The 61,546-nt window shown below is 36.7% G+C and overlaps 4 protein-coding genes across 4 annotated transcripts; 2 read left to right on the top strand and 2 right to left on the bottom strand.

The window, feature by feature from the left end:
- Positions 1-1,094: 1,094 nt before the first annotated feature.
- LOC139736129 (26S proteasome non-ATPase regulatory subunit 9-like) lies at positions 1,095-7,325 on the top strand. The gene is made up of 6 exons (XM_071646861.1): positions 1,095-1,217; positions 3,678-3,780; positions 4,426-4,616; positions 5,428-5,529; positions 6,289-6,377; positions 7,301-7,325. Exons 1-6 carry the CDS (start codon positions 1,113-1,115, stop codon positions 7,323-7,325), a joined length of 615 nt encoding a protein of 204 aa, XP_071502962.1. The 5' UTR covers positions 1,095-1,112.
- Positions 7,326-11,430: 4,105 nt separating this feature from the next.
- On the bottom strand, positions 11,431-18,282 carry LOC139736128 (BOS complex subunit TMEM147-like). The gene is made up of 6 exons (XM_071646860.1): positions 18,157-18,282; positions 17,142-17,211; positions 16,667-16,732; positions 13,176-13,397; positions 12,507-12,628; positions 11,431-11,705 (listed from the first exon to the last, which is right to left on the bottom strand). The coding sequence occupies exons 1-6, from the start codon at positions 18,231-18,233 to the stop codon at positions 11,570-11,572; spliced, it is 693 nt and encodes a 230-aa protein (XP_071502961.1). The 5' UTR covers positions 18,234-18,282; the 3' UTR covers positions 11,431-11,569.
- A 6,516-nt stretch (positions 18,283-24,798) lies between these two features.
- Positions 24,799-27,537, top strand: LOC139736116 (C-C chemokine receptor type 7-like). The gene is made up of 2 exons (XM_071646846.1): positions 24,799-25,706; positions 27,489-27,537. The coding sequence occupies exons 1-2, from the start codon at positions 24,799-24,801 to the stop codon at positions 27,535-27,537; spliced, it is 957 nt and encodes a 318-aa protein (XP_071502947.1).
- A 13,650-nt stretch (positions 27,538-41,187) lies between these two features.
- LOC139736127 (uncharacterized) lies at positions 41,188-42,359 on the bottom strand. The gene is made up of 2 exons (XM_071646859.1): positions 42,267-42,359; positions 41,188-41,513 (listed from the first exon to the last, which is right to left on the bottom strand). Exons 1-2 carry the CDS (start codon positions 42,325-42,327, stop codon positions 41,191-41,193), a joined length of 384 nt encoding a protein of 127 aa, XP_071502960.1. The 5' UTR covers positions 42,328-42,359; the 3' UTR covers positions 41,188-41,190.
- Positions 42,360-61,546: the final 19,187 nt, after the last annotated feature.

Here is a 61,546-nt window from a genome sequence, read left to right as displayed (position 1 = left end):
CGCATCTGAAATAGGGATTTAGTTTGTAACATGTAATTATTTTTGTGCTATTTGGTTTGCATTTTTTTCACCACATTTTGTTTAAATTTAATTATTATTATTTTTTTTTTTTTTGGGGGGGGGGGGGAGGGGAGGTGGCTCTGCTCTATTGTTGTTGTGCACTGAGTGGGGTAAGGTGAATGGAGGAAAAATTCCCTAGTGAATCCAGCCTATCATGTACAGGAGAGTGCAGTACCGGTACATGACAAAGAGAAGACAATTTCTACCAGCTCTTTCAAATGTAATGCATTTTCGTAATTTATATTATCATAAATTCATATCACTGAAAGCATTAATTGTCATGCAGACTATTAACACATTTTGTTTGTACTCTGAGTGGTTCACACACCACTGCACTGTACTGTGCTGATTGATTACAATGACCTGCCAAAGTTATCATGACACAGCCCCCCCCCCCCCCCCCCCCCCCCCCTTCTACCAGCAAGGAGAAGTGGGCACCCTGTCGTCACGATAGTGTCAGTCATGTACACCTACATTGTACCTGGCCTACATACCTTGCCCTCGATATCACGAACAATGTTGTCCCTTCTTTTTATGGGGGTGGGGGGCAAACAAGACTGAAAGTAGAAATTCTATATTCGGACATTCACGACATGGGCCCACGACATGTTCCTTACATATCATCGTGAATATGAACATTGTTTAACATTGGTAACGCACTCTGCACACACACTCAAGACCCATTTGGTTCATTTACGTGCATAATTCGACTGTGTCATACGACGGCTGGTCAATGTTACAAAGTGTCGCGTACGCAGGAATATCATGAACCAAAGTTACATTTTCGTAGCTCATTTCACTTTAAATCACACAGACAGAAACAAATGAATTGATTCATTCACACATGCACATTATCTACAATGTATAGGAATGGGAAAGAAGGGTCACTAAACGACATTTTTTGGTAAATAATCACTTACTTCGCACGTACTAAATTTCGAACGTCAATTCACTTACCTGGCTCAGTCAGTGAACGTAAACAAATGTAATTCCTCGAAGTTTTGCTGCCATCTGCGATCGTATGGTTTCAACGACCGTGGCAGCATTTAAAGATGGCAGCCTCCAGTGCGGATGCAAGAGAGCGAGCCCAGGCTTTAGTAGCGAAGAAGGATGACATCGAACGGGAGATCAAAGCTCTGTTTGAAGTCTTAGAATCCGTGAGTTTAACATTGTGTCAATATTTTCATGATATTTGAGAGGAGTTCAGAAATTAAACTTTACACGACGGTTGCTTAAGTTTCTTAGTCCCGCACCTGATGTTCTGCGTTTGTAATTTATCCACGTCTAGCGTATGCGTGGCCGTCGTTGCCAATGGCAATGCAAGCAATATTTTTTTACACTGTAATAAACGAGTGTTACGACAGTCAACAGTAGGTGCCTTATGCTTATTTAGGGCGCTGTAATGTTGTGAATCGTAAATTCTCTGCACAGTTTAGTTGCTAATGTCTCCCCAAAAAGTGCAAGTCATTTCTTGACATTTTCAACTGTCAATAAATATTGGCCGTTAGAACGGCGTTAGGTGTCATTACAGTGCACTCCCGTTATAACGAAATGCTCGGGACCGGCAGTTTTCATTCGTTATAACGAAATTTCGTTATAACCGAACAAATACAATATATAACGAAAACAAGGAACCACGTATAGACCCAATCTATATATCATATTATGTTTGCTGAATACTCATCATACACTGGAAAGCTGTGTGAAATGTGATGGGATAACTACCGGTATACAATAATAAACGCAAGTTCCCCTCAGAAACTGTGTGTGACACAAGGAGCGAACTCACAGTGGTGTCACCCATGCAAAGACGCTATAAATGCTTGTTCCGCTATGTATTTTCGAAAGCAATTCGCATTTCGTTATAACGGAGCACATTTCTTTTGTTTTTCTTTGTCTGTGGCGCTCGGAAAAGACTTCGTTATAACGGAAATTTCGCTATAACCGTGTTCGTTATAAGCGAATTTTGTACCATAGACTTTTATGGTGATAAGTTTGGGACCAGAAGATTTACTTCGTTATAACGAAATTTCGTTATAACCGTGTTCGTTGTAACGGGAGTGCACTGTATTGCTATTGCATTGGTTCATGAGTACGAGTCACTTGAACATGAATGATGCTTGCCTTGAATGAGGATAGTTCTGTTACTTTTGGGAGGTGTCATATGGCAAGTATTCTTTTAAAGATTTTGATGTGACCAGCCCGAATGTGCAGCATGTCCGCGGGCTGCAGATGTAAGAATTTGGTGTCTTGTATCTTGGATCTTGGATGAGTAGATGTAGACCTCCCAAAAAACATCTTCTGTGGAGTTTTAACTGGAGGTATGTGCATCTGACTCTTACACTCCCCTACTACAGCCACAGGTGTATTTTTGTAGTTCGACTTCAGTTGTTGGCTACTAGTGGTACATAAATGGTGGGTTTTATTTTTTTATGTGTATTATTGTTTTGCCTGTGTCCTTCAAATGCTAAACTTTGTTTTGGCAAAGATTTTTTATTAACGATCTAATTACAGTACAAAGAAATATCACAATGTGGCAATAAATATTTTTTGCAGTATGGTAGGTGTGCAACCCACCGACCGGGTGCATAACGACCGACCGCGCATTATAATGACATTGCGCGTACAGAAAGAAAATGTACGCATGGGATCAAGGGACTACGCGCAACGGTGTTCGATTCTTCACTGGGCTACGCTACCAAGTAAAATGAGGCGAAGACAAATAAGTATTCCCTCTAAATTAACGAAATTTAGCAAAATCGAATAAGATTTATCGTGTAACTACATATAACTAGGCCGGCAGTGGCCTACCTTTGCTGACTCGTTGTTAGATGTAGAGTATCCTTCCGTAATAAATTTGACGATTTTGACCGCAAAATTGTCACCGCCGCTTGTACGATCGTGCACACACGGTACACATACACATTGACATGATTATTTTGTCGCCCGCTACGACCGTACGAGTTGAAGCAGAAACGAGAAATGAATGTGAAAAAACAAACCGACTCATCTAATTTATTTCAATTACGATGAAAAGTTTCCTAATGAAAATCAATTCAAATTCATCAAACAGTCCTTCAAAAGTAATATCGAAGGATTCAAAATATATTCAAATATTATTGGGGAAAAAATAACGGCTAGAAAAAAACAGCGGCCTGTCGAAAAAAAACGCATTTAAGTGCCCTTTATACGTATTGTCAGGGTGGTCGGTTGAAATGAGCAGGGCAACTGAGTGCGGAAAAAATGAGACCCCACGCGTTCGAAGCCGCCATCTAGAGCGCGTACCTCAGATCGCATTTTCAGTGCGCGCTTGTGAATCCTGAGTATTTTCTCCACACGTGAGTAAAATTTCAGGCAAATTGTGAGATTTTCCACGTTTCTATTGATAGAAAAACGTTAGGTGGCCGGTATTATGAACACCCAACCATACTTGATGATAATTATGATAGATAATTTCCAAAAACAAATTAGTAAAGATCTTAAGTTGTAGTCTATCTGTGATGATGATGTGGCAGGGAAATGTTCTCCCGAATGATGCCGATGACATGATGAAAAGCATAAAGATAAAACGACATTGAATTGAATGCTCTTTTACCCTCTTCATTCCATTTCTACAGCAAGGTGGTGTGGGTATGACCGGTCCATTGATCGACAGTGAGGGATACCCTCGCAGTGACATTGATGTCTACTCAGTCCGGACAGCTAGACATGACATAATATGTGAGCGTGTGTTCATTTTCTTTCCTTGATAAATCCTCCTCACTGTTATAAACATTTTTGTTGTTGTTTTTTTTTTTTGTATTATAATGTGTGATAATGATATTTGTATATGATAAAATTTACTCATGGGAATTATTTCTACATATTCCACCAGCAAAAAAAAAGTAAAAATAAAAACATGTAAATAATTATAAATTAGATTTTAAAATAGAGTCTACGAATAAATGAAAAAAGACAAGAACACCCAATTGTGTGGAGACTTCTGTAGTCCATTTCATTGCAGAAGTTTGGATGACCAGATAGGAAGTATGTACATACTTTAAAGTCGTGCTGGATCTCTAAGATCTTGTGTTATTATCTTTATCTGGACTTAAAGGTGGGGATTTGGCAAGAACAATGCCTGTACAGATTTCATTTGTTGGTCATGTAAGTATCATGAATACAAAAATCAGACTTTGCTGAATACACTAGAAATCGTACAGTAGAATTTTCCTTCATCTAGAACAGCTATTTCCCTACAAAATTAGGTTTTTCAGACTTTGTTAGGAGAATAGGTATTTTCATTGATGTAAAGGTGATTTGTCAATCAGCAGCAAAATCAGGTTTGTGAAATATGCATGCACTTATGATATGACTTCCCCTCAGGCTTACAGAACGACCACAAGGCGTTGATGAAGGAAATTGAGGAGGCACTGCACACTCTACACAGCATTGAGAGACAGCAGCGTGAGGCAGGAACTTACAATCCTGTCACAAACGGGTCCAGCAATGGTGCGGCTCTCATTCCGTTCGCCAAGGTGGACCTTGTTTCACCGGGATCTCCTGCTGAGAAGGCAGTAGGTTTTTTGAGTTATTCATTTCCATACTTGTGTATCAAGCCAAGCATTAAAAAAAAACTTCACACAATGCATGTTTTGCACTAAAAAAAAAAAGTAGAGAGGGGAGGAGAGTACTGTTGCTTTTACAGAATGAAACTACTGTTATTTAGAGGATTGGTTTTGATGATATCTTAAGACTCAATAGGCCTATCCGTAATATTATGTGCCCCAGCATGATATCACGATAAGGTTGCAGTCATTAAAGTGGAGAAAGCTGGAAAATATTGCCAGTTGGCAGGAAAATTTTTTAAAAATGGGGTAGGGTGTAAATGGTGTATAGGGTTCTCAACAAATCAAAAATTGCCATGGTGACATGCTTCTTAAGAATCACAATTTGTTATACAAATGCATATGGACATTGTGAGAGTAGGAATTACAGTTGTTGAAATATAAAACTTTTAATGTATATAGAATAATTTCACACATCCGTTATTGTGAATTTTTCTATTGAATAGCTTTAGGGTAAAGAGTTGCAACTTTGTTACATAATAATTGTTGTACTGTAACTGATCATATGTTTTTGTTTGTATTTTTATACATGTTTTGCAATGCATTATCATATTTAAATTATTGCATATCATGAGAGTGACAGGCTTAATGAGGGTATAGCTTCCATGTACTGTGATTGATTCTTCTGTGCTTAACCCAGGTTGGTGCCAATGCGAGAGAAAAGCTTCGACTTGGTAGTCAGAAGATACAATATGATATCTGCCATCTGTCCATCATTTGATTTACTTTTGTCCTTCTTCTGTGTATTCTTACCCATCAGGGTCTCGCAGTGGGTGACAGACTGGTAGAATTTGGATCAGTCACATCTGCAAACTTTAAGAGCATTCGGGATATTGCTCCAGTGGTCCAACACAGTCAAGGGGTAAGTCTGATGAGAAAGAATTTATAATTACAGAGCAAAGATCTGTAGCTATCAGCTTTACACTGATTTCTTACAAAGGTGAAGTCAACTTCTGACCCCTCCTTTCTCCTTTTCCCCTTTTCCATATCTTTTAAGAATGTTCATCTTATCACCAAATGTGGTTCACACAGAAGTCATTTTGTTTTTTTTTTCTCTCTCTCTCAGTAGAGTCGTACTGATTCCATACAATGTATGATGAGATGTATAAGACAGCATCAGCCATTATACATGATCAAAATATTCCCTTCTTCATGGTGTATGGTTTACATTTACATGTATGTATGAATGTGATCATTCAACTAGTCTTTGCCCAAAGATAAAGCAAACCTTTCTTAATTTTAAAGGTATATCAATATGCAAGGCATGAATGAATTTTGGCATTTGTATTTCTTTCTCTTTTTATGTTTCAAATTCTAAGCAGAATGTGTCTGTGAGAAAGTGGCTGGTAGCTAGCTATGATGGCTACCAACTCAAATATGGATGTATGGGACTGTTACCTACAAGTACATTGTATGTCCATTATTCCATTATTACATTTACAGACATCCCTATCTGTATGAGATTGTCAAATTTCTCAACTTTATAAAGACTTTTTTTTCATAAACAAGATTTCTTTGGAAATATTTGATTTTCATTGTCTGCTTTCATGCCACTGTAAAATAAAGGCATTTTCTTGTGCTTTTCCAAAATTATGCTTGGACTTTTAATCTATCTGCTCAGAGATCAGTGCGAGTGGTGGTCACGAGGAATGGTGATAAGGTTGTCCTCTCCCTGACTCCACAGACATGGAATGGAAGGGGCCTCCTCGGGTGAGTTTAAACGTTTCTATTCTTTGTTTTCTTTTTCATCATTCAAATGTTTAATGGAATCTGTTATTACAATTGAATATTATCATATGAATATAATGACAAGTCCAGGATCCATGCATTATGCTACAAGGTGATGTTTCACAGCATCTGTAATAATTTGTGCCTGAATTTCAAGATTGTGAGTCACACATTGCCAATGTACAAGCAGACTTCTGTGACTGTTCATGTCCTTGATACAGCTGTTTCTTAAAGTTGTCAATGGTTATCAAATTCATAGTTGGCCCATTCTTTCAGCCAGAGTGACCTAGTAGAATATAATGTAGTCTACAGATTTGACTTCAGTATTTCTTGTTTCTTTAACGTGAGGGGTGCTGGTCTCCAAACGATGGAGAAGAAGAAAATTGTATATAATATGAAGACATGGTGTCAGTGATGTTAATTATTTAAATAATGGTAGAAATGATGGGAGTCATTGCAGTTATAATTCAATTTTCTTTTCTTTTCTTTTCTTTTCTTTTCTTTTCTTTTCTTTTCTTTTCTTTTTCTGTCTGTCTATCTCTCTCTCTCTCTCTCTCTCTCTCTCTCTCTGGTTCAGAAGACATTGATGGAGCTGGGTTGGTAATACTCAGGACAATCTAAAATTGAGCTGTGACTGAGTCAGTGATTGAAATTCATGCTGTTAATGCAATATGTAGTAGAAAAGGAGTCTGAACTGCTGTCTGATGTAACAAATGAGCACAACAATTAAAAAAAAAAAAAAAAAAAAAAAGCAAGGAAAGGAAGACAAGAAGTAAAAAGTTCAGTCCCAAGATGTCTTTCATCCATTATACCTTGGTATATTCCAGAATCCTGCAGAATCATTTTACATAGACATTCGTATCATTAATTTGCTTACTTCTCTCTCTCTCTCCTTCCCCATACAGCTGCAACATCGTACCAATCAAGTAGCAGACAGACCAGAGCACTCTGCCCTCCCCATATGGACTCACAAACAAGATAGTCACAATTTTTATCCTCCATGCATAATACTGACTATTTAAAACTCTGTGGATGACCATGCTAGATTTCATTCATTTTACGCCTCGGTCCAAAGGGATGTTGGAGGGGCATCTGTTTGTTCGTTCTACCAAGATCTCGTCATCACACTTCGAATGGAAACAGTTCATTGTTTCATGCCTCAGCTGCAAATCTTTATCCTCCTGTTTTGTTGTCTGGCAAGACATAGGCATCATGTCATTTGTGTACATACTACTAGGACACCATATTATTCATTGATGCACAAAAGGCATCTGTACATGATATAATGGCCATGGTTTGAAGAAGAAAAAAAAAAAAATCTTTAAAGAAGATTATTCATGTAATGAGCAGTCATGCTCGATTTGTATAGCAAAGTAGACAGGACTAGAGGATTGACTTTGAGGTCAGAAGATGGCAAGACTAGTAAAGCACAACGTGCTAATTATGTACAGTAATTATGTGACCATGTTGAATGGGACATAATGTTTATAGGCTCCACAGATGAAATTTCATTTCAATGTCAAACAGTTTAAAAAAAAACGTGGAAGTGAAGTTAAGAAACAAATGATTTCCATGTAATTCCATGTATAGTTTATACTTGTTTGCTTGTCAAGTGTTTGTGTGTTGCTGATATGCTATTAAGTCCAGATTAGTCCTGACATTTTTCTTTCAGCAAGAAATACTACATGTGTGTATCAGTCATGAATTTTATTTTTTTTTTTTGTCTTCTGTCGATCAAAGTGTTTGACATGGAATAGAAGAATACAATTATTTTTGTTGTTTTTCCAATGAGGATAATCTTTACAAAATGTATTCCATGTTTATAGAGTCAGATATAGACAGAGAAGAAAAGGATGCATTTAAAAAGCCTTCTTGGATTATTTGATGCTTTTTAATGTACTCATTGTACAGATTTCATGCATACATGTTTAGATTGATTTCAATTTTTGATGCATGATGTATTATTGTACCCCATATCATTGGAAAAGCTGTTAATAATGTGCATAAAGTGTACAGTATGCATCAGGAATGTAATACAGTTTAGCTGGTGTCTTTTTTTTTCTATGCTTGCAAGGTACCTACCGTTTTAGAGAAGGTAAAATTGGCAGCCCGGGCAATCTTGCTACAAGAGGGGTTCCCAGTACATGTATTCGACTGCCTGAGATTTTGTTGAGAGAAGTTAGAAACAGATTTCATTCTCTGAAACTGCAGTGATCATATGTTTTGTGTGTGTGTGTGTGTGTGTGTGTGTGTGTGTGTGTTTATATGATGTTTGTATATGTGCATAATAGACATTGCATAAGTCAACCTTGCATACAATTTGTAAGTCAACACATGGCATTATGGTAATAACCCTGACAGAAATATGAAAATATTAAAGGAATTGCATAGTTTTGGCTGAGAGGGGAGTTCAGATTTTTTACAAGATGAGAAAATTTGTATATTAAATATAAAAGAGCATACAGTTCTAAGAGTTAAAGTTAAAAAAAAGAAAGAAATTGAAATGGCTGACATATCCAGAAACAAAGAGGTCCCTATAAAAATGGGTCCCACCTTTTATTAGGACCACTTTGTTTTACTTTGTTGGTACCCCAGTCATTTCAATGCCAATGTTCATCAAATAAACTCTAAGTCCTCTAAGATTGTACGCTCTTATATATTTCATATACTATGTAAGTGGTTTTTGAATCCCAATCTAAACCAAAAATAAACCACCTCATGAGTTAGGGCTTAATTAGTGCCAACCAAGCCACATGTAAAACACAAGCATCTCCCCAATTGCTTTGTGGAATCTCCATGACATTGATATTGCTATGTTGGCAACCATACAGAAGGCTGGGGTAATAAAGTGACAACCTTTTGCATTGTGCCTGTGTGTGAATGCGTACACATTTGTGTACGGTTCTCTCTCCTCTCTCTCTCTCTCTCTCTTTCTATCTCGCTATCTATCTACTGTATACGCCATATATTTTGCAAGTCTAAATTTTAACGAATTGGGAATTCCCGACGATTTCACAAGTGGTTAAATTCACGATCGTGGAGTCTGTACTGAACAGAGAAGTGTACATGCGTACATCACATTCACACCGGGATCAGAGCCACTATTTTCATGTGTCTTTAATTTCAGGAGTAGAACCTGACTCGCTAAATTCGCGAAAATAAAAACCTCGCGTAATATTCGGCATATACAGTATCTGTAAATCTATCTACAACATTACCTAAAATTTCACCTTTCTACAGCTGTATCTATCTGGTCTGTACTAAGCCCTCATCAAACCTGCAAAAGTTTCAGTCTTGGTATAAAAATATGGACAAAATGTCCTGCGGAAGTTCCTCTATCATACAGTACACACACTCCACAAAATGTGTCTTTATCATGTTGTTCAGAGCTAGAATGTATCCCAAAGACGTGTTTTATTCATATCATACACAGTGCCAAAGTACACTGTAAAAGTGTAACATACATATATTTGTATCACTAAAATTCACATTCATAATCACACTTCTTATGTCTTTACACCTTGAGTCCTTGGTGTATTAGACTAATACTACATACACAATGAGAAACATAAACTACATGACACAATCTGACAATGCTACATATACATGTACCTACTACAGTGCACTCCCGTTATAACGAAATGCTCGGGACCGGCAGTTTTCTTTCGTCATAACGAAATTTCGTTATAACCGAACAAATACAATATATAACGAAAACAAGGAAACCACGTATATATATCATATTCTGTTTGCTGAATACTCATCATACACTTGAAAGCTATGTGAAATGTGATGGGATAACTGTAATAATAAACGCAAGTTCCCCTCAGAAACTGTGCGTGACACAAGGAGGGAACACACAGTGGTGTGAAGCCTTCATCATGCAGAGACGCTATGTATGCATGTTCCGTTACGTATTTTCGAAAGCAATTTGCATTTCGTTATAACGGAGCACATTTCTTTTGTTTTTCTTTGTCTGTGGCGCTTGGAAAAGACTTCGTTATAACGGAAATTTCGCTATAACCGTGTTCATTATAAGCGAATTTTGTGCCATAGACTTTAATGGTGATAATTTTGGGACCAGAAGATTTACTTCGTTATAATGAAATTTCGTTATAACCGTGTTCGTTGTAACGGGAGTGCACTGTATTGAAGGGAGGTCCACCATGTAGTTTTCAGGCCTTTGATATTTCAACGAAATGAGTTCCAGCTCTTTAGCTACCATGTGTAGCAGCAGTGCATCTGTTTAAAAGCAAATCACTATACTGCTAGGGAAAAATAAATAAAACACCACACATTTCACTCATGATCAAGAAACTTGGGCACACTGAATGGATTTAACCTTTCAAAAGGGAAAGAAAAAAAATCCTGGTTGTTAGGATCTTCAGTTAGAAATTACCCAAGTATCCGTTAACATTTGCTGCCAGCAAGTACAACATTTAGCACATAATGGTTCCAAACAGTACGGCCCTTTGGAGCCATTTCTGCAACCGTAGCTCAGCAGCTTTATTGTATTAAAGCTGCCATCCAGCAACTAGAGCAACACAGCATGGGTAACAATTCTCCCCTGCTTCAGAGAAGAGACTCCTTTCTTATGGTTGGCAAGTGATATTTCTGTATGCAATGTTCACAAGACACTAGTCTCATTGCAAGGCTTTGAGTTTGTATACTCTGTAACTGAGAATTTGCAATATTTGGAGACTATCTGAAGGAGGCTTCTACCAATAATCACAATTTAAAAAAAAAGAAAGAAAACAAGACATCTGTCTCTAATATAAACACAAAATAAACAAGTACAGGAAATCATCCCAAATAAACTTGATATACTCAGACAAAATGGATTACTGGAAGGCCTGAAATAATGGGGACAAAGAGTCTGCAATTTCTCACTCTATAAAAAAACAAACAAAATAACAAACAAAATAACAAACAAATCTGCACATTGAATGTCATTGAGATGACTATGACAGTTTTGGAAAAGTCATAAAATCATAGAACAACATGCAGATATTTAAACCACTACATGTTGCTCTCTCACTGGCACACTCGGCATCGACTCAAGTACAGTAGTAGCCATGTGCATCAAGCGCATCCACAGGTGTGGTAGTCCCACAGTCCGATCAATTCACTTTTGTGAAACCATGAATAGTACCATCCCTTCAATCCCATGTGTCTCATTTCGTGTAATGATTGGCAGTGCCCTGCAGTCCCACATAAAGCTGCAGGGCTACAAAACCGACTGCAGTCGTATACAGAGCCTTGGCAAGCAGTAGTGTCCATGAACCTAGACCAGCAGCATGGATCAGAATTCTGAAAAAGAGCAGAATAATCCAGAATTTGATGATACAAATGTATTGTTATAAGATCGTCTCTCATCTTCTGTATACTTTACACTTTCTCTGTCTTGACAAGGGATACATTACGTGTTTTTGTTGCAGGTATACACACATAACAAGTAACATTATTTTTCTTACTATTAGCTGACTACGTTAAAAAAACACAAAAATCAAAACAAAACAGAAACACGTGGATTCTGTTGACGAAATTTAATGTTTTGCTTTAACAGAGCAATCCTAACTTTGCAGAAAAGAGTTGTAACTGCTGAAATACTGACCAAAAACATCAAATTTTTTGTCTGACTTCACTCCATTCACAAAAGTCATCACAAAATACTGATGGGGAAAATACATTGCACTCCCATTTCAACAGAGTCCTCAGGACTGGTGGTTTTCTCTTGTTACATTGATTTTTTTCCCTTTTTTTTCAATAACCAAACAGTAAAATTTACAGTAAACTCCCATTACAACGATCAAAGCTATAATGACATAAAAATTCAGTTTGCAACATTACCCACTCATTGTTTGTTATTGTTTATTTTATCGGCTGTAACGAAATTTCAATATAAGGACAGAAACCTGCCGGTCCCGAGGACTTCCATATAATGGGAGTCCACTGTACTCAGATATGATTTATGACAATTTCAGGACCTGAATTTTTGCTTTATTGAAACAAGAATTTTGTTATAATCAATTTACAATGTGCTGGCTTACCCTATTAGCCTATGACTGCTTTAACATGCAAAACAATGCAGAATTCAAGTTTTATACTTACTCAACAACAAGGGGCTTGTAGCAACTGAGGCCAAGAAGTGTCATGACGATCGGCTGGACAGATTTGTTGAGATCATGACGGCTCCATAGCCACACTAGCGCTGCTGTAGAAATGTGCTGAACCTGCAGCCAAGTGGACGAGGCCAAATATAATAACCTGTTCCATTTGTGACTCTACATTACAAAACTGCAAATGGTTGATTTTCCTGCAGGCATGAAATATGATTTTCCAATTGACAACTAAGGTAATTTTCAAAATTTGTGTATTTTCCTTTACAGAGTTACTCTTTATTCTTGTTAATCTGAAATTCTGAAGCATAAAGATAAGTACAAAAAAATCTGTGTGTGTTTTTTTTTTAATGTTTTGTTTTATTTTGTTTTTTGGTGTTTTTTTTTTGTGTGTGTGTGTGTGTGTGTGTGTGTTTTGGTGTAGCTTCTGTGGACCCTACCTATCCCCCCCCCCCCCCCCCCCATGATAGGACATTGGTTTTCTAAACTTTTCTTCTTTCTCATTTGATACAAAGGACACTATTGCATACAGGCAAAGGGAAAGAGAAAATGCATGTGTGGCGATACACACCATCATGACAGGTTTAATGGATTGCATTACTTATGTACTCATTTAGTGGATGCATAAAAATATGAAAGATGAGGGGCAGATTATACTCACAAGATTAACATTGGACTCCAGGCTGAGTTGAATGTACTTCCAGTCAAATTCTGTCCCTCTGGCCCCGACCCAGAGAGGCACGACCCGGGTCATGACAAGCTCTGCCGTGGCCCAGCCGACACCTGCAACCAGGAACTTCTGCTCCCCCTTTGCTGATACACTGTTCAGAATGAAGTAGAAGCCAACCAGGTCCCCTAGGTCGACAGTTGACTTCATGAACTCCTGTGTCGTGCCAAGATAAAAGCAATCACTTTGGATTTTCAATCACTATTTGTTACTCTTTTTGTTTTTATAAAAGAAAAGCATGCAAAACCTCATAATTAATGCTTGTTGTTGTTTGCTTGGATCTTTTCTCTCTTTTTTTTTGTCTTCTTTTCATCTTTTCCTTTTTTGTTTTAATAGTTTGTGTTGCATTTCAAAGTAATGATATTACAGCATTGGCATGCAGGACTTTGTTATTCACAGTGCTTTTGGAAAATTTGGATGCTAAAAACATGCATGTTTCTACTGCCACACAGTATTGTATTTCTGCAAAAATGTCATCAGTTGCAATTTGAAATTGAATTGCCATATCTCTGTTTGGTACCCAAGATGGCTACTGTGTCATGTACAGTACATGTAACACATTCACTGAAGTGCAGTCATCGTAACACGTACATGAACATAGGCCTACTAGTTTGGACACCCGGTCCTGTATATGGTGTTGATGCCACAGAGTATTCAGAATTAAAAATAGATAAGAGACAATAGCAAATCACTTTTTCTGATATACTGTGTAACTACAATCTTTGTAAACCTATGACTCGGAGATGCATATAACCGATGTCATCTTTATGTTGCTCCTGCTGAGCTTTCACACAGTCATGTTTCATATCTATGCACACTAAAGGGCAAGTCCAAGATAAGGTCCCCTCAGAAGGCAAAATTTCATCTTTGCTCAATATTGACATGTTTGGTATCATTTTGAAGCTTGTGAGTTGAAGTTTTGATTTCCGTGGAGGAAAAAATGATATTATGTAAATTTATGCAAATATCAAGGGCTTCATTTGCATATATGTGAAACACAGCATTACGTAAGGGACATTTATAAAAAATCATATTAATTCAAAGGAAAGCAAATAATATTTGATTAATATGTGGACATAAGAAGTTCATCACATAGCTTAACTTGGTATGAAAATTTAGGGATTATGCAAATGATTATACAAATTAGCTCGTGTCCTATCATGAGATGTCCCATACATAACAAAATGAGGTCATTTTTTTAGGTTTATTCTGAAATTGCTAAGGTTATTTTAATGCCCTTTTGGAAAGTTCTAATTTATTGTTTAGAGAAATTAAATACTAAAGAAAAAAAGAAAAAAAAAAGTAAGAGAAATATTTTTTATTAGGCATTGAAATAATGTTATGTATGGGACAAATGCGCTACGTATGGGACATCCTCATACATATTGCATGTGAATGCATGTACATTGTAGCTAGCTGGGAAGGTCTCTCAGTACACAAATGGTCAATCATCCTGAAGAAAGCATCCCAACATTGTAGCTACTTTTTGAGTTATAGACACTTGAAACAATACATGAACTTGACTGAACAATTTTCAGACAGGGGGAGGGGAAAATGGCAAAATACACAATGAAAAATCAGCATTAAAGGGATGGTACAGTTTTTTGTAGAAATGGGGATTCAGTTTTCAACATTTAAAGAGATGATTGGAAACCAATTATATGAATTACTTAGGAGCATAAAATCCTTAAGACTAGAGGAATTCAAAGTTTATGTGATGGAGATCCAATTTGAAATGGTTGTGATATATGTAGAAAAAAAAAATTAAATGTGAAATGATTTTTTTTTTTAATTGCAAGTGATACACAAATTGTCCTTATTCAGTTTTCAGTAGTAGCCACAACAAAATTCATGGGTATACATACTGAGGTGTGACTCGAATCGATGATCTGACTGCTAGACAGACATCATATACAATGTATCTACTCGATCACTGGGGTTCCACGCAGCAGGTATTGCTTATTTATTAAACTTAATATTTCTTGTGTCAAGTTGTTTTTTTATTGAAACTAAATGGCAAACTGCCCTTCATCAATGGAAGTTAACACTTTAAACTACCAGGTACTGTAAACGTGGAAATTTTCGCGGTACATTAATTTTCGCGGATTTCGCGCTACGCTCGGCTAGCGCGAATTCAAAAACGCGCGAATATATCGTCACAATTTTCTACGCACATTTTGAACGGGATGAACTGTGTGCGCTTCATCGATGATACTGCTACGTAGTACAATGTACAGGCATGTTTACGCTACTAGTACTGTGCGAAGAGACGATACCCTAGATTGCTGTGTACTGTAGCATGCATGTGTGCACCGCACGCATCGATGCTACAGTCCCCCGTGACTACGGTACTAGAGTCACAGCTGTATTACGTATTTGAGTGCTTGTACTCGCAGTCGAGCCGCTCGCTTGTCGTACGCTTTCAATTTTTCAGTAGTAACTATCCTGATGAAAATAGGGCATACATATTCAGGTTGGTCATAAAAAATATAGAATATGATTGAATGTGATTATGATGGTAAATATCTGGGGAATATTGTTCCCTTGTCAATCTGGATCAGTATTTTAGTAATTTCAACTGATTCCGCCTCAATAATTATGCAAAAATTTGTTAATGGGTATTTTGCAAAATACCCTATGCTTCTCCACACACTTAACGAATGGGGGACAAAGGGCATGCATACCCAGGTTGGTCATAAAAATATAAAAATATGATTGAATATGATTATGATGGTGAATATTTGGGGAATATTGTTTCCTTGACAATCTGAATCAGTATTTGAGTAGTTTCAACTGATTCTACTTCAATGATTATGCAAAATACCCATAAACATGGTTCTTCACACACTAAATGAATGGGGGACAAACTGTCCCATACGTAACTGTCCCATACATAACACGTCATGTCTGTCTTTAATTAGAACCTGTAATTAGAGCTTTTTGCCTAATGACATGAAACTTGTACCTGTGATAATCTTGAGTGTTGTGACTTTCATCACAGTGAGTTACAAGTTGTAGAAGGATATACTTTCAGAGAGTTTTGAGGTTGAAAAAAATGTTCAAAAAAACAAAATTTTTCTGGTCCCATACGTAACGGCACATATTTTCTCTTCTAGAACGTAATTGTCAAGGTCATTTTTCTCAATTTTTTTTTTAAACAAGATTATACTTCTCCTAGATATCAATCACCATGATGAAGTTCAATATGATCAAAGGCCATAAACACTATTTTTCAGGTCATAAAAGTCTCTGAATGTCCCATACGTAACGTGCGTGTTATCTTGGACTTGCCCTAAAGACCTCTCAATACATACAAATATCCCATTCACATACTAACCGATGCCTACAAGTTCAACAATACATCTTGGTGCTTGTAAGTATGCAGATCAAATAACTTGTGTACTATTTTAAATTACCAAACTTACCCCCATAATGTCTAAATGGTTGGTTCCACCTTCTGATGTTGGAAAGAAAGTAGCTAAAATCATCATCTGCAAACAGAACATGAAAATAGATGATGGATATGAATGGTGTTAATACACAATATAAATTAAAAAGTCTTGATCTTTCCACAAAATTATCATTACCACAATTGCTTTGGGAATATACATACATTTTGTTCATGTGCATCTGGTAAAATCCAGCATGACTTGAAAGGGACAATAACTAATGTAATGCAAATTATTTGTAATATTGGGGAAGAATGAGCTGAAGAAGAACATGACATTTATGAACACATCACAAAATGATCTCAGTGAAACTTACACTGTACATGCCAACATGTATGTAAATTGTAGGCCTACATGTACACTGCTTGAAAATGTCCTTGTAGATGTCACTGAAATCAGCAATATCAATACACTGACATATTTTCATAAATTGCCATTGTACCATACCTACCTTACACAGCTGAGTGAAAAGATAAGCTGTTCCAGCCTGCACACATTTCCAAAAAGCACTGTATTCCGACCTGAAAATTAAAACAAAAACAAATATCGCAGACTTGTAACTTTGAATGTCTACATTTCTAATTTGTAGTTTCACTTAAATTTAATTAGTCGTATTAATTTTCCCCCTTTTTTTATACTTTGAGATTGACAGATTGAAGCCTGCTGTGAGGGAATGCTTAACCACTGCACTGTCGTCTTCTTCTTCTTCCGATAAGTAGATATCTAGGCCTAGACTCTACCTCACTCTCAAGTCAAAAGAGTATCGTCGTAAAGGTTACTGTCCTGGGACCTTGACCTTGTAAGTTGTGTATGTGGACATTACATGTTGTGGAAGAAGATACGGCCAACAAGGGGCTGCACTAAGCTAATCAAACTGTGTCTTCATACCCCGTGTATATCAATGTGCACTGTAGCAGAGACTCTAACTCTCCCGTTTTCGACGGGAGATCTCCCACCGAAAACCCATTTTCGCAAAATCTCCCGTTCTCCCGCTTGAGATTTAATTTCTCCCGCCCTGACTCTTTGTCTCCCGTTGGACAGGATTTCTTACTTATTTCTATCGTATGTTGAAAGAAATAAGCCTTAGATAGCACCAGAGAGCATCTAGAACCCTATAGGAACTTCGCACTTCGCACACATCAAGTTGGAGTCTCCCGTTTGCTAGGGGTTTCAGGCGGGAGAATCTCCAGATCAGAAGATGCTTTGGGTTGGAGTCTCTGCTGTAGTTGTACATTACAATAACAGAGGCAGGCGATAGCTTGGAAAGCGGTTAACCAACGCGAACGACGGATCTTCCGAGCATCAAATACAATGTCAATGTACTACTAGGCATTCTACAAGAATCATTAGAAGACACAAAAATAAATATGAGGGACTAGGAAGTGGCTTGCTGGTTATCTTAGGCAGTCACAGAGAGCATAAACTTGAGCTCAATACAAATAAGACAAAACTGAAGAAATACTTACAGCCCGGAACATTTGTAGACTATGAAGTATGGAATATAGGCAAGAGCCACGCAATTTCCGAAATGAAAAAGAGTCATGATGAGAGAATTTTAACACGGCTGTTCTCTCTGCCCACACACCTTTGACACATGCAAAAGATCAGAATAAGATGCCATTCGCTCAAACACAGAGGGCGTCCTTTCATCCAGCAAGTTGATAATATTCTGACAGAACTCCGACTACAAAGCCAAAAATGATGAATGTCGCTTTTTTTTTTTTTTATGTGCAGTTTATTTTGAAAAAAAGAACTTTAAGCTTACCTCCCCGCATCGCCGGAGTTCACTGGAAATCGATGAGTTCGAAAGTAGATTTCTAAGGTTAGGGCCTACATGATTATCTTCAATAATGTAGGTTTTCCCGTTCATTTTTCAAAGTTTTTCAGTTCAACCTTAACAGATCTGTAATTCAAAAACTTTTCGTCCCGATTGAGAGATCTGGAATATGTCAGTCAAAGTTTCAATTTCGTCTTTTATTGATTAATTTCGAACAAAGTCTCTTAAATTTTGTCATTTGTCACGCATTCTCGTCATTTGCAGTTACTATTCAAATTCGTCAATCACACTCGCTACATACATTCAGCAAAATCAATTTCACCCGGCCTTTCATAGTGCAATCATTTTCGTCAAATTTTCCTTCACTTGTGATTTCTTGGTTACCGGTATTTCATTTTTCCTGCGACCGTTCACTTTTTACACATTAAGAAGGAACATCGTGTACCCCACCCACCCCCCCCCCCACACACACACACTTTTTTTTTTGTTTTCAGTGATCTTTTTATTAATTCCATTTCCTTTGAGAATATAACAATTCAAAAAAAAATTACACACTTTCTACATAACATCTGTCATAAATCATGTAGATATTCCTACAGTTATGAGACATAATCCATAATCCATAAAACAAGAATAATCATTCAATTCATTTTAAGGCAGATATCAAACAGAAGAGAGGAAATAGAATGAATTATCCGATCATTCCTTTTTAACTACAAAACAAACAAGCAGAATTCATATACGCATTTGTGAGCAATTTAGCCAAACACTAAAGAAACAGGAAATGAAATTTCTATTATATCAAAAGAACGATGACAACAACAACAACATAAACCACCCTCATTCCCACCTTTCCACCATACCCAACCCTCACCTACTCATAATTTTAAACTTTAAACCCCCCCCCCAAAAAAAAAACGTCCTTCTCATCTCTAAACCACCTCCCTACCCTCTACACTACATCCACCTCCTTACCCGAGACAGACACACTCCCTCTCATCCACCTCTCATCTCATCCACCTTTCATCCACCCACCCATTTACACACCCACCCTGCACACACATCCGCTTAAACACACACACACACACACACACACACACACATCCACTTAAACACACTTCCACACCCCCTGCACACACATTCACTCACCACAACACACAGTTATTTCTGCTCGCATTCAGAACATAATAATTATGCTAATTATGCTTAGGATATATGCTGCATACACACAATACATGCATGCACATACACATATCATACACACAATATACATATCCACATACCTGCATATATATTTTATATACACAATACTTATCTCTGAACTCAAAAATATCTAAAGAAAAGAAGTCAGTAATCAAACACACACAAAAGGGGAGAAGTACGGATGCATAAATAAACTAATCCTTTACAAATTTTTTAAACATTCCCATTTCAGCAAATGCAAACCCGGTTTATTTCTTCTTATGGCAATATCATTCTCTTCCTTTCGACATGTCATTAATGCCTTTTTTAATTCTACCAATGTCGGTGTTATTAACTGTGACCTCGCTTTATATAACATATGTTTAACTATAAGAATAAGAGTGTTGTACAGTTTGATTCTGTGAGAAGTTCCTTCTAAACCAATATGTATATCCCGCCAAGCTAAATTACGTAACTCTTCTAACTGAAAGTACTCAATGAAATCATGCCATAAAGATTTAACTTTTTCACAGTTCCAAAATAAATGCGAGTAAGTTTCAGAGCTTTTTCCACAAAAGGAACATAAATTATCAGCCACAAAACCAAATTTTAGGAGCTGTTCCTTAGTATAAATCGCCCCGTGTAATAACACACACACACATACGCACTAGACAAACACACACAAACACACGCACACACACACACACACACACACACACACACACACACATACCTACACGCATACACCCTCACGTAAGCCATCCCACAACAACAACAAAACACAAGACACACATCGAAACATGCGATCTCACACACACACAACACACCCTACTCAGAGCACACACGGAGACAAACAAAAATGTAGGCCTGTAGAGACACAAACGGAAACAGTGATCCAAGACAAATAAAGAGAATGTGTGATAAATGACTAAAATTGAAAAGACTTTGTTCGAAAATGATCGACTATTAACTTGAATGAAAAAAAAAAGTTTGAAACAGGCCGATACCAAAACAATAAATTTAAATGACCTCACGTCCATTTGACTCTACGCAGATAAAAGCTATTGAGATCACCACTTACCTGAGATGTCATGACGTCAGTATCTCGGTAATCTGTCGTAAATCTATTACGATTAAAAAAAAAAGAGAGAGAATAAGTGAAACGGAATATAAAATTGGCACCGTCGTCAACTTGGTCGTGTTCAATTTCAGCCAAGGCAGTGAAAATGTATTAATATGTCACTTCATTTAGGCCTTAGTTTTTCTTCTTTTTGTTTACCTTAAACAAAGAGAAAGTTTTCTAGGTGAAATGGTCATGACACTTCAGCTATCACAGTTGACTTTTAACTTGTTCCAAACGGGAACCTGGTGGCCTGTGTCTTATTAAGTCTATGAGGAATCCGGAATTCAGTATGGAACGCCCAGGCTAAATTTGATAAGCACCAAACAATTGCTTCTACATCTATCATATATAACCTGTGGACGTTTATTCAGATGGATATAAAGGAGAGAAGTATTATACTCATAAGCCTCTACATAGATCGGTGACATCACAAATTGTTCGCAGTCTCGCCGCGATCCCTCTCCTCAGTCGGTCAACCATGCTTTGCATGCATGTTTATTTCTTTGTTTCTTTTTTATTATTATTATTAAAGGATGGAACTCATTTTGACCATCTAGGCCTACTAGTAGTACATGTATCAGATTTATGAAGGGGGCCGGGGAAATTTATCCCCCCCCCCCCCCCCATCACATGGTGATTTGGGGAGGGGAGTCAGCAAAATCAACCCGGCCCAAAATGAAGGAAGAGGCGAAGAGTCATATCAGCACTCACACAGACAGGAATATCTGGCTAAAGAAAAGCGAAACGAAGAAAGATAGGCCTACTTAATTGGTACCGTATAGGATTATCACACAATAATGTCCTAAGCTATACTTCCCATCGCTAGCGCATATCTCCAGTCCCCAGATTCCTAGCTTCCGTGCATGTTACACTTTCGTACACTGTCTTTTTGGAGGAGAGTTGGCTCGCTTTGTGTTGTACAAAGGCCTATAGTTGGGTAGTTATCAGGCAGAATGTAAAAAGCCATCTTACCACATCAATAACTGCAATCTCATGAGATGCCATGTAGGGGCCTATTTCGTGAAATCAGCTTGTAATGAAACTATCACAGCTATAACACTTTCAAAATAAATACAGACTGGTTATTGTATAGTCACGTGTCAGTTGAGTTGTATCTCCTTTGGAGCATTGTAACCAAAACGCGGTGATTTGCAATGAAATTATTATCTTTTACCCTAAACACATGATTTTTTTTTTCTAAGAGAGAAAAAGTTAAAATACGTCGTACTAGATTCTTTTGAGTCAATGCACTGGCCTGATCAGTATGACTTAGGATTGCTTTAAAAAAAAAAAAATGCTTAGATTCAAGTCCAGCACAACGCAATTCACATCTCGTTGTAAATTAATGCGGAGAAGCACGTTAGACAGGCATCATAAGCTGTGAGTAAACAAATGGATGTTTACAGTGAACATAATTGTCAATATCATGGATTGACCTCAGTTAATGATTTACAAGATCCCGGATATTGCGCGTTTTTTTAAAGGAGTAAGATACAACTTATTCATATTCCTTTTGTATTAGGATGAAAATGAAGAGTTTGTTCGCTAAAACCGATAAGTCCATTTTTGAAGATTTTTAAGTACGGTCTCTGTCATAAAGTACAAAACAATACCTTTTAAATCATATATTGGTCACTACATTATAAAGGTACATTTTTGAAGTTATGGTCAAAAGAAACAAAAATTTTCTCATTGTTTTCTTTATTTTTCTTGACCCTTAATCGCACATATCTCCATTTGGCAAATATGGACTTATCGGTTTTTGCAAACAAACTCTTCAAATAAAGATTTCGTGCAATTTGACTCCACTTTGTTTTATGTACGTTGAAATATACATGTAGTGCATTTCCACGATATCATCGCCAATGTGAAAGCGAAGGCATTAATACAAATTATACCAATGTTGACAGGCAGGAACCTCTTTTAAAGGACAAGTCCACCTTCATACACATAAGGATTGAGAGAATGCAGCAATATTAGTACAACACATCAGTGAAAGTTTGAGGAAAATTGGACAATCCGTTCAAAAGTTACGAATATTTTAAGTATCTGCGCAGCCACTGCTGGAAGAGAAGACTACTACAGTGTATGATGTCACATGCGTACAACTATATAAGGAAAATAAAAAGAGAATTTCACAAAACTTTATTTTTTGAATAAAGTGCACAGTTTTTCGACTTGCAACTGACGTATGTTAAGGGTAATATTATTCCCACTGCCTTCTGAAAGAGAGAAGTCGAGTGTTCTTTTGTTATGCGAGAAAATTGGAAATATGTTGAATTTTCTTTATTCTTTCTTTATATCGTTGTACTCATGTGACATCACAAGCTATAGTAGTCTTTTCATCCAGCCGTGACTGAGCAGAAACTTCAAAAATTCATAACTTTTTAACAGATTGTCCGATTTTGCTCAAACTCTCACTGATGTGTTCTACTAATATTGCTGCATTCATTCAACCCACATGTCTATGAAGGTGAACTTGTCCTTTAAGGGATCGTATAGTTTTGGTCAAGACCTAAATTCAAGTTTCTCATATATTGAATGAGATAATGAGAAATCTATTTTGAAATATCAACATGTAATTCCAAGAGGGATTCAACGTTTATTTGATGAAAATTGGTATTCCAAAACTGATTTTCATGAATAAACTTTGAATTCGTCTCCAATTCAATTCAAATGATTTTATTGCCATATAAAGTAATACAAAGTAACATACATAACGATTACATGAGTACATAACGTTTAAAGGAACTTTAAATCACATACGTTTCAACAAAACATGAATACAATTTTAAAAATTGTATCAACTCTGGTTTGAATGAATAAGCAAGTCAGCAATACAATCTTAATTTATAATGGTCTTAGACTGGTATGCTCTGTATTATTTCATAAGTGGTTTCTTGGCATCTCGCAAAAGGTTAAAAACACAATCCTCATCTCCACCATCCCTTTAAGCAGTGCTTGAAATATTGAGCAAATGAAGAATTTTCGTCGTGATTGACGTTCTTCTTTAATTCAGTCCAAGTTATTATTTGTTATTCATTTATCATGTATATATCAGTTAAATTGAATCAAAGAGTAAAAACTCAATATGACTAATTCCAGCAATCATACAAAATTGATATTGTTCACGTGTAGAATTAAACCGATACATGTAAAACCGCACACCGTGTTCAAACCTTCTTTGATGGAAACAACTAATTTTAAGTTCACTAAATTATTTTAAAAAAAAGCTCGGTGTTTTTATCATTTTTACATGAAAGTGCGATGATGACCACAACCAAATGACTAAAATACTACGATTTCAAAGGTGTCCTATCAAAGTACATTTTAGTCTTCCAATATCTTTCCTTTTGAAAAGTAAAAGAAAAACAAGATTAGAAAATAAAAGGACCACAGAAAGACTTAATAAATTGAGGAAGGGAAACCAAAATGATCATTGTAAGGTACACCTATATACAATCACAAATGCGATCAGTCATCTTTAAACATCAAAAAGTGGGAGGTATCTATTCAAGACAGACACATCATGCAGTAATATAAAGAAACATAATAAAACAACGAAAAACAGAATAAATCAAATCGAAATTTGTCACAAGTCAAATAGACACACAAAGCAATCACACTGTAGCGAGTTAATTAGCAAAAAAAAAAAATGGTTACCGTTACCACCCGTAGGCGAGTTGATGTTTGAAGATCAATTCACTGGCGACGACTGCGAATGAAAATTTCTCATTATACTCTCCTGCTGATCTCGAGTGTCTGAAGATGATGACAAGCAATGCATGCAATATTAACTTTGTCCCTTTTTATGTGGAGTCTGTACACAGGATTTACATTCCCAAATTTGAATGTGAGCAAAAAGAAGTCTTCAAGTCGGATGTGAGACTCTTTGACAGTTGTAATCTTTTATCAGCTTCGATATTCCATTTACATTGCCTGGTGCGTAAGGAGGGATATTACGCCAGTTGGTTGACGATAAGGCAACGGTCTGAGGAGACTGATTCAGCAGCTAGTAAATGGGACATGGATTCTACAGCAACTGTGGCAGAGACATCCTCAGCCACTTCAGTGATAGTCGAAGAGACCATATTTGAGCCGGACATTGAATGGTCGAAGAAATATGACTCTTGGGTCACGTTTGTCTTCATCTGGCAATCGATTGCCAGTGCTGTCGGTATCCTTGGTAACGGTAGCATCTTCCTTCTGATCGTTTTTGTGAGGAGTCTGCGGACGGGATGCCACACGTTGCTCGGAAATCTCACAATTGCAAACATCTTAAACCTGAGTAGCCTGCTTATATTCGTAGTTGGACTACCCAGAGGTGTTTCGCCTGCAAAGACCTCGAAATGGATGGATATTGGTGGATCGCTGCGGCTTGGTAGTTCGACTGTGTTCATCCTCACGCTCGTTTCGCTTTCCATCGAGCGATACCAAGCAATAGCACGCCCTTTTGCATGCCGCAGCAGCCCAAAGGTCTTAATGTGGAGCACTATCATGGGCTCTTGGACATGTGGCCTGTTGTCCGCACTAACTTACAGTATCATCAAAGCTCTAAATCAAGATCTAAGTCAACGTCACGCCCTGGCATGTTTCTTATTTACATTCGGTATGTACCTGATCGCTCTGGTCTGCATGGCGTGCTGTTATTCCAGATGTTCTCGGATTTTGATGCGTCGCCACAGACAACTTCTAGCAAGAAATGGCGTGAATCGAGGTAGCTACCTAAGGAGACACAGGCAGGATCTTCGTTTGATAGCGATGCTTTGTACCACCACCTGTGTCTTCATGGTGTCTAGAGCTCCCGACTTTGTAAGTTGGATATGGAGCATAGTAACCGGTGACTACTCCTTCCACACGGAGGGATATCTAATCTTGATGTACTTCGTGGTGATTGGGGACAGCCTGACTCCATGTGTTGAACCTATTGTATGGTACACAATGAGCACTGTATTTCGCTCTCGCTTAAAAAAGACGCTACAATGCACGTATTGTTGAGTAGTAAATCGAGAGTAAAGCCACTGATGGAGCCGAAGAATGCATATTTATACGGCACATTCTTCGGCTCAAAAATGCATTTCCGCAAAATTAATAATTCATTTGGAATAATCTCGAAACTGAAGAATCAATTTTGATATTGTGAAGGATGTCAGTCACTTTATCATTGTTTTCATATTTCACATTGCTGTCTAATGTGCTTCTTAATGGCCTAACAATCGTTTTTGTCAGTGTTATACATAAATCATTTGGAAAAAAAAAATGTTATTATAACATCATTACAGTTTACAATATGTCCTTGCGAACAGATATTGATAAATTATCTAAGCTATATGAAGGAGATCATTATTTTAGTTGTTCTCCGTTAAGATAACTGCTCCATCGCCCGAAACTAGTTCTGGCACGATTGTGCTTAGTCTTTGTACATATTTACATAAAGGAGCTGCAAAATGACATCATGCCATGTTGTCAATAGAACGGAAAAAACTGGAAACAAATACTCAAATCCACGCGAACAACATAATCATAAATATGGGTTGTCGGTGATAAGAGAACATCTTCGCTCTGCTACATTGGTTTGCAGGACAGATGTTTGGCGAAAGAGCTATAGAGTGTAAAGAATCTGTTTAAGCTGCATGTACATAGCAAGTAGGAGAGATTCGACTTATTAAATATCAAGAGTATGAAAAAAAAACCAATGTTAATGAGGTTTGATTTTTAAAAAAAAGAGTAATGCACATTTAACAAGCATTTGTGTTTGATATGTAGACATATATTCAGGGAGCTTTTTACAAAATAATAAATTGACACTTCGATTTATTAGATCTGTTCGAAAAAAAGAGGGATTATTTAAAAACAGAACAAAGAGTGACGTAATTGAGAATGCCGTTGGAATGTTACTGTTGTTGTTTTCATTTTCGTCTTCACATAAGATATACACAATTTTGAGGAAGAATACCTAACACAGTATGAAGAAATGGGGAATTTCTCGATCAGCCGTATACGCAAAATATGACTCTTCTTCCACAGAGTCCAATATTTACGACACAAAGATAATACATCGTATATGCACAAACCATGCGGGAAAAAAATCCTCACGAAAATAATTTTCAGGACTGATAGAGTGGGATCTATAAAATCAGAGATGAGTAAAGAAAAGAAGAGCAAGGACAAGAAAAGGAGAAGAGAACAAACCTAAAACAAGGAGCACGACCCCTATACAGCCCCCCCCCCCCCAGAAAACATCAACAAACAAACAAACAAACCAGGTATACGTTTGATAATTCATTGTGTTTGATTTTATGTATTTCTTTTTGCTACAATTTACTCGGTCTAGATGATAAGATGATAACGTTTGAAAAGATCTGAAAGTTAATGCATTACGAATTTCATTGGGCAATCAAGCAAAATAAACATTGATATCAAAATGTAGAAAAGGTCTATTTTACAATTTAAGTATAAGTCGGTTTAGGTACATTTAAATTTTGATTTGATCTGAAGTGAATAATCAACGAAAATCTTCCAGAAATATCATCAGACATAATTCGGGAAAAATTATGCAATATCTGTTAAATCATCATACACTTATGTTTTCTTTCTTTTTTCTTTTTTTATAGCTCTGTTCAAGAGATTCTCTGTCTAAAATATAATGAGTAGTAGAAACAGAAAAGTATTGATTCACTCTCATTATCACACGACCCTTATGTCCCTTTTTGAAGGGCTGTCAGAGAACCCTATGCAGTAGATTACCAGACAGCGTTTCTGTAATCAATATGTACCACAAAAACGGATTTGTATATCAAATTCAAGCTTGATTCATTTTATACATGTGCATTCCATTTCAACTCAGCATCGATATAAATTCCAAGATATTTTGTCCTTTCACCTTTTCGAATTTGGGTATATTGGGTGATTTTTACATCTATAATGTATATTACACGTTGAGAGAATAAATTTTGCACCAAAATACGTGCTAACGGTCTTTGAATAACAGACAAATAATTTCCTCTGTGACACCCATTGATCCAAAAATTGCATTTTTTTTTTGGTTTAATATGGACTCCAAAACTGTAACATCTTTATTGCAGCAGATAATAGTATCATCCGCATAAAGATGAACACAACATGACTGAAAGTTTTGAGGCAGGTTATTAATGAAAACACAGAACTACAGAGGGCCAAGAAGAGAGCCCTGACACCAGACAATGCGTTGTTGACCTTAGTCACTATCCTCCTGCCTGAAAGGTAAAAAGGAAAGGTTCAGGCTTTCAGCAGAGGTTTCATCAGAACAATCTTTGAAAATATCTATACTTTAAAAAAAAGGTATCGCCTATTACAAGTTTGCACCCATAAAATTACAACGCAATGATGGTTGCACATGTCACAACGGTAAGTGATTCTGAAGAGCAGTAGTGGAACCATTCTTGATTTATTCACCATGCATTTCTTTATCCTCCATTTCCTCCTCCCTTGTTTGTTTTTACTCTTTTCCCGTTCTTTCTATTTTGTTGATTATGCGTTCCGCAGTTTCGAGGCATCCCCAGATGAATTGTAGCAGTTCTGTACTTCTCTCCACATTCTCTGTATGGTCACTGGTTGTGTAATTTTCAACTGCGATGATGTTCTCTTCGGATATTTCTGGAAACAAGTCCAGTACATTCCGGCCACTGCGTTCCATGTCGGCTTTACGCGTGAAAACAAATTTCAACGACTCACCTTGAAAACGATTATGATGAAAGTAGGGAAACCAAGATTAAACAAAAATAACGACTTGCAGTGCAAAACAGAGGAATATTAGGAACGCTAAATCAGAAAATTTTACTTACGAATAGAATCAAATTCCACTTCAAAATCAACTTAACAACCACTGCGGAAGTATTCTGGCTATCATTCTGGTTACCAGTTCTGCGTTTGTTTTTGCGGTTTTATACAATGTTGTACCTAAAAATGCAACACTTTTTGTTTGTCAGTGCAACGATTTATGTACCAGGTATTAGAATATTGTACCATGTAATATGTGTGTGTGTGTGGGGGGGTGTGTGTGTGTGTGTGTGTGTGTCATGTAGAATCAACGAACGAAATAAATTAAATAAATCAAGGCAAATCAGTCCTCGGGGCAGGACTAAATTAGAACCTTGAGTAAACGTGAAAAATATCTATCAAATCACTTACCATATGACTTGTTTATCACGGAGGCAATGGCATAAATAAATCTCCTGATGTCCTCCCCTAAGTCCTTATCTCTGTTGGAAAAAAGAATCTGTAAATTAGTATTTAGCATTAATGTATAAGAAAGTTATAAAATGGAACAACGCGTCTTTCTGTGACAGGGGTATGGTGTACATTTCATAGTGTGAGGAGACTGGAGACAGATGGAGGGGGGGAGGGGGGGGGAGGAGGGTGGAACGGTCAATGCCCCCCCCCCCCCCCTCCAGTTTCCGACCTATTTTACAGTTTCTGGGGGTCTTATTTCATGCTTTCCAAACTTGCATAAAGCAATGGAGACCCTTCATGCTGACAAGTATTTGGTGAACCGATCTGTCATGATTAAATGTATTACATTTTATCACCATCCTATTAAAGGGGATGGTAGTAACTGATCAATGGGAATCAGTGGGAATGCTGGGGGATGATTGTTCCTGTTCTTGTGGATTCATTTCAGAGTACATTTATCTATTGTTGTGTCAAAATTATTTCCTTCAGAATAGTCTCATATCCAAGTTATGTGCAGTTTAATGCCCCGTCACTGTACAGGCATGCTAACCTGGAAACATTAAACTGCACATTACTTGAATATGAGACCATTCTGAATCAACTAATGTTCACACAGCAATAGATATATAATGTATTCCTAAATGAATCCGACAAGGATTGGAACAATCATCCCCCAGCATTCCCACTGATTCCCAGTGATCAGTTACTAGCCATTCCCTTTAAACGAGAGTCGTGATAATCTGACTTAATTCATAGTTAACCAAAAAGTGAAAAAGAACGAAATGTCATCTAATGTCAGAGACAAGTGTATAGTCACTGCTTAACTGACATTATTTTTGTCTATCATTTAGCTGTTTTGCAAAAATGAATACGTCAACTTTAGAAGATAAAATTTCTTTTTTTCTTTTCGCCCCTAGTGGAATTACATTACTGTAACTTTATGTCTTTTATAACTTTACATTTCTCATTATAGTCTCATTTTATTGGGCAAAAATTACCTCAAAGTGCTTGCAAAAAAAAAAAAAAAAAAAAAAGCTGCGTCTACCAAATGTGTTTCTTACCTCTGGTTGGCAACAAATATAGGACAATGTATATCCTCTCCACTTTTACCAGTCTCACCTACAGGGGGGGGGGGGGGAATGAAATTGGAAGATTATCCACAAAGACGTAAAGACAGAGCATATTATCTGCATGATTACTTATTCCGATGGCAACACAAAATGACATCACACTTTACCATTTGGCATTATAGGAACTGTTTCCTTTTCACAAAATGTTGTGCATACCCGCAGATTCGCTATGTTCGTCCTCTTTCCCTATTGTTCGTCAAATCAGCTAGATATAGTACTTGTAACAATAGTGTATCAAATTTTATCCCCAACTGCTACATCATGTCCTTAACCGGATCCACTGGAGTATTTTGAAATAAGAAAATCCCAGTGTTATGACATGAATTCTTCACTCTACTATTATAGACATTGTGATAACAATGAAAAGAGAACATCCTGTCAATGTTTACACAATCATTGTACCCCTGCAGCCTCATTTCAATATAAATCTTTAACCACACTGATGTTCTTGTTGACTGCTCTTTCTGGGAGTTGTTTGCACTTGTCTGTGATGTCTCATTTGAATTTAACTCTTCATCTTACAGGGGACACGAAATAATGTTACTTCTCTGGATGCTACTATTAGGTTGTGCAAAAGTTTTTGTGGTTGTTTTTGTTTTAAGATCAAAGCTAACGTGAAGACTGTATTTGGGGGATTAAAGTCTCGTTGTTGATTAAGTATTTTATATATCAAAGTTTCATCATCCTCACAAGGGTTTAAAAGAACGTAGAAGGCATTTCAAATTGCTCTGCGCACAGGAGCACACAGGCCACCCATCCCACCCCCTCCCAAACACACACACACACACACACACACACACACAAATTCAGATGCCACATTATAACACTGCATCAACTTTTTCCAGTTCATTTTAAATCTACTTTCCTGAAAAGCATTATTCTAGAACCGAATATTTCATTCTATATGGCATAACTATGAGCTCGTATGTACATATCAATTTCACACCGTATAGGCAATGATGACTTCTTTCCGATAATGAAATAATCTAAATAGTATCAATCACCTTCAAAGTTATGCTATCTAAATCCTGATGTAACAAGGTTTCTTACAATAGACTATTCTGATATTTGGAGTCAACGGATTGTAGGCCAAGATAGGCCTATCTTAAAAGTTATCAACCGAAATCAAAAGAGGATAAGCTAATGAAATTATTACCCGTTTGATCGACATGATCGATGTTGTCAGTTTGGTCAGCCGAGTAATAATCCAGGTCCATGTTTTCTAAGAGAGTAATGTGGTCAGTCAGGGGATACGATCTTCGTCCACGACTGCCGCCCGACAATCCCGATTGGTCTTCGGATTTACCTGTGTGGTTGACGTACTCACCTGGAAAGAAATATTCAAGATTGTCAAATTAACGACAAAGCAATGGAAAATGTCACTCCCATACTCCTGAATCTTTCCGCTGCTTTTGACACATTCGATCATGATAAGAGGAAGAGAGTTCACATTAGTCCAAGTTTGCAAAATTTTCATTGGCTCCCTATCAAAAGAGGATTACCTTACAAACTTGAAGTTCTTGAGCTTAAAGCGCAAATCTCCATCCTGCATCTCAGAGCTCTTAATAAGAGATCAACCAGGGGCCCGTTTCCTACAACTTGTCATCAGTGACAAGTTGTCAGAGATGTGACAAGCCACTGAAATCCTTGAATCTGATTGGCTGAGAGAAAATTTGTCGTAGAAATGTGGCAGTTGTCACTGGCAACAAGTTTTATGAAACGGGCCCCATGTCGTAGGTTGAGATAAGCGAACTAAGTTCAATATAGACGATTTTTTTTTTCAGCCGGAAAGTTCGGGGAGACAGAGCCTTTACCATGCTTTATGACTCACCTGAAGATGTACCTCTTCACAGCTACGCCTGCCAAACAATATTAAGTAATCCTTGATAATTGAAATCAATTATATCCCAACATCATTATAATGACTGAATAGTTGAGTTGAAGTTGAGACATTCTTGATCAGGCGCCATGAGTTCCCTTAATGGCGGATATACGGGCGATATACACGAAATCATTGTCATTATCATCATCACACGAAAATCATTATGCCTTTAATAATGATAATAAAAATGAAAACTAAATATGTTTCAGTAAATGCAATTTCACGTGATTTGATTTGTTAGTGTTAATTGCACGTGTGCTAAAATTCTGACTGAGTGTCTTACCTTTCAAGGCGAATATGACCGAATTGATGAAGGCCGATTTGCCATGTGACTTCTTCCCAAATAAACCCAGATTCACCTTTTCAGTGCTGAGTTTTATACCTGTTGAATCTCCAGGCTTGTAGTCGTTTATCTTTGTCCTCATATTCTCCAACGGCGTTGGTTTGGCGACTTAACAATAAAATCATATAAGAGTCGGCGTCAACATGACTGTTCAGAATACAGTTTGATTTGTGAATCTAAATTGCATTGCTAGTTAAAAAAAGTCCTATGATATTACTAATCATTTCCAACATGCGACACTGCTAATCAACCATCAGCCAGCGATATGTGTGACCCGTTATCAAACTGATCCGTTATACAAAACTTTGACAATATTGAGAAATTTTTCCGGAAACTGAAAAAGAAACACACCATTCAACGTTTCTTTCTTTACCATCACTTAATCTCCAATAATTCAAGTATGGGGAAGGGATATTTTTTTTTTTAACATTCATTGCAAATTGCCCAGAAACTCGCAATTTTAATGACGTCATCTGTGACCTGCCCTCCTCACAATGCATTACATTACAGAGAGCTCCGCCATAAGAAGTGTATGTGAGGTACAATATCTCATGTTTAGTCCTCCTACTCCTGCACTTCGAGCTTACAGAACAAAATGCCGATGTGTCAATAGTAAAGGCGTGCAAATAAACTAAAATGATTAATTCTTCGTCTATCACCCTCAGTTGCTATATCTAAGAGAAATTTGAAAAAGTTTTTTATTTTCCATTTGACTTTGAATTTGGGTATAAAGCGCACTTTTAATTGGAAATGCGCTATGGAAAATGCTATTGTTATTAGGCCCTATTATTATCATTAGTATTGTTATTATTGCTATCATTATTATAATCTTAAAGATTATCATTATTAATATCATTACTATCATTATTATGCAGATATGAAACCTTGAAACATTAAGTCTAGCCTTGAAATAAAAATCGATCTCATAAATTGACATATACCCAGGGGAAGAGCGTTTTCCTCACAGTCTCTGCCATCTGCGTTATCCCTGTCATCTGTGAGGAATGAAACGAATGAAACATTTTTATACGGATATCATTGATTCAATCGCGAAAAATACCACTCTAAGGGCATGACGTAGGGCAAGTGATGTTGACGTGACATTGAATTCAGCTGGTCTTATCCTCTTTTCCTTTACAGTACTATATAACAAAGCCTATCAAGTTTCGACGAAACTGTTCTGCAATATCCACTGGATTAAAAGACAACAACAACGAAGAACAGACATACAAATCACTTTATCTTTTAGCAGAACATAATCATTACCACCGTACGTTGTACACACACACGTACACACACATACATACATACCTACAAAAACGTATGTATTTGAACACATTAATTTTGTATAATACATGTATATAATATAAAGAAATATACATAATATACATCTATGCATACACATAGAGAAGGGAAGAGTGGGGGCAGTTCATTACGTCCCTTTTCTTGCCAGTGAAAGTAAAAACTAGTTCATATTTGATAGTCATATCAAAGTAGATACGCTCTCAAGCTTTATTATTGTTACATCATAATTTAATTTTGAAGGCTTCCTTTTTTAATTCAATACTTTATTTATTTCCATCATCACAAAGAAAAGAAAAGAAAAAGTTGGCATAATCCAAAGTGATACAATCTTTTTTTTTTCATTTCTCTTACACTCGTCTGATAAAGGATTTTTTCAATACAATATAAAGTGTATTATACACGAATGATGTCGTAAAAAAGAAACAATGCACTTTGTCATGGCAACAAAAATAGTAAATAATCACAATGATGGAAAACAGTGTTCCACTAAAAAAGCCAAGCTTGTAAAACGTGGAACACTGGAACAAAACAACAACAACACCAATTTGTTATACCAATAAGACATATACATTTTAAATTCTTCTATATACTATTGTACATTTTACTCATTGATATAATGATGTTGATACTATGAACAATACTTACTAGGATTTTAGGATACAAACGTATAAACTATATAACATATCACATTTGTGGCACAGACACTATGGGGCCAGGTGTGCCAGGAAAATTGAACGGAAAGGAAGATATGCAATCGGCCACAAAAAACATAACGACGACAACAACAACAATAACACAATACACAGAAATAACAAAATTTGAGGAAATGCACTCAGAGAGATACTGGACAACGAAGAACGAGGAAAAAGGAGCATTGAAGAATAGAGAAGGAAAAGGAGAGGGATGGAAAAGGTCTGTGGACACACTACAAAATCTCAAGGAAAAGTGACACATGACAGGTTTTTTCATTGAACAGAATTTTATTTGTAGGATGTATTCCAAAAATATTTGTCGACGATTTATCACGCATATGTAGTCTTGTCATACTTTACCATCCGGTCTTTTTAGTAATGCAATCGTATGATCGGGTATTTTGTCGTTATAAATTCACTTTGCAGATTTGAATTGTGTTATCTATTTCGATGCAGAGCAAAGTATCAAACCGGTACCAGGTTTTGTGGGTGATGGTGATTACACAGTTCTAAATGACCAACGTCATTGTAAACCTTTAAAGGGATATTATATCCACCTTCGTTGTCTCCTTCACGTCGTTTCTTGCGAGCTCGGTTCAGTTTGAAGACAAGAAAACACACGAGGCCCGAGACGATAAGGATTAACACAGTGGTAATAACAGCGGTTGCAGCCGTTGAGAACCCTTCTGTACACAGGTAAACAAAAATAAGAAGTAGAAGAAAAAAAAACATAGGAAGGAAGAAAAGCAGGCTTTTTTTTCGCGGTTTAGAGATATTCTTTAAAAAAAATGTGTAATCGTGTGAATGTTCAAACATGTAAAACCTTATTCTGTGTATGGGCAAAACGTTATTGTCAATGATTTGAATTTATGTCTAAGCACGTTACAATAATCATCTCCATTAAGGTTACTGTGCGAGGAAGTACAGGAGATACACACAAAGAATATTTATAGTCTTCTGGCAATATTTAGAGCTTATCTTTCAGAAAAAATAACCATTATTCACATTTAGTATTCAAACTTGAAAAGCTACTTTCATAATGTAATTAAGCCGGTAAGCATTTATGGGTATTTACTGTACTACATTATTAAAATACACCTTGTACTTCAATACCTACAGTGTGCCTCATGGGGAAGTTTCTGTCTCAGCTCAGCGCAAGCACAATCATTACTGTCATTCTGAGCAGGGTAATCTTGTCTTAAATCACTTGGCATGATTGTTGTTACCTCGTCCAAAGAGGTTATGTTATTAACAACGTTGGTTTGTTTAGGTGTTTAGAAAAGAAATTAGGATAAAATTGCAGTAGGACAAGAGTTGATAATAACACATGAAACAGATGATTAAGTTTTAGTATCGCACCAGATCGCCCCTGGACCCATGACTTTTCGGGGTGGAGTAGAAATAGGACTACTTTCAGCTAATATGTATAATAATTTCGCAATGACAATGGTGAACAGCCAGAATACTTAGCATTGTCGTCCTCTTTTCTAGACTTTATGATGACCTTTGGTTAATATCGACTATGCAGTGGATTTTTTATATGAAAAAATAATTGGAAGAGTGGAAATCACAATATGGGTAGAAATTAGCTAGTTGGTGGAGGTCCTTTCTGGGTTAAATATTATCTTTCTCCATTTTTCATTTGTTCCATAATATTCTGTTTTGGTATCTATTCCTCATTATCCATATAGTTCATGTGTAGTTCATTAAAGATAATTTATCTTTCTTTCCTTTGAAGAAACAAATTCAATTTGTCAATTCAAAATTAGAATAAAATATTGTCGTAACAATGTCAAGATTGCACCCCTGAAGATCCATTGCGTCCATTCCTAATTAACTTTATTGATGCATAGAATCTTCACCTGATTTCACGTTCACTGTTATCTTTGCAGTTGTATTTCCGCGAACAGCTTTTCCCCTTGCAGCACAGGTAAATGTTTCGCTGCTCCTCTCGGGGTTCACTGACACATCTGCGTAGAGGATTTGGTCGTTTGTACCATCCTCTCGTCTCTGGAAGGACGGTGGCAAGATCGTTAGATTTGAATTTCCCTCAACTGCCAAGGTCATTGTGACGGCAGGTTTTACCCCACGTACTGAACACGCGAGCTGAAATTCTCTGCTGCTCACTTCAATACTACAGTATTCACTTTCTTGACATCCATCGAAGGTGGGGCCCTCCCCATAGGCTGTGAAGTCGGCAACAGACAGACAGAATGTGACGACTGTTATTCGATATAATCAGTAAAATACAAACATGATAGATTTGTATTGATTGTCACCTTCTGTGTTTGTAGGGAATAAGATCGCAGGCTGATCTACATTTTTGTTTATAAAGAAACATGTCTAGAAAAACCCAGTAGAATTCGAACTGTCAATGATCAATCTCGACATTGCTGTTTGTTCAAAATTTTAGATGAACTGTTTGAAACTTATTCACGAGGCAATACAAAGAGTGATATTTGATAAACATCTATCATTGAACATTTTTCAAATATTTTTCCCTCATACATAGGTGCCTACATACTATATGTGACCGTGCATCACAAAACGAACATAGAGTCCCACGCACTGAATTTGTTTGAGGACTGAAAATAGGTGAATAGGTCAATTTGGTCAATCTTGAAATTTTTATATTTTCTGAAAGAGCAAGTCTTCTTCTACATTATGCTAAAATTGGTATCATAAAATGAACAGGAAAGTGTATCTTTTAGCAATTTATCTCAAACTTTTTTTAAAGAATAGTGTGATTAGGTGTGTCTTTAGAGTCCCCCTTTCATTTCATTAAAAAAATCCCTCTACACAATCTTCACTTTCAACTATAATGACTTCAGAAAGGATGATGCTACTGCTTTGAAAGTTGGCAGTTATCATGGACAGAATGTGTTGATAGAACATGCTCAATTTCAGTTTAATCTGATAATCCCTTCATTGTAGTTAAACCAGTGGTTTTCATCCTTGGTTTTTTGTCCCATTCATTGCAAAGGTAGCACGGCTTGGTGAAGATTAAACGCTTGAAGAGACCCTGTGCTTCAGAGCCTCTTTTCTCAGTTCACACTTTTCTGGAGTGTGTGCTTTCTTTCCAATATTTAGATTCATAATGTATTTGTATATATTGTATTTATACATATATATTTGAGTCATACATCATTTTAAAACTTGAAGTCTGCTCTTTCAGAATATGCTCTTAACTAAAAAATCCATGTCTGGCGACTTTTTGTTTGCTTTGTGGTGCAGGGTCACATATGCAAATGAACCTAATCTTATGGTTGTGTCCTGTGCTATATATGGGGAAACATCCTTTCTTTCCCTCAATGAACGACTATTTTGATATAAAACAAAATAAGTTCAAGTACACGTATGTGAGTATAGCATGACCTTTCCTTTCTTCATCAAGCATTCATAGCACCATTTTCTTGGTGCATAATGTAGGCTTACTCTTGTGTGTATACACATTGGAAATGCAATTAGAATGTTTTAACTCACTGCACAGCAAACGCATACCATTTACGATCAGCTCTGTCGAAGTCTCCCAACTCCTCGAGTCGTATGTAAAAACTTCACACGTCAGGAATGCCTCGTCCAGAACAATGACTTCCCGTATTATGAGTGAGAAATCTTCATCCATGCTAAATCTAATATTTCTGTCACTGAATGTACCATCTGTATAATACGACACCACTTCTCCACTGGATGCATTGAGCCACTGGACTCGGAAAGGCGTGTATGGAAGCTCGCATGGCAATGAAACGTTCTCCCCAATCCACACTGTCATTCTTGGTGCTGTTCGCATGTGGAATTCTAGTTTGCATGTGAAGACAAAGGAGCGTTAGATACCAATGTTGTCATTATTATTATTTTTTTTTGGGGGGGGGGTAGTACATCAATATGCATTTATTCAATCAGATCTACTTCACTCTCCTTACTGATGAAAAGTCATTGCTTCATTTCAAGCAAATTCAGTGCCAATGAAATGACATTAAAGTTTTTCTCTTTTGTTCATTTATAATGATGATGATGATAATAATAATAAATATAACCATAAGGTCTTCTTTATCCAGAGTAGCTTCTTCAGTGTTGCCACTGCTCTACCAGAGGGCCCTGCCATTGTTATTACCCTAGCGTTGCCAGGTACCCATTTATACTCCTGGGTCGAGAGGGACGCGGTGGAGGAAACATCAATCCGTGTTACCGTTAAATATCATATCTGCCTGCAAGTTCATGAAATGGAGTTTTAGTTTAAACGATTTTAGTCAAAACTTTACTCTGCTAGTTCCTTCCCATTCTTCGTGTATTAAATTTCATTTCATCTAGTTCTATTATATTTGGAGAAAAAAAAAATAATTTGACCCGAAGTTGTCATTCAATTTCCCCCAAATAGAATAGAGGTTCAATTTTTTCCCAAATACCAATTTCATTTTCATTTCTAGATAGACAATTTTTGTCGTTTTTTTTTTTGTCAATGTTTTCAATTCAGTTCAAATGAATTTATTGGGAGTCTTTTGCATGTCATATTACAAGTGAAATACAGTAATTTCTTATTGTTTGTAAGACAATAGAACAGACAGTGTCTACATTCAAACATAACTGAGATATACGTGTACAGATTAAAGAAAAGAATAAAAGAACACATCATGGGAACCACTCGGGATAAAGTGAATCATTATGATCTGACTGAATAGTGGCACATGTATTTGGAGTGTGAATGCAGAAGACTGTCGTCAAATAAGCATATAGGTTGAAAATACGACAGCCTTGGAAGAGAAGAAAAAAGAGAAAGTGGGCAAAACATACATCGTGTGTACTTATTGGAAACAAAAGAAAAAAAAACAGACACATTCGGCATCAAAAAACGACAACAACAAAAAACTTTTTCATCTATAATCATGAGGTTTGTCGTACACAGACACGCGTGGTATTTATGCTGTAAACAGGTGAACGTGCCAAATTATGACATAACAATTATTAGAAATGCAGTTTAAGCAAAAAGAAAATACACAGGCAGATAAATATATCATAGGGTCTTTATCAACTGTTGATGGCACTCACCCTTAACAGTGACAATGGTCGTGTTTTGAATGTCCAGTTCTTTATAGTTCAGGACACGACAAATGTACTTTCCTGCAATGCCGAGGTCGACACGTTTGAACACAAGGCTGTAGTCATCAGTTAGGTCGAGATAACCGTCGTCAAACCCAACGCCGCTCTTCAATCCATTTGACCATGTTATCAAATCATTTGCAGTGTCAACGGATTCACCTGTGACAGAGAGAGATAGCAGCGAGCTTACTTTCCACCTTATTTCATTACAGCCATTGCATTTATTGTAAGTAAATCTTACTGCTGCTGTTAGTTGAATGTTCATTGTCGATCTTTGGCCAATGCAACAGCAACAATAGTTAGTCATGCTTTCTATATAGGCAAATACAATTTACTTACTATACTTTACAATAGTGCCTTCCATTAGATGGAATGACAGGTAGCAATGATTATGATACACAAACATACAAAACAATGGCCTGAGCAACAGAAATGATATTAACTACATAATTATGGCGAAGGCAGAACACAGATATGACAGGAGGGAGTGACAGAGAAATGTCTGAAGTAGTTTCTCAACGGAAAGTAAAAAATGAAATTGTTGGATTTATGGGGAAAAAAGGATGACATCATGCGGACAAAATTTGTTCTGAATACATTCAGAGAGGAAGCAAGCTGTAATGTGGAGTCTGTTTAAAAGAGAGCTACCGATTTATAAAGTTTATTTGTATTTTTAATATGGTTTTCAGGTTAGGTTATAATTAAGTGTTATTTTGAGAATATCTAGTTTTGTTGTTTGCCCCCCCCCCCCCAAAAAAAAAATAATAATAAATTAAGTAATTAAATCCTTCAAATAGTTGATGAAACCAAAATAGCACATCGCCAGAAAACATAACGAAATACAACAAAAGGAAAGAAGCTTTAAAGAAACACACGTCAAAATGATGGAATAGCCTATCAGATTGAAATAGGATGACTCGACGTCACCTCTCATCCAGGTCACCAACAATGGGTCTCCCTGAAACATACAGGCTAGACTACTCATGTCTTGACCTTCCCAGAAGGCAGCGCGAGGTTGAGTCCACACGACATCGTCTGGTACAGTGTCAGATCTTACGTGACCTGCAACAGAAATGAACATGAATAAGGAATTGTCTGAAGGGGTATATTAGGTAGCCTGACAATTTCCATTTTTGATAACGTAACATTATTGTGAAGTCTAATAAGGACATTTTTTCGGACTTTAGTGGGTTTGTTTTAGACTATGTATGATGTCTTTAGTGTGGTGAAGAACCATCAAAAAATGCAAATATTACTAGATTGTATATAATATTCGTGTATTTCCGAGTTTACATAAAATGAATGCCTAGAATCTGGAGAATAAAACCATATGAGTTTTATCATCTCTGTGCACAAAATGAATGAAGAGGTCAGAGGCCTGTATTGTTGTGTGACGCATGTTTTTCCGATTGTCATAAAAATGTTAGATAGTTTGATTATATTTTTTCATTACTGTCCCAGGAATTTCGTATCCATTTGCCTTGATTCTCACAACGTTATTTTTTACCTTATTTAGTTCACTCAGTTGAAAACAATGATAGTCTGGTAGCATACTGAAAATTTCATCACTTCGTGATTGGCATTTTTTAAAACAAGCAATGGCATCGCCAATTCGAATAACACTCTTCCCCTTCCCCCTGAAAAAAAAAGAAAAACATTTTGTCCAGCAACCGGTAAACAAGCTATCATCGATTGAGAAGCGAGCATGATTATGTTCTTACAATGTTCCAGTAGTTTGATATACTTACCCTCTACCGTTCAGTCAGTGTGTCCTCTAATGAGAGTTCCAGTGGCGTAGTCGGACACTATACAGAAGTATCTTCCTTCATCTTGGAAGCTGACGTCAGCTATTGTCAGCGAGTAATCGTCGGTGATGTTGAAACCATTCATGTGGTATATCCTCATGTTTGGAGTAGATTGTGCGTCCAGTACCACCACATCCTCTTCTGCTGCCAATGCTCCTAGTTGGCTCTTCTTCCAGGATACAGCAAACACTCTGTCCTCGTACGTACACGGGACAGATGCTGATGCTCCAACACTAAGGATGATACTTGGCTCTGTGATGACTTCTTGGCCATTACCTTTATGGTAACAACAATGAATATCAGAGAATCTATTCCTCCAATAGTATGTTTAAAGGGGATGGCGAGTAACTGGTCAATGGGAATCAGTGGGAATGCTAGCTGGGGGATGATTGTTCCAATCCTTGTGGGATTCATCCAAGAGTGCATTATATAACTATTGTTGTGTGAAAATCATTTGCTTCAGATTGGTCTCATATCAAAGTAATGTGCAGTTTAATCGCCCCGTCACTGTACAGGCATGCTAACCTGGAAACATTAAACTTCACATTACTTGAATATGAGACCATTCTGAAGGAGATAATTGTCACAAAACAACAGATAAATAATGTACTCTTAAATGAATCCCACAAGGATTGGAACCAGCATCCCCCAGCATTCCCACCGATACCCACTGATCAGTTAGTAGTCATCCCCTTTAAGCAATGATACTATAATTATATCAAGATTACAGTATTGTTTTTCTGAAGTAGTGTATCGAGTATGTATGGTCCGAGAGGCATATATACTTCACAATGCTTTGCTTCTGTACATCTTTGCTCTTAGCAGCATTGAGGAATGATGTACCGTATGGAATAGCTACCCTTTGTCGTCTAGCCGCACTTGACATATGGATAATTAGCGGCGCATAATTTATTATTTTAAGCATTTTAGACGGAGTAAACGATTACGTGTAAATGAACACTAGACAGACATGACGTTGACCGCGAGCATTGGAAAAAGCTTTAAAACTTAAAAGTATATTGAACTTACATGATGAGGATTTCATCAGTAAAAGACCAACAGTTATGACGATTAAATGAAGCAAAGCCATGTTAGCCAAGGTACACAAATAATGGTTGCGTGTGCACGTAGCCAGAGCGTAGAATGAGACTTAAGTCTTGATCATTTCCCCTCCTGGAAGTATGTGTTTACAGAATATTATGCATGTTATCTATGAATGTGTTGTTTGCACATTAACTTGAACTATGTTCGAAGATTGGCCTCTTTTTCCGGTATCTTTTGTTTTTTGGGTTTTTTTTTCTCCCTGAAGCAGTTGTGTTCGTCATTTATAGATCGGTGATTTATATAAGTCATAAAATATATAATGGAAATGCATGGGGATGAATTAATATTGCATGGCAATTACAGGAAGCAGAAGAAAAGGAATAAGTATTCGTATATTTCAACTCCATTGGTGTCACCGTCAAATTGTATATAGCTTAAACGGATTGCATAGTTTTGAATGAGACCTAAGCATCAAGTTTCTAACATTTTTGGGTGAGATAATAAGAAACCTACACCTGTAGGCCTATCAAGAAATAAGAAATTGCACGTAATTTCAAGTGTAAATCAACATTTACTACATGAAAATTGGTTTTGAAATGGCTGAGATACTCAAACTTCGCAATCCTAATAAAAGTGTGTGTGTGTGTGTGTGTGTGTGTGTGTGTGTGTGTGTGTGTTTTTGTTGGGGGGGGGGGCACCTTTCATTGCGATTACTTCGTTTGATTGTGTTTTTGGATATCTCAGCCATTCCAAAACCAATTTTTGCCAAACAAACTTTGAATTCATCATAGAATGGTATCCTCTGTATTATTTCACAAATGATTTTTAAAATCTCACAAAAAAATAAAAGCCCAATCCTCATCTCCACCAATAATATACCATCCCTTTAAACAGCTGACGCCAGAAGATAACACGGGAATCTACTGAAGCTCCACAAGTTTATGGATCAGAAGAGCAAACAATGTCGCATGACTCAAATTTGTTGGACTTTGTGTCTCATTAACATCAGACACTCTTGAAGTAGACATCGCACATAGCACGAAATTTAATACTCAAACCTAGAGTATGTGGCCCCCTTTTTCCCTCCTTACTGACTTTCGTGTTGTTTCGACTCCATCTGTATGGTGCATGTATTGTGTATTAACCCTATAAAACCCAACAATGTGCCCCCTACCATATTATCGTTTGCCACTCCCACACTCTTTCCTCGATTTCAACCAATTTTGGTGACTTTTCCTAAAATCTTATTGCAAACATTTTGATGTATAACTTAGCTATGTCCGATATTGCTGGTTGACATGGCAACCGTAAACTGACAACCATGTTCGTCAGATTTTGTGTGATTTTCTGTTCCAATTTCAGTTAACAGTATAATAATGGATGAAATGGGGGTTTTCTTGGCTGTAATTTGCTGAAGGACCAAAATGTGAAGTAATAATGGTTGTGAATCACCCTGAAATGCTCTTCTTATTATTTGCTTTATTTTCTATACGACATAGGCATCAAACAATAGATATAATAGAAATGATCGAAAATACAGCATTTTTTACAGACTACCCTTTCATTTTGGGTTATTTTCACCAAGCTTTGCCTGCAATATCATTTGTTTATCATATTATCAATCTGCAAACTCAAAATTTCAATATTTTGGAAATTTAATGTGATACCAATTTATGTACCCATTCCAAGCAATACATCATAAATTTCATATGTCTTTATATTGTAATGAATAGCGCCCCCACATGTTGACCTTGAGATATTTGAACCATTGCAAAGAGTGAAGGCTGACCTGCTTTTCCTTTATGGTAAATATGACAATGATTGACATAAAATAGAAACATATATACTTGGGATAAAGAAATAGAAAGAAAAAAACATGATTTTAGCACATTTCCCATCTATTTCTTTATATTTTGGTAAATAGCGCCCTCAGTGGATGACCTTGAGAAATTTCAAATGTTTGATCATGAAGAGTATGAGTTGCTCTACCCATGTGCCAAATATGACGGTCTGGGCCTGGAAGGGGTCAAAATAGCTTGGGCTTTATAGGGTTAAATCGCCCACATGTTTTACTTTATAGGTTATTACTTAAAGTGGTCAGTGATATCAACTCGTTTACTAAGCATGCACCCTGAAATGATAAGTATTCGCCCCATATAACTGCACATATTATTAACATCATAACTGCGCTATGATGCATTATACCTGTCATGGATACAGGTCCTTTGAGCATGGAAGGAGCCTGCGACAAAAATTCGAAGGTGGTGCATATGTGACCGTGCACCTCAAAATGAACATAAAGTCGCACACACTGATTTTGCGTGAGGACTGAAAATAAGTGAAATGGGTCAACCTAACCGAACTTGACTTTTTCATATTTTTTGAAAGAGTGGGTCTTCTTTTACATTATGCTAAAATTTAGTATCATAAAATGGGCAGGAAAGTGTGTGTTTTTTTTTTTTTTTTTGCAGTTTATCTCGAACATTTTTAGTAGAATAGTGTGATTAGGTGTGTCTTTAGAATCCCGTTTTCATTTCTGAAAAACCTTGTCCACACTCTTCACTTTCAACTCTAATAACTTTTGAAAGGATAATACTACTGCTTTGAAAGTTTGCATTAATTATGGACAGAATGTGTTAATGAGGTATATTTAATTTCACTTTAATCTGATAATCCCTTCATTGTTGTTACTCTGGTGGTTTACATCCTGTTTTTTGTCCCATTCATCGCACAGCCAGCACAGCGCTTGAATAGACACTGTACTTCAGAGCCTCTTTTCTCAGTTCACACTTTTCCTGAGTTTGTGCTTTCTTTCCAATATTTAGATAGGTTAGGAGAGTCCATTTGATTTGAGTTATACATCATTTTAAAGCTTAAAGTCTGCTCTTTCAGAATATGGTCTTAACTAGAAATTCATGTCTGGCGACTTTTTGTTTGTTTTGAGGTGCAGGGTCACATATAATATATATATATATATATATATATATATATATATATATATATATATATATTTATACATATATAAAGATATATATGTATATATGTATATGTATATATATATAAATACATATATATATATATATATATTGTCAGAGACTGCAATGCACATTTTGTGGGTTTTTTTCTTTCTTATTTTCGCACTTAGAAAATAAGAATCACTTATACATGCATACAATAAAATTATATAAATTGAGATGTAACAAACAGAATTCAATGTCTGAGGGATTTTATTCCCTTCTTTACCTCATTAGGCCTACAAAGCTTCTCATGTACGTGTTAGTCTGATGGTGGAGTAATGAATCACTGCTAACCAAAATGTAAAGTCTCCTGAGAACTCTGGTCCTAGGGGTTCAGTACCTTGACACTGCCTATGAACTCAATTACTGATCGTCAATTTCGGAGATTTCTTAATTCCGAAAATTGAGTATATGAATATAAGAACGACCCAAGTCCATGGAAGACCATTTCGAGTAAACTGAAAAAAAACTTCGTATCTTTTTTATTTGTCCAATAATATTTTACTTAACTTTGATGGGAAGGCAACATTGTATATACAAATTAGAACATATATTATTATGACAATTAAAATTTACATTAATTGTGGAGAGGCCATTTTGTGTGATGGACTTGGGTCGTTCTTTGATTCATATGGACTTGGGTCGTTCTATGATTCATACACATGATATTCTGCTATAGAGATGAGAGATGGATGAGAGAGGGCGCTATTATATGAATGTAAGAATGACCCAAGTCCTTCATTCTTACATTAATATAAGATTTAACTCATTCATTTCAGGCACTTCCGGGGGTAATTAGGATTTATCATTTATACACAAGACGAGTCCATGCATAAGCTACAATTTTCCATGTCAAACTGAATTTGGCCAAAAATTGGACTTGGGTCGTTTTTATATTCAGGTCTTCAATTACTTTTAGGGTTTGTTTTACCAAAGATTCGTTTATCTAAAATTAAGGTACTGACACACGCAAACACACACTAACACACACACACACACACACACACGCACACACACACACACACACACACACACAAACACAAAAACCCCAGAAACACAAACACACGAAAGCACGCACGATGCACACACATAATATTCAATCGTAATTATCTTGCAATCGTTTGACTGAAGAATAAAAGAAGGAAAATGTGATCCCTCTTCCGGCTTGCCACATATTACTCTTCCTGGACTTACGAACTTTCTTTTCCCCCTCTTTTTATTGATTAGCGAAACTTAATAACTATTTCTCTATGTGATAAACGAATTCTTTTGTAGTGGAAATACAAATGAGTTTAGTCTTCGATTTTGTAGCCCACACTTGATTACAATAAAGAGACACAAAGCAGAATCTTCGCTTGGTAAAGCGATGATTTTCACCTAAGCAAATTGTGCCTTCAAGGCGCCCAGAGAAATTCCCGACCTTGTATGCTGGATTTGGAATATTATACATGTAGTAACCGGTGACTACTCCTCCCAAACGGAGGGGTATCTGATATTGATGTACTTCGTGGTGATTGGGGACAGCCTGACTCAATGTGTGGAACCTTTTATATGGTACGCAATGAGCATTGTATTACGCTCTCGCTTGAAAAAGACATTAAAATGCACGTGTTGTTGGAGCTGATCGAGGGTATGATTATGCTATAGATTCACTTATTGGATAGCTACACGGCAAAATTTTCTTCATCAAAATATTATTTGCATGAAATGAGTAATTAATTTGGAATAGTGTCGAAAAAGGAGAACTGATTTTGATATTTTGAAGGATGTCAGACATTTTATCATTGTTTTCATCTTTTACATTACTGTTAAATGTGTCTACTACGGGTATAACAATAGTGTCTATCACTATATTACATGAAAATTCATGTCTGAAAAACAAATTTTGTCTTGAGAACACTATTGGTAAACCTTTTTAGAATCAAAACAAAGATGAAAACAGAGACTTTATGCTATTTGAGTTGTTATCTGTTAAAAAAAAAATTGTCATCTGCACACGCAAGAAACTACAAAATGTTATTACATTCATTACTTTCGATCGCAAAGTCAGTTTGTTTACTCACCATCAAAGTAAATGCGCCATTTTCAGAAATCCTTGCACGATTACAACTACATTCTATGTACGTGTTTACATACAAGAAGCTGCATAAAAAGGCAGAATGATATGTTGTCAATATCAACAGGCAAGCAATAGAACGGAACACTGAAAACAATTATACAAATGCATGCAAGACAACATAATCATTAAAAAAAATAGTTATGGCAAGAAAACATCTACGCACTGCTACACGTGGTCTTAAGGAAAAATGTAAAGTGAAACAGCTTGATGGTGACACGTCCGTTAAAAGTGTATCTACCTAACAAGTGCAAGATATTCGTTTGCTATTAAAGTTATAAACAGTGTAAGAAAAGGACAATATTAACCAATTTCGATACAAAAAGAGAAACGCACGCCTGTCACCCATCTGTGCTTTGATTATATATATTAGTACAAATTTGTGCAAAATTAACATTTTTGATTGTTGATATCTTCTAGAACCACACAAGGAAAGTACTGTTTAGTTAATAGCTTATGTAGGGTTAGGAAAGCCCTCGAAAGAGAACTAATTGTGACAATACTGCGGATACGTTCAATAATGGTTTTTAATTCGCCTTCACAGTCTGGTTGCCTACCAAATACAATTCATATCAATCTCATTTAATATTTTTTGTTATGTTCTTATTTTTGATGGAGGAGGCTATCATCTGCCTTCTCCTTATTACTCCGATAGCACTACTTCACGTTTTCATTCTATGCCTTCATTTATTTGTGTTTTTTTGTGGTGGGGGGGGGGGCGCAAAGCCGGTCCTTAGATGGTTATATAGTCTCAAATCATTTATCATACCACCTGGAATGGATGTCTGATGTAGAAGCTAAAAGGAGAGGAATGAAAGGAAAAGTATATCCACGTTTCATTCACCAAACTACAATCCTGGCAACTTCATTCTACACATTTGCTTGCACTAGTAATCTCTTCCTAAGTTTTTAATTTGTTCAAGAAAAAAAAAAAGCACATTCACATGCAAACCAAAAGGCAATTAAAGGCGTGGGCAGGTCAATAGGGAATTAAGGTGACGAATATTAACAGCACTGCATGGATTAGCGTAATTTTACCGTGATTATTACCTCAAACATGGAATCACCAATCTGTTTTAAGATGAAGTTGTGAGACTGTGCAAAGATCTATTCTTTATGAAAACAGGTAATTTTTTTTTCTAGTTCGCACTTACTAAAATTACATCATAGAAAACTAGCACATGCCACAACAGTTAGTAATCTGCCATAAGAAATAATGGAATCAGTCCTCGCTTATACATCCTCCAGTTCCTTTTCCTTTCTGTTCCTTTTCTGTGATTTCTTTCGTTCTGTGATCTTTCTTTCCAATGGTTCGATAACACGTTCTGCTGTCTCTAGGCAGCCCCAGATGAACTTCAGCAGCTCTGTGCTCCTCTCCACACTTTCCGTATGATCACTGAGTGTGTAATTTTCAACTGCGATCATGTCATCTTTGGAAATACGAGGGAACAATTCCAGCACAGTCAGGCCCCTGCTATCCATGTCGGATTTACGCGTGAAAACAAATTTCAACGGCTCGCCTTGAAAACGATTGTGATAATCGAAGAGAGAGAGAGAGAGAGAGAGAGAGATGAAAAAAAATGCTATTGTAGCAAAATAATACAATACTGAGAATACGAATTAACAACATCATACTTCAAAAAAAAAAGAAAAGAAAAGAAATTTCACTTCGAGTTTAACTTCACAGTAGTTACAGTGTCAATAACATTGCCCTAATATGAAACGCACAAATATAACAGATACGGGAACCTACCTGTTAATTTGTTATCAGTGCTTTCTTTCACCATTACCATTCCAGCATAATGGCATTGAACGATATAACTCCTTTTGTATTAATTCACGTCAACACTTTCCCCAGTGCAATATTTGAATGCCATCCCTATTAGCGGAAGCATCTGAAATTCGTCGTCATATTGCTTTTACGTGTTTTTTTCTGACTTTTTTTCACGTCGAAATTCACTGTTCTCTTTGTCTAACTTTGTTTTCAAGAGGATAACAAATTAGAGCTTCGCTTCGACACTTCATTCTCATACTGTTCTATGATCGAAAAGCAATGGAAGTTCAGTCTTTTTTTTTCAATACAGGAATCTCTGTCTATATGGAGTGGAGAGAAGGGCACCTCTGCGCTTTTCCCATACATGTAATTTCCATGGAGTGATGCTACCTCCTAGGGAGTCCTCTTTTTCCCGTGACCTCCTCGTGCTCTCATAATAAACAATGCATCCCCTTTCTATACGGAACACAAGTACAACGAACTTCTCATTATAACAAGGTAAAAATTCAGGTCCAAAAATTATCAACTACAAATCTTTTAAACTGCAAGGGAATTTTGATATAACAAAAGAAAAGAGCACGTTCCGAGGACTTTGTTAGCCCTTATAACGGCAATGTACTGTATACACTTTATCGAGAAAATTCACCAAAACCTCCTCTTACTACGAGTTAATTTATTGAAAGTTGAACGTCAATACAAAAAGATGAAGCTTTGGAATTCAATTTGATTTTGAGGTCTACAACTATATTATTGAATTCGAGGAAGTAGAATGATGTAGACAAAATACTAAAAGAAGTTAATGAGATACACATTTCTTGGACTTCAATAGAGCATTATGTGCCTCAATCAGAATTCTGGGAGAATATTTGCCATAGAACAGAGCTCAGAAGCAAGTGATCAAAGGGATCGATTTCCTCAGACTTTAACCTTGTGTTTCAGATGTGTGTGTGTGTGTGTTTTTTTTTTTGGCGGCATTTACTGAATCTACCTGTTTGAGGAAACTCGTTAGTTAACAAGAAACACAGTTAGTGTACAAAGCTTTTACCATGCCATCCTATTCAATTTCCTCTTTCAGCATTACATGCTACAAACAACAACAACAACAACAACAATCTCTAATCTTGACGAGTGCAATGAAAAGTCCAAAACTTCAAGCTCATGCTAATTCGGAAAAGGGTTGCGTTATTTTGATTACCAGTCAATTTCCCTTTTTATTTCATTGTTTAGAACTTATAATGTTCATGATTGTCCACATGAAATTATTTCTCTCTTAATTGACAAGAAACTGTATCCATATGGTTTATATTAGTGGTGTAGAAACTAAGAAACAAAATAATCAAATAAATCAAAAGTTAAACACAGCAGATATGGCAGACCTGGGGGGTGTTTCATAAAGCTGCTCGTAAAGTTACGAACAACTTACGAGCGACTGGTGATCAGTTCTTGTGCTGAATTATGGAAATTCTGATAAGTATAGCACATCAGAACTGATCACCAGTCGCTCGTAAGTTGTTCGTAACTTTACGAACAGCTTTATGAAACAGGGCCCTGGTGCTACTCAAAAGCTTGAGTAAACTATATAGATCTCTTCAATCAAATCACTTACCGTATTCCTTTTGTATATCCAAGGTAAGGGCATGTACAAATTTCTTCATGTCGTTTTCAAAGTATTCATCTCTGTGGGAATATAAACGCATGGGTAAAGGAATTGAGAAACGTTGGTACCCCCTATCCAAGCCCCCCCCCCCCCCCACACACACACACACTGACTTTTCTAACGTGTAGCTACTTGTATGGAAAACAGAATAATTGTTCCATTGCATGCCTGCATGCACCACTGCCTAGTCAAACCTAAAATGATGGTGATAATAATGATAGTAATAATAATAATAACGATGATAGCAATTTGCTATTTGGGCAACTCGTACAAGGTCTATGAAATCACATTCAAGACTGAGCATTTACGTGTAGGCCAAAATACTGACTGAAATTGCACAATCTCACCAAATTCAGAAGCCCTGTGTGTTCTAAATTACATAGTAAATGATATTTGATATAATTATTTTCAGAAAGAAGACATGCTTCTCATGTCTCAGTATGTAGACGATGTGGTAATTTTTTCCAACATTCTTCCGTCAAATTACTCTCAGAATGAATCAAAATTTGCTCGATTTTTAAAACTGAATTGCAGCTTGCGCTCCAAAGTTTTAAAGTCAAATTAACTTATAGGTTGAGGCTCCGTTTGCCAGTATAGTACACATTAGTTTTGATAAAATTTGCGGTATTTTCGAGCTGTCTCTCCTTCAGAAATGGTACAGTTGAGTAAAGGAAAAAGAGAATATAGAATTGAAACATTTACCCAGTGGTAATATCGGTCATCATCACACAATAAAATTGTACCCGGTAACAAAGATATGCATCAAAACGGATTCTTATATTTTCTTAGGATCTAAATTTCCACGTAATTGTTTTTTTTTTTCCATGAACTAAAGACGTTCTAACTCCGATTCTTCCAGAGCAGTAAGGATGTGGCAATGCTGATCTTCAAGGAAGGAGCATACATAATTATTCGATAATTTAGTGACAAAATAGAACGAAATGTAAATTTTGATTCAATTCAATTTTGGGTTTATCTAAAAACGCCGAATAAGGTAATGTCCGAAGACAGACCATAAACTATTTGGTTTACATCAAATTTGACCAAAAAAAAAAAAAATAGATTCAACTTTCAAGGCTGAAGCAAGGGGACGCAGAGAAGGAAAACAAAACCCACCAAACTCACACTTTACAAAACAAGCATTTCATATTAGCATCCGTCCCTACACACCCACCGAAAACACACACACACACACACACACACACACACACAAGTAAGTTATTTAAATAGAATTACTGCTTTAGTTGGCATTCTTTATTTGTGACCAATTCAGCTGTTCGTAAACATTTTAAGATGTACATTTTCTTGATTTATACCATCGTAGCATGAAGCATTCATGTCTATTGTCCATGCTTCATCTTTCCTATTGCAGTCACATGAACTAAAAGAGGAGATACATTCTATCACCTTCCTATTATGCGAGTCATGATAATCTGACATAAGTTATATAAAGTTAACCAAATAGTGAAAAAAGAATGAAAAATGATCTAATATCAGAGACAAGTATATAGTCACTGCTTAACAGGCATTATTTTTGTTTACCATTTGGCTGTTTTGCGGAAGTACGTAAACATAATAGAATATGAAATTTCCTTCTTCTTTTCGCCCGTATTTGAATTACATAACTGTATAACTTTATGTCTTTCTTAACATTATATTTCTCATTAGAGTCTCATTTCTGGGACAAAAATCACCTCAAAGTGCTTGCAACCAAAAAAAAAAAAAAAAGTGTTTCTTACCTCCGAATGGCAACAAATATAGGACAATGTATATCCTCTCCGCCTTCACCACTCTCCCCTAAAAGAAAAAGTGAATTTGGAAGATCATTCTCCAAAAAGACGTAAAAACAGAGCACATTATCTACATGATTACTTATCCCGATGGCAACACGTCCAGAATAAACACCACACTCTATTCTTCCACATTACAGGGCTTGTTTCCTCTACGGAAAATGCTGTACATACCCACAGATTCGCTATACTCGACTTCGTTCCCTATTGTTTGTCAAGCAACCTAGATTTTTAGGTGATACGCTATCAGCGTATCACCTATTGTGATTGTCAAAATCTCTCTTTATTAGGTGATACGCTATCAGCGTATCACCTATTGTGATTGTCAAAATCTCTCTTTATTAGGTGATACGCTATCAGCGTATCACCTATTGTGATTGTCAAAATCTCTCTTTATTAGGTGATACGCTTTTAGCGTATCACCTATTGTGTTTGTCAAAATCTTCCTTTCTTTCTTTTTATTCTTCTTTCTTTCTGGCACATTTTGTGTCGTGAATATCTCAACATTGACATGACGGAATAACATGACATTTTCAGTCAACATGTCTCATGACAATATCTAGCCACAATAAGGTTTTCATGACAGTAACATATCTATGACGTCATCTAGGCGCCATTTTGTGATTTTCGGACCATGTTACATGATCGATCATAACTTCATAACTAAAGGTCATTTCTGTATCATTTTCGTTGGACATAAAGTTCAGGTCACGCTCTATCTTACTTTTTAATGCTAATTACCTAGGACATCATTACGCGCGCATTAGCGCGCGTCAAAGTTTTTAAATGCTTAAAACGACTTCCCAATGGGAAATCTCGAAGTTTCAGACAATTTTAAGCGTTCCGCGCGTTCGCGTCCGTCCGCGCATTTCCGCGCGCAGTGCGCGTAAGCAACATGAAAATGCACATTTTTTGACAGATTTGGATTCCTGATACATTAAGTAACAATATCCATTGATTTCCGATCAATTTCGACCTATAACAAAGGAATGCGCTGGCGTCAAAGTTGAAATTTCGTGTTCGCGTCTATGTGGAAATATAGCGAAAAACATGTCTTTGTTTATTTCGCCATAGCTCTTTAAAACGTCAGGTGACCCTATGTTTTTATTGCATATTACAAAAGCATATGAATTGAAAATAACGTTTCAAGTATCAATATTTCCCTAAATACATTATGACGTCATCATATCATCATCTGAAATCAAAAAAGTGAAATTAATTTTTTTGAGGTACTGTTTCTGACATTCATTTGCTCGTATCTCTGTTGTTTAAGCTCAATATTATCCCAAATTCAGATATGTTGTACTTTGAACATTTGCCTTTTAAGTCCATGTCATGGTTTTGAAATTTGATGACGTCATCATACCTTAAATTGTGATTAAAGGTAAAGATGCAAAATCGGACAAGTTTACGTGTTATGTCTATGGGAGGTGATTTTTTTTAAAACCATGCATTGACTTGACAACGTTTAAGCACCTTTATCTCAGCTGATTTTGCTTCATTTCCTCTGAAACTTAAGTATGTTGTAGCTGAGACAATAAGCTTCAGTAATCATGCATTTTATTTTTTGAAATCTCATCATCAGGTTGACAATTTTGCAGTTTAAAACTGAAAATGAGAATGGAATGTGGACAAAACGATTCCCGATTCAGCTTTCACATACATAAGTTTACGTTCCTCATATTTTCTCGCCGAGACGTATGGCCGAGTGGTTAAAGGCGACGTCTCAGAGACGTGAGGTTGCGGGTTCGAACCCCACAAGATCACGAAACAAAATACTTAGCTATTCTACTTTTTTTCTTCAATTTTGTATTACATATTCGTCCATGTAGAAATCACGTTCGTATATAAACGCACCTATACACACACACAGACACACACACACACGCCATATCCCTCTTTTTTGTGTGTTGGAGACCACATTGCTTCGACTGCAGCAACATTTTGCAGGTTGACTTTGTCAAACCGATCATAGTATGTAATGACGACGACTGAGGTGTTGTACTTTGAACATTTGTCTTTCAAGACCATGTCATTGTTTTGTACTTTGATGACGTCATCACACTGAAAATTGTGATTAAAGGCAAGGTATCAAAACCAGCCGATTATAGGCTTTATGTCTACGGCGCGTATTTTTCCCAAGTTGCCAGAAATGGCATAGCGACATCAGTCGTTACAAGGCCGCATTTCCGTCTAGCAATGCAATACATGTTCACGCGGCCACGATTGTTGAGTGGGCATTGACTTTTTCCCCCTGTAATATCCATACATTTCTTTTTTGCCTTACCATTTCCGGGGATGTCCCGTGGCCGATTGGTTAGAAAAACGGTTTTGCATGCACGCTCAATATAACTTCAAGGTGCCTATATCACATTCTTTTCTTTGTCGATCACAGATGACCGACACCTGATGACCCCAAGCGTATCACCTAACTCGTCAGCGTGACGAGTTTCATATCTCGTTTCTTTTTATTCTTCTTTCTTTCTGGACAATTTTGTGTCATCAATATCTCAAGAATGACATTACGGAATAACATGACATTTTCAGGGAACATGTCTCATGACAATATCTAGCCACAATAAGGTTTTCATGACAGTAACATATCTATGACGTCGTCTAGGCGCCATTTTGTGATTTTTGGACCATGTTACATGATCGATCATAACTTCATAACTAAAGGTCATTTCTGTATCATTTTTTGTGGACATAAAGTTCAGGTCACGTTCTATCTTACTTCTTTTGATGCTAATTACCTAGGACATCATTAAGTGCGCGTAAGCGCGCGTCAAAATTTTAAAAGGCTCAAAACAACTTTCCAATGGGAAATCTCGAAGTTTCAGACAATTTTATGCGTTTCAAACAATTTTGCGCGTGCGCGTCCGTCCGCGCATTTTCGCGCGCACAGCGCGTCAGCAACATGAAAATACACTTTTTTTGACAGATTTGGATTCCTGATACTTTGAGCAACAATATCCATTGATTTCTAATCGATTCCTACAAATAACAAAGCAATGCACTTGCGTCAAAGTTCAAATTTCGCGTGCGCGTCTATGTGCAAATATAGTGAAAAAACATGTCTTTGTTTATTTCGCCATAGCTCTTTAAAACGTCAGGTGACCCTATGTTTTTATTGCATATTACAAAAGCATATAAATTGGACATGACGTTTCAAGTATCATTATTTCCATAATTACATTATGACGTCATCATATCGTCATCTGAAATCAAAAAAGTGGAATTAATTTTTTTGAGGTACTGTTTCTGACATTCATTTGCTCGTATCTCTGTTGTTTAAGCTCAATATTATCCCAAATTCAGATATGTTGTACTTTGAACATTTGCCTTTCAAGTCCATGTCATGGTTTTGAAATTTGATGACGTCATCATGCTTTAAATTGTGTTTAAAGGTAAAGACGCAAAATCGGACAAGTTTACGTGTTATGTCTATGGGAGGTGATTTTTTTAGAAACCATGCATTGACTTGACAACGTTTAAGCACCTTTATCTCAGCTGATTTTGCTTCATTTCCTCTGAAACTTATTTATGTTGTAGCTGTGACAATAAGCTGCAGTAATCATGCATTTTATTCTTTGAAATCTCCTCATGAGGTTGACAATTTTGCAATTTAAAACTGAAAATGAGAATGGAATGCGGACCAAACGATTCCTGATTCATCTTTCACGTACATAAGCTTACGTTCCTCTGATTTTCTCGTCGAGACGTATGGTCGAGTGGTTAGAGGCGTCGTCTTAGAAACGTGAGGTTGCACACGTACGGGTTCGATCCTCACAAGAGCACGAAAGAAAATAATATATTTTTTTTACTTTTTTTCTTCAATAGAGTACTACACCTTCGTCCATGTAGAAATCACGTTTGCATGTAAACACACCTATACGCACACACTCACACAGTATACCTTTGTTTTGCGTTGGAGACTGCATTACTTCGACTGCTGCAAAATTATAGTTTTGCAGGTTGGGCTTTTCAAACTGACATAGTATACTGTCACAACATGAAATTTGTTCATATTAATTCAGTAACACAATGTAGTCGTGGTTACTTTGTGCTGATTTATACATGTAACAAGCTATACATTGTAAAAAAGGTATTCAGTCTTCTGTATTGATGATTATTTGTCAATTAGTGGTTTTTGTGGAGTTTCAGATAGTGATAAAAAGTATGGATGATAAGTGCAGCGATAATTCCTATAGTTAGTTCAAAGCTGTGTTACAGATGTTTGATACATACATTTAGCATTGTGTGTGTGTATATACGTGTGTATACAGGTTGGCCATATGACACATGCTAGACAATTACTCTTAATTGATTAGCAAACGTGATCAGCTATGGAACTGAATATGGTACTAATGTATGATGTTAATGATTCTGATTAAACTGTGACGAGTTTAAAGGGATAGCGTAACTGTGTGTAAAAATAAGGCAATTATAAGGATATTTTAGGGCAATTTGATAACCATGCCTATAATAATTTCATACAGGTACTAATGCCTGCCTCATATTCAAATGATAGATCGTCATGTCAATAGCAAACTGACAACGTACGATGAATGTGTTATATATTGAACAACTGTCTTTCAAGTCCATAACGTTCCCCATATTTTCCCGTCGAGACGTGTCGCCGAGTGGTTAAAGGCGACGTCTCAGAGACGTGAGGTTGCGGGTTCGAACCCCACAAGATCACGAAACAAAACAATTAGCTACTTTACTGTTTTTTTTTCTTCAATTTTGTATTACATATTCGTCCATGTAGAAATCACGTTCGTATATAAACGCACCTATACACACACACAGACACACACACACGCCATATCCCTCTTTTTTGTGTGTTGGAGACCACATTGCTTCGACTGCAGCAACATTTTGCAGGTTGACTTTGTCAAACCGATCATAGTATGTAATGACGACGACTGAGGTGTTGTACTTTGAACAATTTTCTTTCAAGACCATGTCATTGTTTTGTAATTTGATGACGTCATTACACTGAAAATTGTGATTAAAGGCAAGGTATCAAAACCAGCCGATTATAGGTTTTATGTCTGCGGGACGTATTTTTCCCAAGTTGCCAGAAATGGCATAGCGACCTCAGTCGTTACAAGGCCGCTTTTCCGTCTAGCAATGCAATAGATGTTCACACGGCCACGTTAGTTGAGTGGGCATTGACTTTCCCCCCGTTATATCTATACATTGTTGTTGTTTTTTTGTCTTACCATTTCCGTGGATGACCCGTGGTCGAGTGGTTACAGATACGGTTTCGCATGCACGCTCAATATAACTTCAAGGTGCCTATATCACATTCTTTTCTTTGTCGATCACAGATGACTGTCATCTCATGACCACAAGCGTATCACCTAACTCGTCCTCAATGTGACGAGTCTTCATGTCTCGTTTCTTTTTATTCTTCTTTCTTTCTGGACAATTTTGTGTCATCAATATCTCAAGAATGACATTACGGAATAACATGACATTTTCAGGGAACATGTCTCATGACAATATCTAGCCACAATAAGGTTTTCATGACAGTAACATATCTATGACGTCGTCTAGGCGCCATTTTGTGATTTTTGGACCATGTTACATGATCGATCATAACTTCATAACTAAAGGTCATTTCTGTATCATTTTTTGTGGACATAAAGTTCAGGTCACGTTCTATCTTACTTCTTTTGATGCTAATTACCTAGGACATCATTAAGTGCGCGTAAGCGCGCGTCAAAATTTTAAAAGGCTCAAAACAACTTTCCAATGGGAAATCTCGAAGTTTCAGACAATTTTATGCGTTTCAAACAATTTTGCGCGTGCGTGTCCGTCCGCGCATTTTCGCGCGCACAGCGCGTCAGCAACATGAAAATACACTTTTTTTGACAGATTTGGATTCCTGATACTTTGAGCAACAATATCCATTGATTTCTAATCGATTCCTACAAATAACAAAGCAATGCACTTGCGTCAAAGTTCAAATTTCGCGTGCGCGTCTATGTGCAAATATAGTGAAAAAACATGTCTTTGTTTATTTCGCCATAGCTCTTTAAAACGTCAGGTGACCCTATGTTTTTATTGCATATTACAAAAGCATATAAATTGGACATGACGTTTCAAGTATCATTATTTCCATAATTACATTATGACGTCATCATATCGTCATCTGAAATCAAAAAAGTGGAATTAATTTTTTTGAGGTACTGTTTCTGACATTCATTTGCTCGTATCTCTGTTGTTTAAGCTCAATATTATCCCAAATTCAGATATGTTGTACTTTGAACATTTGCCTTTCAAGTCCATGTCATGGTTTTGAAATTTGATGACGTCATCATGCTTTAAATTGTGTTTAAAGGTAAAGACGCAAAATCGGACAAGTTTACGTGTTATGTCTATGGGAGGTGATTTTTTTAGAAACCATGCATTGACTTGACAACGTTTAAGCACCTTTATCTCAGCTGATTTTGCTTCATTTCCTCTGAAACTTATTTATGTTGTAGCTGTGACAATAAGCTGCAGTAATCATGCATTTTATTCTTTGAAATCTCCTCATGAGGTTGACAATTTTGCAATTTAAAACTGAAAATGAGAATGGAATGCGGACCAAACGATTCCTGATTCATCTTTCACGTACATAAGCTTACGTTCCTCTAATTTTCTCGTCGAGACGTATGGCCGAGTGGTTAGAGGCGTCGTCTTAGAAACGTGAGGTTGCACACGTACGGGTTCGATCCTCACAAGAGCACGAAAGAAAATAATATTTTTTTTTTTACTTTTTTTCTTCAATGGAGTACTACACCTTCGTCCATGTAGAAATCACGTTTGCATGTAAACACACCTATACGCACACACTCACACAGTATACCTTTGTTTTGCGTTGGAGACTGCATTACTTCGACTGCTGCAAAATTATAGTTTTGCAGGTTGGGCTTTTCAAACTGATATAGTATACTGTAACAAAATGAAATTTGTTCATATCAATTCAGTAACACAATGTAGTCGTGGTTACTTTGTGCTGATTTATACATGTAACAAGCTATACATTGTAAAAAAGGTATTCAGTCTTCTGTATTGATGATTATTTGTCAATTAGTGGTTTTTGTGGAGTTTCAGATAGTGATAAAAAGTATGGATGATAAGTGCAGCGATAATTCCTATAGTTAGTTCAAAGCTGTGTTACAGATGTTTGATACATACATTTAGCATTGTGTGTGTGTATATACGTGTGTATACAGGTTGGCCATATGACACATTCTAGACAATTACTCTTAATTGATTAGCAAACGTGATCAGCTATGGAACTGGATATGGTACTAATGTATGATGTTAATGATTCTGATTAAACTGTGACGAGTTTAAAGGGATAGCGTAACTGTGTGTAAAAATAAGGCAATTATAAGGATATTTTAGGGCAATTTGATAACCATGCCTATAATAATTTCATACAGGTACTAATGCCTGCCTCATATTCATGTGATAGATCGTCATGTCAATAGCAAACTGACAACGTACGATGAATGTGTTATATATTGAACAACTGTCTTTCAAGTCCATAACGTTCCCCATATTTTCCCGTCGAGACGTGTCGCCGAGTGGTTAAAGGCGACGTCTCAGAGACGTGAGGTTGCGGGTTTGAACCCCACAAGATCACGAAACAAAATAATTAGCTACTTTACTGTTTTTTTTCTTCAATTTTGTATTACATATTCGTCCATGTAGAAATCACGTTCGTATATAAACGCACCTATACACACACACAGACACACACACACGCCATATCCCTCTTTTTTGTGTGTTGGAGACCACATTGCTTCGACTGCAGCAACATTTTGCAGGTTGACTTTGTCAAACCGATCATAGTATGTAATGACGACGACTGAGGTGTTGTACTTTGAACAATTTTCTTTCAAGACCATGTCATTGTTTTGTAATTTGATGACGTCATTACACTGAAAATTGTGATTAAAGGCAAGGTATCAAAACCAGCCGATTATAGGTTTTATGTCTGCGGGACGTATTTTTCCCAAGTTGCCAGAAATGGCATAGCGACCTCAGTCGTTACAAGGCCGCTTTTCCGTCTAGCAATGCAATAGATGTTCACACGGCCACGTTAGTTGAGTGGGCATTGACTTTCCCCCCGTTATATCTATACATTGTTGTTGTTTTTTTGTCTTACCATTTCCGTGGATGACCCGTGGCCGAGTGGTTACAGAAACGGTTTCGCATGCACGCTCAATATAACTTCAAGGTGCCTATATCACATTCTTTTCTTTGTCGATCACAGATGACTGTCATCTGATGACCACAAGCGTATCACCTAACTCGTCCTCAATGTGACGAGTTTTCATGTCTCGTTTTTTTTTGAATTTTCATTTCATTTCATTTTTTATTGTCCAAATTAGTATAAAAACATGGCATGGAAATTTGGTTTTGTCACACATTCATGAACACAATTAAAAACAGATTAATAGCAAATTACATTGCATATAAAGCATCAAATGAATACCACTCAAAAAATACAGGGAACTAAACATACATCATCCCAAATTTTATTCCAAATTGCTCTATCATGTCATTTTAAGAGTGTTTTGAAATGAGAAAATCCCCATGTTATGATATGAATTCTTCACTCTGCTATTATAGATACTGTGATATAATAATGGAAAGAGAACATCTTGTGAATGTTTACTCAATCCATTCTGTGCATGCAGCTTCGTTTCACTGTAAATCGTAAACCACGGTGATGTTCCTGTTGACTGCACTTCTTAGACTTGTTTGCATTTTGTGATGTCTCATTTTATTTGGGGGCTACAAAATAATATCACCCACTTTTCTGGGTGATACAATAATGCTGTAGTCGGTTTTTTCTTTTTTTTTGGTTGTTTGTCATAAGGTTGATTAAAGAAAAAAATTA

This window comes from Diadema antillarum, unplaced genomic scaffold, assembly GCF_040938485.1.
Source record: "Diadema antillarum isolate AM-2024a unplaced genomic scaffold, OU_Dant_1.0 seq00000622_RagTag, whole genome shotgun sequence".
Lineage (NCBI taxonomy): Eukaryota > Metazoa > Echinodermata > Echinoidea > Diadematoida > Diadematidae > Diadema > Diadema antillarum.
The sequence above is the reverse complement of the archived record's forward strand: the minus strand, read 5'-3'. Positions and strand labels throughout refer to the sequence as shown.

Excerpts from the sequence above, each read along its gene's own strand:
- LOC139736129 (XM_071646861.1), top strand. The coding sequence starts at position 1,113 with ATGGCAGCCTCCAGTGCGGATGCAAGAGAGCGAGCCCAGGCTTTAGTA. Across the intron at positions 1,218-3,677 it reads TGTTTGAAGTCTTAGAATCC|CAAGGTGGTGTGGGTATGAC; the intron begins GTGAGTTTAACA and ends CCATTTCTACAG. Across the intron at positions 6,378-7,300 it reads AATGGAAGGGGCCTCCTCGG|CTGCAACATCGTACCAATCA; the intron begins GTGAGTTTAAAC and ends TTCCCCATACAG.
- LOC139736128 (XM_071646860.1), bottom strand. The coding sequence starts at position 18,233 with ATGACTCTTTTTCATTTCGGAAATTGCGTGGCTCTTGCCTATATTCCA. Across the intron at positions 13,398-16,666 it reads ACCATTTAGACATTATGGGG|GAGTTCATGAAGTCAACTGT; the intron begins GTAAGTTTGGTA and ends GGCACGACACAG. Across the intron at positions 12,629-13,175 it reads TGGAGTCCAATGTTAATCTT|GTTCAGCACATTTCTACAGC; the intron begins GTGAGTATAATC and ends ACTTGGCTGCAG.
- LOC139736116 (XM_071646846.1), top strand. The coding sequence starts at position 24,799 with ATGGATTCTACAGCAACTGTGGCAGAGACATCCTCAGCCACTTCAGTG. Across the intron at positions 25,707-27,488 it reads TGTGTTGAACCTATTGTATG|GGCTGTCAGAGAACCCTATG; the intron begins GTACACAATGAG and ends CCCTTTTTGAAG.
- LOC139736127 (XM_071646859.1), bottom strand. The coding sequence starts at position 42,327 with ATGGCTTTGCTTCATTTAATCGTCATAACTGTTGGTCTTTTACTGATG. Across the intron at positions 41,514-42,266 it reads ACTGATGAAATCCTCATCAT|GTAATGGCCAAGAAGTCATC; the intron begins GTAAGTTCAATA and ends GTTACCATAAAG.